The 56,676-nt window shown below is 40.9% G+C and overlaps 1 protein-coding gene across 5 annotated transcripts; it reads right to left on the reverse strand.

Annotated features, from left to right (window-relative positions):
* Positions 1 to 307: 307 nt before the first annotated feature.
* Positions 308 to 22,116, reverse strand: cdh19 (cadherin 19, type 2). 5 transcript variants are annotated; one of them, XM_068304100.1, is made up of 13 exons: positions 21,977 to 22,116; positions 16,638 to 17,012; positions 16,204 to 16,498; positions 14,099 to 14,218; positions 12,912 to 13,079; positions 11,677 to 11,867; positions 10,070 to 10,323; positions 8,882 to 9,018; positions 8,132 to 8,253; positions 7,720 to 7,837; positions 5,530 to 5,781; positions 4,390 to 4,434; positions 3,709 to 3,839 (listed from the first exon to the last, which is right to left on the reverse strand). In XM_068304100.1, exons 2-12 carry the CDS (start codon positions 16,881 to 16,883, stop codon positions 4,427 to 4,429), a joined length of 1,911 nt encoding a protein of 636 aa, XP_068160201.1. In that variant the 5' UTR covers positions 16,884 to 17,012; positions 21,977 to 22,116; the 3' UTR covers positions 3,709 to 3,839; positions 4,390 to 4,426. The 5 variants fall into 5 exon arrangements, with proteins under 5 accessions (XP_068160197.1, XP_068160198.1, XP_068160201.1 ...); XM_068304099.1 differs by having other exon boundaries at positions 3,740 to 3,839; positions 4,394 to 4,437; XM_068304096.1 differs by lacking the exon at positions 4,390 to 4,434 and having other exon boundaries at positions 308 to 3,839.
* Between the last annotated feature and the right edge of the window lie 34,560 nt (positions 22,117 to 56,676).

Here is a 56,676-nt window from a genome sequence, read left to right on the forward strand (position 1 = left end):
TCGTGTGCTGATCTGTTTCTCAGGAGTTTTACATCTTTTAAATGCTTAAAATCGACCTTTTCTCCTTGTTCCTCCTTACTTTTGACTTAAAGCTGTTGCTGATTGGCTGGAGAGGAAGGCATTGCATGCTGGGTAGGGACTTAAAAATGACATATCATGTAGGACATAATGCAGGTCAAAATATGTGAATACAAATATACTGTAGATACTCTTCTGTGTTTGCCCTTTCAAATGAGCATAAGGTTAATAAAATTAAAATCTGAATGTAAAAAAGAAATGAGAAAATAATCAAAATTAGAGAGTAGAGTAGAACTTTATTGATCGCTTAAGGAGGTTCCGTCAGGGAAATTAAATTCTCCGTCGCACTACACACATCACAGTGAGTACAAAAAAACACAGAAAAAGCACACAGAAAGCCCCAGCACATAGAAAATAGTAGAAATATACCAAAACCTAATAGAAAGAGTAATAAATAACCCATCAAGAATATACAAATAGAAAGACAAATGCATATTAAGCAAATTATAAGCAAATTAATATTAGAAATTAAAAATTCACTAGTGAATAATACTCAAGCCTGTCTTACAGTGAGTGTTATATTAATGTAATAACTACTATAAATAAAGCATGACTGACATTTGGTGTTTAACGCTGACTCTGTTTACACATTCAACCAATCAAAATGCTCGTATGCCCCCATCTTCATGCGGTTTGAGGGTGTCTACTTTGAAGTATGAGCTCCAAGAAGCTCTTAGGATGACAGGAGGAGGTTCTGAACAACGGGTTCTTAGATCAATGCAAAGGTTCCTTTGAAATGTCTTTGGTGGTTAGCTTCAGTGAAACATCCTAGTGTAAGGGGTTGGCTCGGAGTGATGAACCAATAGACAGCCGCCAGCGTTCCATTTCTCCACGGCCTGAAGAACTTTCCAGTCTCTTTGCAACTAATTGTTTTGGTTTTCGAGCAAAGAAGACTGCCCTGAGCCGAAGAAGTTTTCACTAACAAGATCAAAAAATAACTTGATCTCAGCAGCTTTCAGAGGGTGTAGAAGTTTGTTCATAAGATCATTGCTCCTAAAAGCAACAGTCCCAGATTGACCCTCTTGTGATATGACCGGGAAAACCCAACAAATCACATCCGCCTCGTTCCTCGTTTGATGAGTCAAGTAGAGAAACATCTTATTAATCTCTTGAAGAAAGGTCAAATGTGACACCTAACAGATTCAGCTCTGCTAGAGGTGTCAAAAATGTACCGTCTATAAATCTGATATGCGACAGGTCTTTGGGGGACTTCAAAAAATCAGGATCCGGATAATGATCTTCATCATCTCTCAGGTTTAGAAAATTATTCTTTGGCCATACCTTTAAAAATGAGTCATAATCCAGAGACTAACATATTCCAGCAGTTATATCACACACACGTTCTTATGAGAACAGAGTGGGTAAACATGTACATGCATATGATTTTCTGAAGCTGATAAAGCACTATAGGAAGACACTGTCATTGCACCATGAGCACAAACAGATGGCTGAAAAGGCATTTCCTGCTCACAGTTTCCTGTCATTACGTGAGTTAAACTTCGCTCCATGTTACCTGCACCCAGAGACCCCCGCTCATTTATCCTCCAGGTGACACCTGGAAGATAAATGCTGTGTGCAGGGCTGCGGCTTTTCTCAGTGGAAGCTCAGATCAGGTGATTTCTGGTGATTCTTTACCCTTTTAGGTAAAAGTGAAATGTAGCACCAATTTCAAAGATCGCCCTTCCGGCGAAGAAATTATGTTTTAAACTTTAAAAGAAAAGAATTTTGGTAGAGAACAATGCAATTTCTGGAGTTAAAAGTCAAATGTTCCTTAAATATTCTTTGCCCTCTCAAATTGCTCCAGGTCATACTCATCATTTGTTACTGAAAGAGGGGAATCGTGACTGGAAAAACTCAAATTCACTCAAAAACACAACTGCTTCAAGAGTTATTACATAGATCATATTTTATGCGACTTTTAAATGGCATAATTGGTACATAATGAAATATATATGCCCTTTGCGTATCAGATAAATACTTGTCTGTATGCAGGGTGTGTTTTCTTCCAACTTTCCTCTTCCTTCAATGCCCTGTTTGCTGTCTGAAATCTTTTACAGTGTGCTGCATCACTGCTGTTCCATTCATCTCCGACATCTCCCACAACTCTTCAGTGCAATCACATTTTCTGCCAACCTGCTTTGGCCTTGATGTGCGCCCACATATTCTCAATGAGGTGAGGATTTGGTGACTGACCAGGTCATCACCAACAGGGATTGTAGCTCAGACCAGGACTTTATTTTGCTACGAGTAGTGATGCATTATTCTGTTGAAAAACAGCCTCTTGTGTCGTTTTTTTCCACTTGCAAACATGTTTTTGTGATATTTTCTGATGCTTTTTGGTGAAAAGTCCTCTCCAAAAACCACAAAAATAATGGTAATTTATGACTGAATTTATCGTCTATTCAATAAAACAAAGAATAATTGCACAAAATATAAAATGTTAGCCTTTTTTTTTTTTTTGCACAGGAGTTTGTAAATGTTCTCAAACACATCTTGCAAATGGGTGTCGATATGGAGTCCATAATTATCTTTAATGGATTAGTTATTTTTTTAATGAAATATGTTTCTTGATAGCTGATCATTGTCATCTCTGATGATTGCTGCCTCTGATCTGTATGCACAGCATGGCTGTGCTAACTGGCTTCAGCCTGCAGCTTCATATTTACTATGTGAAAGCCTCATCCAACTCAACAGCGTGTTTTCAAGTGCTGAACCTATGTCGCTGTGCAACTATTGATATACAAATGTTCATTGCACTACAAAGTCTCTTTGAAAATGCTCTGAATTGGTTCATCATGCAAATAATTAAGAAGAAAGAGACAGAGATAAATTAAGACAAGGCAGTCAGAGACTGCTAAGACCTACCTTCAGGGTAGGTCAGGGTCAGAGCTTTAGGATAGGTCAAAGCTATGAACTAGCTTCGACCATAGATCAAAGCCAGTGAATAGGTAGATCATAGCACTAGCTTTGATCGATGGTCGTACTCAAACTGGCATTCTTCCCCGTCTTATATCTTATCTGGCTCCTGAGTGTACAAAAGTTGAAATTTGACCTTGACCTATGGAGTCCGTAGGTCAAGGTCAAGATCATCATCTCATTTTCATCCCCTTTGCTGCCCGAGTAATGTGCTTTTTGTTTCATCTTACTATCTGCAACCGTTGCAAAGATATTTGGTGGACTAATGAACAAACGAACACTGACAAGTACAAGTCATCACCGCTTTGAAGCAGGATGTAAAAAAGCTCTTCAGAAGGTGGTGTCCTCCCCTCTTACCCCGTGCCAAGGGGTAAGTCTTACCAGATGGGGTTTGGGACGATGAAAGTGTTGCTCAGGTACAAACTCAAATGACTCCAGCGAGCTCAGGGACCCTGCTGAAGACCCCGACCCCTCGTATGAATAGGTTCTTAGGCAGTCAAACGGGGCGACGTAGGGATCCTGATCAGCCTCTTCCAGCCTGTCCAGAATAAACTGCCTGAAGACCTCGTCCTCCGGCCCAATGACATGGGACTCCCGGAGAGACATCCGTATGCTTGCCCTGACTTCCTCCCTCCTCAGCCTCCTCTCCTTCCTCCTGGGATGGGGGCGCAGCGGCACAATGGGCTTGCAGAAATCCAGTTCAGTCCTCAAACCCCCCGTCTCGCCGTAATAGAGCACCTTCTGAGAGACCGTCTCGGGCAGCTCCAGCTCCGTCGCCTCCGCTTTCAATCCTTCCTGCTTCTTCCGCCTGTGTCTTCTCAGCATCACCATTAGAAGAGCCAGCGCTGCCGACACAACACAGCCAGAGACCATTAAAGTTAAACACCAGGGTGGGACGAAGGCATACAGGGTGCCTGAATGAAAGCAGTCGTATTTGCGTTTCTATGAATTGCTGGGGAAGCAAAAAAAAATCCAAATTAGGCTGTTATTAAATCTATTTTTTCAAATTTCATGTCAGTCATAAAGAAAGATTTTTTATATGCTCCATGTGGCACAGAATGCTAAAACAGTAGTTTGTATTTCCGCTGTGTTTTCACTGGGTATTGCTCATCCGACAGAGTGTTAGCATAGCAGGTATTGTCATTAATCTTTCATGTGATGGGCACAGGAGGACGCAAAGCAGCCGAGGTCATAATAAAGCTCTTCACTATGCAAACCCATCAATGTCCCAGGATGGCATTGCTACTGATGTATTGCAACCAATATGCTCATTACCTAAAATCATTGCTCTGCAAGCTTTCAGCATTTTGTAAAAAGTGTTAAAGGCACACTGGTGAGTTTTATAAAGGGGTTCAAATGAAATTTGCAAATTTGTTAATGAAAAATCCTACTGACACACGTTTATATACTTGCCAAGACGACATGAGGTAGCTCAAAGATCTGCTGGAAGAGAAGGATGTATTGTGACTTAGGGTGCACGTTGTTCCGATAAATATCAGTCACTAATATCAGCAATAATCAGTATTTTTAGAGCCAAATATGTCATCGCCTTATTCAATATGGAATACATTAAGCCATTACAGATGTCTATGCATTATCAAAGGCTGAGGATATTTCCTGTCCTCTGAAAATCTCATATCGCTGGCAAAAAAAAAAAACCCTTGGAGAAGACAAATAAAGCAAAGCCCATTTGTAACACGCCTCAGAAACGCCGGTTTTGTTTGACCAGATGTCAGTCTTGTCAATCTCGCCGAGGTCTGGAGAAACATTGCCAAAAAAACTGGCACAACAAGAGCCTCGATAATCAAGCGTCGGCCTTTTTATTTCCTGTTTGAAAGATGTGTGAAGATGCCAAGCTCCGGATGCGGGGGGGGGGGGGGTGATAGGGGAACGGGACTCCATGACTGCCTTTTAACACATCTTTCACAAAAGTATGATGTAAATCAACAGTTCTCTGTTCAAACTTCAATTTCCCTCCGACCTTTAGGGCTCTCAAGTGCCTGGATGATTGTGAAAGAAAGATCCTCTCTTGAATTATTACATATAAAATCTTATTTAAATGTCCTTCACCTTGACAAATGTCAGAACTGTGGAGCCTCACAACTGACAGAATGAATGAAGAGGTGAATGAATGAAATTGATGTATGCCAGTTCATTCAGTGTAGTATTTGTATACAACAAATGCATCTAGACTTTATCCTTTATTCTAAGGACCACTTATTCACATGAGAAAAGCTGCCTTTTAACAGGCAGAACCGTTGAGCAGGTCAAAGAGTCCAGGTCTAGTTTTTTTAGAGGCTGAACTGAGACGATGAACATTATATTTTCATTTACTCTAGTTTGTGTCTTATTTAACATAAAGCATCCTACAACATTTTTGACTCCGTCAATGAAATTTTACTACATTTCATCAATTTTTAGGCTTTATATTTACAAATCTTTCATTTAAAAGAAAGATTTGAAAACATTGTTTTTAAAATTCCCTCAGTCCGATATAGTTAATAATATAATACTTGATTATAGGTCTTTGCTTACCTGCAAGTGTGACCAAGCAGACTGCGAGTCCTATGAAGGTTTGCAAGCTCACCCCCATGTAGAGGGCGAGGGCCTCCACACCCCCTGAAGGACAGTGTCCGGCGGGGTGGCAGCTGCACACTCCGATGGTCAAGGTGCTGGTGCTGGACAGAGCTGGAGATCCACTATCTGTGACCACGATGGGCAGGAGGTACTGGGTTCGGTCTTTTCGGGTGAAGGTGCTCCTGCGAGCAACGATGCCGGCTGTGTTATCTTAAAAATGAAACCAAAAGAGTCACTTCAGAGTTTTTCTTCTAGATAAAACATGAACACCGCCTGCAATGTGAGCGGGGATATTTTGGGAGAATTCAAAGCTGAATAAAAGGTGAACTGTCACATGTAAGGCGATTTAAAAATACATTCTAAGCCCCCCCCCCCCCCCCCCCCGAAAGGCCCAAACACCTTGTCAAATGAAATTTTCGGTGCGCGTAGAAGCAAATTTTGGGTTCACTACTAGGACTTAATCAAGGCAGTCAAACAAAAACTTTCTGGGAGTCAAATGAATCATTTGGAAATGTGCTTTATGAAAGAAGCTCCCTCTAAATTCATTATTCATTCTGCTCATTCCTCTTGCTGACTGGTCTGCTTTGTGCTTATGTGGCTAACCACTCATACTTCACACCTGCATATATTTTATTCTGACTTTCAAACACTGCTTTGCGCTGCTGCACGTTTGAACAATGCTGGCTTGCTCTATTTTTGCAGCCCATTCTCACATAAACTTCTACCAGGGAAACCCCTTCAATGGTTGAACTCCAGAGACTGTCAGACACAAAAAAAATTACAACTTACTGAAAGATTGCTCTCCAAAACTTGGAATAAGTGCAAAGTGTTTATTTGAATTAAAATTCCTTAGTTGTGCTGCTGCTTATGAAGACCGTGATTCAGTCGCAAAAATTACACATGCAACCGTTTTCATGAATTCAATATTTGCCCCACAGTTTAAAGTTACTAATTTGATGCAAGGACATATAACAACGCAAGACTGGATATTGCTAAAGTTGAATTACTTGTAAATATAAAACCAAAAAGTTAAAATTGAAGTTCTGCTGCATTTTATTGAATTTGGACCACAGCAGTGAATCTGCGACTCTTTATCGCGATTTCTGCCTCAGCTTCCAGGCAGTTGCCTTTATCATCCAGTGTCTGCAGAGTATCTCCTAACCTTAGTCGTCACCGCTGGGCTCATATCTGTTTTGTATAGTTCAAAAATCACAGCCGGACCCGCGCTCTTTAATAGCTTGTAAATAATATATGTGGGTTGTTGGTTTTTTTAGGGTACATTGTGACTTTATTAAAAAAAATTTAAAAAAAAGTTTGACATTTTGGGAAAGGTGTTTATTCGCCTTCTTGCCTGAAGCGACGGTAGAAGATCAATATCAATCTTTGCTTCTGACACTCCGCGAAAAAATCAAACGAGTGCGTTTCCCAAAATGTTGCAACTGTTCCTTTAAAGCTGGGGTCGCTAAAGTCAGAGAAAGGAACGACTCTCCCAAGGCCTCCCTCAAAGAGAAATACAGCGTAGTGTTGTTGCTTCGGCTGGATGATATAAAGAATTGGCTGACCGCGAGCTTCTGAAAGCCACGGATGTGAGATTTTCTTTCTTGTCGAATAATATCACATCACATACGCGGTAAATGGTGTTCCAGAACCTCCCGTGAAAAACGAATTTGTGCGATAAAGCGACAAACTATTTTATTATTTAGGTAATTTAAACGTTTATGAACCCTCCCTATACTAAACCACCTTCTATCTACACACTCTTATAGACTGTTTAAAGCACTTTTGTATTCAAGAAAAGTGTTTCTTTAATACCCGGAAGTGCGCTGCGTTCCGTGAGTACGCAGCGAGTACGGTATCACATGACTACCTATTAAAAATCCACGATGTAGTGAAGCGGTATATATTGAAATGCGAATTAGCGAGGGATTAGTGTATTGATTTGTAAACGGGTGTATAAAGATCCAGGGGAAAACATCAGAATGTACATCAGCATCAAGCACACACATACAGAAAAATAATGATCGAAGCAAATGTAAAAGAAACCTCTATTTCAACAATACAACCGACAAAGCTGCTGCATACAATAGTGAAAAGAACAGATAAGGCCAGTGGATATAACACTATCTGGGTACATGAGGTGAATATTACCTTGATTATCTCTGATTGTGAAGTTTGGATTGATGTGCTTGTCGGGAACCATGGAGAAGTAGAAGTGATGTCCTTCCGCCGGCTCGTCTGGATCGACGGCGCTGAGCAGCTGAACAAGCTGAGAGACACAATGACTTATCACAAAGCAAATATGAACAACACAGTAGATTTACTGGGAAGTCTGCCGCACGGACCCCCTTCATATTCCCCCACCTCAGAAATATGACACTCAGAATCTCATTCAGCCGCCGACAATGTGTTTTACGTGGAAACGTTATGACGCTAACAATAGGTGAATTGTAGGTGAACGGCGTGGCTGAAATGTTTAGCGCAATATCATCACGTGGAATTCCTCATGTCTGAAACGGATGTGCGTTAAATCATGAGCATCAGTGCATCATAATATACATACTTCACCCGCCTGTGTCCCCTCACAGATATATGGCTGGTAATCTCTTGCAAGCCTTGGCGCGTTGTCGTTTACGTCCAGCACTTTGATGAACACCGCCACAGAGGAGGATAGATGGTTCTGCGCTGCAGTTGGGGAGGAGATGGAAGACATTTTCTCTGGTCCGGTTTGTGCACGTGTCAAAAAATGCTTTGGGAGAAGTTGGCGGTTTTTTGACGAATAACTAATTTCCTTTTCACTTTTTTCACAATATACATGTTTGCAACCATCAGCGATCCAGCGGGCTAACTAGACAAATGCTCATGCGTTCCTTTGGGGACATCTCTGCGCCGCAGGACGCCGTGACCATCGGGCCAGATGGAGGACCCGAGGACGGCGCTGCCTCCATTTCATCCTAATGATACCGTCAACATTCCCCAACATGCAACATGAAAGCATCCTTGATGGTTTTGGCTGTAAGCTAGTTTTGTCCTATGTTGATGGCAGTAGCTTCCTTTCACAGAGTTTTATGGCACGACAGCAAAAAAATAGATTTTGTTCTATAGTTATCTTTCTTTTTCTTTGACTCAACCACAGTCTAGGACATAGAAAAGTAAATTCCCAGTTTGAATTTCAATCAAGCCAACCCACAGATCTTTCATCAAGGCCATATGATGAAGACAGACTCTACGTTCACGCTACTCTACACACCAACACAGCTGCAGAAATGTTCCTGTAAGTGTCCGTGACCAAGGATAAAAGATTCATCCTTACTTGTTTCCTTTGCTTCGATGGTCAAGTTATGCCAGTCTGCAGTCTCTCTGTCCAAAGCCTTAGCAACGGTTACGGTCCCGTTGTCCGGGTTGACTTTGAAAGCTTTTGTGATGTCGCTCCTTTTGTCGATTGAGTATCTGTAAGCACAAAACAGACACACACATTTAGCGGGTTGTTTTCCTGGAAAAAGAAAATGCTGCGATACCACTTATCTATTTATCAGAGTTCTCAATGCCGTAATCTGCTGACGGATTGTCAACACACGCTTGTGTGACAACACTGTCAAGTCACAACATCTCACAGAGATCACACAAACACAACTGTGTCATGTTGCAATTATTATGTCGAATACAATTCTGGACTTCATGTGTTTGTCATGAGTGACAAAATTTGTGACAATACAACCAAAAGAACGCGAGTTAAAGTAAATTTTCCTTGAAAATAAATATTTGCTTGTTACTGCACAGGCCTTTTCACACCGTCATACATTTAACTCTCATTAATACAAGTGATTAGAACACCATGGTGGATTAGAGTCACCGGAATGGAAAATATGCCAAGTAATGAATCATTTGTGTGAGTCGCTCTGCTGATAACAAAAAAGAAAAATAAGCCAATTTGACCAAAGCAAACTTAATCATATTTGGAGGAAGTGTGAAAACTCCAAAAATGTCAGCCTGAATTCATTAATCAATAAGACACTATCACCAAAGGGACAGTAATAGACGCTAGGCTTGCGGATGATGTGCAGCACCTGCCACTCTTAAGCTCTGTAGAGATGGACTACATGCACCGGCACCCGCTGCCGTCTCCTCTGCAACGTGCCCCAATTGCAAATGACTTGCAGATCTCAATTCCGCATTGCCACCTTGTAAGGTGCTTTATTATTTCATTCCCACGTCTCGGCCACGTTTTCTTTGTGATAATGCTACGGCAACAGATAGAAAAGCCATGTGAGGTATAAAACATTTCATGTCATGATTTATTCAGCGGGGCTCATTTCCTATTAAAAGTGATATGAGATAAATATGACCATGTATGGGGTATCCAGAGATCCAAGGGTAAAAATGGATGCACCCAGTCGGGAACATTCTTTGAAATGGAATGACTTTTCCTCCAGTGGAGGAATCCGTCTAGGGCAGGTTGTCGGGGATGTCACCCCCCCCAATGCCATTCCTCCTGTTTTACCTGACGGGCATATTCACCGCGTCGCCGTCTTTGGCGCCAACGACGCCAACCACGGTTCCCGCCGCCGCATTCTCTGGGACTTTCCAAGCGTAGACCGGTGAGAGGAAGACGGGCGGCTCGTCCACGTCTTCCACGATGATCTTGAGCGTCGTCCTGTCGCTGAACTCATCCATAGGTAGAAAATCTGTGTCCACGTGATCGTTGAGGGCCTCCGCCGCCATCACGAAACGCCGTTTGGTCTCAAAATCCAAAGGCTGCGAAGAAAAGAAACACTTTTGGGCGCTGCAAGCAGAATTGTTCATCATCACTGAAGCTTTTCAGATCGGGTATTTAAGTCAGAACATTATTCTCCCGAGAGCAGAATGACTCAAGCAGGATTTTAGAAATTGTTTAGTAAATGTCAATAAGCTACCAGCTGTGAGCGCGCACTTAAATAATGCTGTGTTTTCGATTAACGCTATGATGCTAGTAATAAGAAAACAGCATGCAAACCATTACTGAATTCCCAAAATGATTCAGAGTCAATAATGAGTGAATAATGTTTTTTTTATTTTATTATCACAGTGTCTAAGTTGAAGTCTCCTGTGCGACGACAGAGAAGGGAGGAGAGCCGGTGAGTGAAGGAAAAAGATGGCAAGAGTCGTCTGGTGTGATTAATTCTTTTAAAAAAAGTTTTGTGGAGAATTGTCAAGAAGCAGCTGAATATGTGAAGTGTGTGCTTTATCAATCTAACACAGAGACCAATCTAATATTATCTGTATTTTTTTGAAAAATTAATTGTTTCTGAAAGGGAGAAACGAATGGAAGCTTGCGAATGTTTTGGCCTCAACTTTCTAGGACAGCAAAATAAAGCTTTTTTTTTTTTGGATTTTGGAATGTGTGATTATTATTACATTACAAAATATCTGTATCTTTCTCAGATTTATCAAGAATATTATTAAGTGAACTTGTGCTTAAATTCAGACGGGAGCAGCCTTCCCTCATTTCCAGTCTTAACCCTAAGATCGCTGCTACCTGTGGTTTTATACTCCACAGAAAAGACATGAGATCATCTAACGGTTGTTGTGATTTCCCTAAAGGTCCAACTGTTGTTTTGACAATATTAAAATTTAGCTAACAAACTAGGCTATGTTGGCTAATTTAGCACAGCACCAAGCAGCTCATTGGTTTAACAGATTCTAATGACTTTATTGTTCATCTACATTCATAACAAACAATCTATTTACTTTCCCTGGCCATGTGTTGTAGCCTAGTATAAAGCAGTTCATTATGCATACAGGTGACTGGGATTACTAGGCTCCAGTATCAGAATGTTACATAGTCGCATATGACAGCGGATTAAATATTCTGATTGAAATTATATATTTTTTTTTTTTCATTGTTTCCATTTGCACCTGTGTTTTCTGGGGTTAAGGTTAGGACTACCACTGCTGCTGTCTGCTCGCTGTTTGGTTCCACGATTCTAAATGAACCTTTATCACATTAAATGTTTTTATTTTTTACAGGATGTTATAAAAAGTTTAACGATGAAAGATAAGTTATAAAATCATTTGAAACCTAGACTTAAAAAACTTTATTTTAAAAAGTGATGTTTATTATGTATTCACCTTGGCTAGCAGTATCACTCCTTCCTGTGTCACTGGGTCTGTCTTGATAATAAAAGTGGAGCTTTCCTCCAGATCATCTTCCAGACTGTAGGTCATTTTGGCATTTATACCAGTGTCTCCATCTTCTGCCATAATCCTGCCCACTGTGGTGCCAACAGACGCATTTTCAAGGACTGCGAAGGTGTACAGGTCTGAAGAATGAAAAGATATTTTTAAAATGATTCATCTAAGAAGTTGAACGTTGGGCGAGAATATCAAAAGCAAAGCGAAATCAAGATGATGGCAGCGCATTACTCACGGGAAAAAAAAAAAAAAAAAAGTTTCCCATCTAAAAACACTGCCGACGTAACTCCACAGTAAGTTGTTAATAACGAGTCACGAGAGTCTGCTTGTGTGCGACGCGATAAGAACCGAGAACATTGTGGTGGAGGGTCAATTTGTGTGAGTCACAGATAGATGGTGGCAACTCCACATAATCTCATCCCAACTCTAATAAGAAGATGAGAAAATGTGATTGCGTCTTTGAGGGACTCTATTTGGACGGCTGCCACAGCTGGAAGAACCTCAACCGCAAACCAGCTGTTCCTGCAAAAAAATAAATAAAAAAATACAAATCCCTGCAGATAATAATTTGTAATTGTGTCACAAAACAGAGGGCATGGTTCAAAGTGAAGCTTGGCACCCATGCAATATTTATTACGCTTTTTGACTTAACATAGAATCAATGTGACGTAGCATCGGCGGTGAATGCTAATGTGACATTAACAGTGGAACGTGTCATCCTCGTGGTCTCGTCGCTGCAGGATTGATTTCTTCCCTGGGTATTTATTTAGTGAGGGGTTTTTATCGCGGCGAAGGCTTCGTTTTTGCTTCCAAAGGTCATGACAAATGTCCTTTCGCGTGTGAATGATTAAATTCGTCCAGTGGATGACACATGTATGTGTGCACGCTGATAAACACGGCATTCCCATCTGCTTTATCATTTCTCTCCCATTTCTCTCACTGTCTCCTTTTAATTTTGGCTCGCGTCTAAATGGCCAGAGGTTTACGCTCGGATGCGAACAATCGACGCTAACACAGTCCACCCACGTGAACCAGAAATGTGTGGTCAAAAAAATACTTATATGTCTATAATGTCTTGTTTTCTTGCACTCATTCTTTGGGTTTGTTTGTTTGTTTATTTGGCCTTGCTGGATGTTTTTATTGCTTTGACTCATACTACATATGTGACTCACGGTGCTGGAATGTAGGTCCATTGTCGTTGACGTCGGTCAGGCTGACGGTGACGGTGGTGGAGGCGGAATAGCCGCCGCTGAGACCCAGCATGTCCTTCACCTGCACCACCACCAGGTACTGCTCCCTGGCCTCGCGGTCCATGTTTGCTAAAGACGTTAGGATAATCCCTGCAAAGAGGAAATAGATGGGTCATCTAATTTAATTTGCAAACTTTGCCCCAAGAAAGAGAAAGAAAAAAAATTAATTGATCCGAACTATGTGAATTCTGAATACATCATCTTGACATGACTTAATATTTTTTCACAGAAAGGGCAATTTAATCATCCAGATTCATAGAACCGCCTGACAAACATATACGCCATTTATTATCATCTCATTTCAACCACTGAGTCGTTCAGTCTTGTTTTGTGTTGCTTCTCAGCAGCCAATGACCGACCGTATCCGATCGGCCACACTGTGAAAATGTGAAACTTCATAAGACATCCTGCAGAGATAATGGCAGATCTCCTCAACAATTGCAGGTGAAATGTGCACAACAAGCACCTCAGTAGCTTGAAGAATATACTTGCGGGACCAATTCATTCCGGTTTCAAGGGCGTCAACTGCTGCCCACTACCCAGTCGAAAAGTAGCAACTAGTTTCTTTAAAAAGTCAGATTTGCCCTTTAACTTATTGCATTTTTTAGTCAATGTTTTGCCCCCCCCAACTCCACACAGTTCAGGCCAACAATGTGTGTGGGAAGTGTTGCTCCTGACCTCTCCGTTACACAAGCAAATAGTGTAAATGTTCCTGCATTGGCGTCCGTTGAACCGGCAAACACACATTTTCCCAGTGGTTTGAAAGAGTAGCTGAATCTGTCAATAGTTGTTTTAGAAGACAAAGGTCCCGGGGGTGGGGTAGGGGGTACCATTTCTAAAGTGAGAAATAGTGTCTGACTTTTCACAAGTGACTTAGACCGGAGGGACAAGGCCTGAGGATAAAGGTCTGTGTCGGTGTCTTGAAATTTAAAAACGTGTCTGCCCTCCTGATGTTTTTTAAATCCCTCATTCTGGGATGTGAACCGTTATTTCGCCCACTGCAGAATCTCTAGCGCGCCTCCCCAGGAGCGCAAACTCTGACTTCTGAGAGGTTTTCAGACGTTGAAAGGAAAATTCACCCTAATAGTCTCTGAATCCGGTAGCACTACCTGTCTTTGCCTCCACGGAGAAGTAGGGCTCCCCCTGCAGGATGGAGTAGATGAGTTTGGCGTTGTTTCCAAACATGGGATCATCAGCATCGGTGGCCGTCACCTGGACCACCGTGGTCCCTGTGGGAGGAAGCAGATCACTCAGTCAGAGTTAGCTCAGGCGGCACTTCCAGTCGACGGGGAAATAAAGTGATTATGCCTCAGTCCCACAGGGTCTGTCTGTCTGCCTCAGGAGGGGGGGGGGTGGAAATGGAAGTGGGGAGGAGGTGAGGTAGGGTTAGAAAAGGGATGTTGACAAAGGGGAGGAGGTTCGGGACGCGACTCATAAGGGTTGTGAAGGTGGGTGACAGCCTCCCCCCAGCCTCATCCCATCTACTTCCCCCTTTTTGTTTCCTCTCCTTCACACCCCGATTCAGGTTCACCTCTTTATCTTTTCACACTTACTACCATTTTCTCCGCTCACCATATCCTTCTCCTCACCTTGTTGTCTACAGTACCCCTCATCTCATTCTTCTCCTTTTCCTTTTTTTTTTTTTTTTTTACCCAGAGAGCACTCTGTTTTCCTCTCACAGGCAGGGATTTACTGCAGCATGTCTTATTTTCAGTCACTCCAACCTTCCACTCTCACTTTCCCTGTTCGACTTGAAATACATTATGATTTATTACGAGGGAGATGTTATGCTGCAAAAGCACATTACATATAAATTGAAATGGTAATGTTTCTGGTATTAAAGGCCAGGAGTTATAATAACATTAATTTAAGAAATTTAAGGCATCCAAGCTATGATTCAGGATCTAATATTTTTAACTTCCTGAATGGGGACAGATGACAGACATTCATATAACCTTTCCTTCAATGTCTTCTGTAAAGTTAAGAAAATTCATTTTAAAAGCCACAAAAAAAAACCAATAAAGTCAATAACAAGGTTTTATCTATTCGGTAGAAAATGCTCAACTTTTATTGTCTGTATGAATAATATATTGAATACACAATGCTTTGAAAGCTAGCAATAATGGAGAATATCATCTGCATGTAGAATAAACGCTGTTGCTCAGTCCGTTCCAAAAAAGTTGTAAAGGGTCTGTTTATCCCCAAAATATAAATAATTTAAAGGGGTTGGTGAAATAAATATCAGTGTCAGCATGTTAGCGCGCTGACAATGACAACATGACGGTTAATGTGTGTGTGAAAAAGAATTCACATCCCTAACCCAGAAGAATATGACTTACGTTTCTTTTTGAACACACAACTTGTTAAAATGAGTTCCCAAACTCCGTCCAACCTGTCAAATTGCATTTCTGTGCGACTACAAGTCGGAACTACATCTTTTTTCTTTTTTCTTTTTTGCAGCTAAGGCCGAGAGCAAGACCAGATGTCACAAATAAATGTAATTCTGCAAGCTGGACTCTGTGTGGGATTATTTGTTTATAAAGAAAAAGTTTCATTTGTGCCAAAAGTTTTGTAAGAACATCAATACTTCTGTCAAATTTCTAGAGCGAGGACGTAGAACAAGCTCAGAGAGAGAGAACAACTTATCCACTATCCACTGGTAAAACTCACTGATGATGATATCATACCTTATTGGTTCAACTTTTACAAAAACTGAAGTGTAAAAGTGTCCCTTCCCAGTTTGATAGTCGGGTCGGGAGCAGTAACTCCTCTGAAAGTGGATCCTGGCAGTCATGCCTCCTTGAAGTTAGTGCCTACCAGATGTTATGTGTCAGTTAAGAAGCTATAAGGCTTTTGGTTTCAGCAACACACCTACCATAAAGAGACGAGATGATATCACTCTTAATGTTTAACCTACCATCACCCCGCTTAAAAAGGCTATACTAAAACTTCAGTTGACACATGGAGACTTAGTTCAGTGTGTTAGCCTGCTAACATTTGCTAATTGTGTCACAGAGACAAAAAAAAGTCTCAAGCTGATAGGAATAAAATAAGTTTGTACATCTATCTAAAAACTAAAAGAATTGGACAAATTGAAAGTTTGATTACGACAAGTTCAAGCAGCCAGGAAGTGCTATCCATTCATAGTATCAACACTTACTTGGTAATTCAGATTATCATCACGGCTTGTTTAAATAAGAGGCGATCAACGTACCAACTGGACTCATCTCAGGGATGCTGGACACATAAGGTTCATTCTGGAACTGGGGGACATTATCGTTGATGTCTTGCACCGTGATAATGAACTCTGATTGGGGCTCCTCCGGTTCATTGGACCTCCTGTTGATGGCCTGAGCTTGGAGGACGTAGAAACCTTTTTCTTCTCGATCCAGCTTCTTCAGTGTCCGGATGTCGCCGGTATACTCGTCGATCTGAAACACGTCACCGGCGCCTTCTCCTGATAATATGTACTTGATAGACATGTCGCCTCTGTCAGAGTCAGATTTAAGCTGGAGAGAAAGGAGAGAGGGGGGTTGGGGTTGGGGGGGGTATGCAAGCTTGATTCTCTCAGAGAGAAACAGACAACATGCATTTTCAAAAGTAAGTACCGTATCAAGGACATGGAGGACATTCAATCTGAAAGGATACCTGGCCAATAACTCGCGGCGTGGGATCTTCCTCGGGGACAAACACTTGTTTCCAGATCCATCCTCTCCTCAGGCGTCGATGCAGATTAGAGGACCTTTGGGGCGATTGTTGGGCTTCCAGACCCTGTGCACCTTTCATATCGCTCAACACTCCGCCAGGAATCATAGAAAGGACCATTATCATTGCCCAAACACTCTGAATGCACCTTTTTACTGTCCACATGTGCATTTCCTCATCCCTCCCCATGGTTAGCTGACAGGAGATGGATGTATCAGCAGTCCAGTGCTTCAAACTCTTCAATCAACAGTACAGTAATTCATGATCCCAGCAGTGCTCCGTCTTGTTATGATGTGGTCTGTATGCATGCCCGCGTCTCTGAAATAAAAGTTAACAATTTAATTAATGGTTGCTGTGAGGAATTTCCAGCAGTGCACAGATATTGCAAAATGAGGAAATTGCAATAAGCAGCAGTGTAGCCAAGTATCTAAGATGTTTAATTACATGTAGCTTTAAACAAAAGAAAGAAAAAAAAACACTGAGTGGGTTTAATCAATTATATTTAAATTGCATACCTGGAAATAGATTTCAGCAATAATGAAAAAGGTAAATTTGCTCATCAAATTTTGCGGTTTAGGATTCATGTAGAGTCTTTTACAAACAGAAAGTTAACCCCGTACTGCCAATAAATACAGACCAACTGTAGCTCCAACACTTTGGGGCTGAGGTGAAGTCGAAAGCTGTCTATCACTTTCATGTTGTAGGCAACAGAATTGCAACAGCAAATATATCTATAAGGGAAATTTGATGTCATGGAAATGCAAGAAAGTAAAGAAAAATCAGTTAACTTATGTGGAAAGAAGCAAAAATGTTGAGGCAGATGTCAATAAATTTCAAAATTTTGTGCAGACTGGTGTTTTTCTTGTTTTAACCTTGTCTCTGACCTTCAACACACAGATTGCATTTCCCTATGAATAAAAAAGCTGTAGCAATAGCTTGAATACAAACTTTAATAAAGTCAAGTGGATTTTTAAGATTCTTATATGCCGACAATGTCCTTTTCTACACGACTAACAAGTTTAGAAAAGATCTGTTAATATCAAGCCAGTATGACGGCTGGTGTAGATGAAGCTGACCGGGTTTGTCAAAATAAGAAACCACTGCTCTATATCACCAAAATATACAAAGGTGGATGCTGATGTGATTCCAAATTCATCGCGCAACAGGAAGCAAGAAAAACAGACTTGTATTTGGAGACAGAGAGAGAGATTTGTCCAAACTCCCCCTATTCTTGTTCTCCATCCTGTAGTCGAGCAACAGGAAAACAGGCCTCTGTTTTGAATTCAGACAGTACACTGTATTGTGCTTTATGGGTGGGGGGCAGCAGGCCCTGAGCATCATTCCTTAAGCATGACATTGCACTCTGCAGCTGACTAATCAAGACTCTTAATTAGATCAATGTCTCCAAAGACATGGAAAACAGAGACATGCATGCCTCCGACGACGTACGAGTCAAATCAATGCTCCAATTATACTGTGCAGCAAGATCAGGGTCAAAAGTGTAAGGACGCAGAAAAGTCAGACGAGACGACAAATTAGTTGGTAAATAAATTATTCGGAAAAGACGAGTGAAAGTTAGCAGACTCTCGCTTCAAACATTACATTTCCTTTAAATACGTGGATTCAATTTACTGGGTTTTTTTTCTTTTCTTTTTCAGTCACAGCAATTTTATCCCAACATATTACTGTCAAAAAAGACCATAATAACACACCAGGACTGTGTCATCTTACATTTCAAAGGGTGTCCAAGCTTCTTTTGACTTGGCAAACTCCTGTTTTCTTTTGAGTAAATGTTCCGTTTAGTACATGATTAATTGCTGCTGTGAAATTAGAATAAATTTGCCTCTGCTGGGGGTTGAAAAATTGTGTCTTTTGCTTCCCTCATTTCACTTTTGTCTTAAAGTAGTTAATGTTGAAAAGCAATGCAAATTATTTGTCTAGACAAGAAACCCCGTACCAAACTTTATTGCTCTCCAGTCAGGCAGCAAACCATACATCATTGGGATAAGTTGTTATTAAGGACTAGAAGTTGGTAAAGTCATAATTCTAAACAGTTCTAATTGGTTTTCAACACTGTAGCATGAAAAAGTGGCAAAAAGTGGATGTTTTAATCCAAAATGCTTAACAAGAAAACAAGTGCATTCATTCGGGTGGGGTGGTCCCGGTGGAATTTTAAAATATGGAGAATGCTGGAGCAGCTTGAGAAGTGGTAGTAATTTGTTTTAAAAGCTCTTAATGTTCACGTTTAATCTTATAAAAATAAATTAACCATCATAATCCTTTTGAAACAAACCGCTAAAATCATTTACAAATCTGAGTCGTCGTATCTGAAATCGAGTTTCGATGCAGGAACGTGAACGTCTTTCTGCTTATGAAACGTCTTTACGGGGCCGCGTTCATATCTCTGAGCGTTGCCGAGTGACATTCCAATTAGTGGCCAGTGAATCGTGAGCGAAGCCCGACGCGCAAACCGAACACCTTGAGCCAAAAACCAGACAAGCGCCCTCCATGATGTTTACTCTGAGCACCACCTGCTCAGCTGCCAACATGGCAGAGAGTCTGCTGAAAAAAAAAAAAAAAACATCTTGGGGGGGGCATTTGTCTTTACTTATGGTTGGAACGGTGCACGGGTCAACAGATGTTTAGGTGCCAATTTAACAAGATGGGCCTCCGTGGAAGTAGGGAGCAAACTGGAAAAAATAATGGGTGTGCCAAAACACTCTGAGCCCCTTGGTCTGTAAATAGCAAATCCATTAGACAGCGAGTAAAACACATGTCCGTGTGTGACAGCTACCTTGATGGCGCTTGATTAAAATGCTGGTGAAAAAAGTAAAGTAAAATGTGAAAGATGAAAAAAGTAATGGCCTGAAAAAAACATATAAGAATAGAACAAACCACTGAACTCTATGTTCAATTTTTGCTACTCAAAAGGAATTCTCATTTTCCATGACATGCATAATACGCAGAGTGCCCTGAGGTTGACAACCATTCATTACCTCTAATAGGCCTTCCTCCCATTTTCCCACAGACTTCCTGTGGCCCCCGTATGTACAGTACACCGCCACCGCCGCCGCGTGACAGGATGACAATGAGCTGCAGTCTCACCATGTTAAGCACTAGATGCGCTGAGACCGTCACATTATTTTCCCCGTACGGTGATGTGTTCTGCGTCGCGCCCCGTTGTTAGAAAACGGATCATGTTTTAAAATGTGTCGCACGTGCGGAAAAAGAAAATTAAAAAAAATGTTGCAATGCGGAAATAAAAGCGGGGAAGTGAACCTCTCGCCCCACGCCGTCGCTATCGGTACGCGCAGCAGCCGATGCTAACTCCTTACGTGATGCCGACTTCAGATGAGCGTTAATTAAGTTGTTTTCATGCATCAGTCGTCCGACTCGGTCTTATCTGGATGAGGGGAGAGGGGAAAAAAAAAAAGAATATTAAAACTATGGAAACTTAAAATGTGACAGTAGATCTAATCTGAACTCAAAGCTCTAGTTTAACCTCAGCTACTCGCAGTTTGGAAGAAAAATCCATCTGTTAAGTCTTGCATGTGTGAGATCACCCTTCCAAGACAAAGTGTCCTTAATTGGTCATCGGGGAGCTTATCATGGGATTCGTTGTTTACTGTTTGGCTCCGTAGAACAAATACACTGACATGTAATTTATGTCTCTTAAATCAGGACCTCAAGTGAGTCCAGGGACCGGGGGGGCGAGAACAACGGGGGGAAACGTCAAGACGTCATGTAAATTCCGAGAAGTAATTTGTTTGATTTTATTATGTTAAAGGGAATTCATTATCGTTTAGCACGTGTCATAGTTTCTTCTGACAAGGATCGGCAACGGAACCACGTCCTGTTATTTATCTTTATATATTTAACAAGAAATAATTAACTGATGCTTCAAAATCAGGGGGGAAAAAAAACAAAAACAAAAAAAAAAACCATCAGTTTTACACAAGAGTTAATTATTTTTAGACTTAATCATAAGATTGTTGCAAAGATTCAATTAAGCAATAAATACACGGAACGCATTCGGAGGCAAACTTTAAAGACTTGTTTATCTCTTATGGAAGTGTGTTTGCTCCCCCCCAGTCATATATCAGTGAGCGACATCAAGCCGCTTCGCCGTCAAGGTTTTATTTTGTGTCCTGACAATGTTCTGCTGGTGTATCTTCGCTCGTTACTGCCCTTGAATACTTGAACCAAAATGATGGACAGATGAGTTCAATTGGAACCTGTCTGAAATGATCCGCTGAAGGTGATGGCCACAGGCACTATTCAAAGGAGTGCATAGAGTTGTGTATGGTGTGTATTTCATACAAGTACTTATACAAGACTTCCAGCAGCAGCTGATGACCATCTGCTTTTATGACCTTCACTGTGGCCTAGAGTTCCTTTACATCACATTCAATAACTGCAGCCGATGCGTAAGTCTTTCTGAAAAAAAGTCTCCCCGTTTACAATGTACATCTACATCGGAAGTAGTTTGTGTGCTCCAGTTTGACTGCAGTTACATTGTGAAAAGGCAGCTGATTATTATAAAGAAAGTTCACTTTTGCCCCATTTAAATGCAATTCATTATTTTTACGTTGTTACTTGTGATTCTATAGAAAAAAAGAATGTTAGTATAAGATCATGAAGTTTGATCACCCACCGATGGAGTCATCGTTTGTGAAGTTTTATCGCCACTTTATCTGTAATAAACATGTACCATAATGTTGACCAAATCGTTCGCACCCGTTTTATAATCTGGATTAACTCCAGAGTCATTAGATTTAAATTTACAACGATGCTTCATGATGCTGACCTGAACTGCGGACGAGTATCTACAACCCAATTTTGTTGCCGTCGGCCTGAAGTATCGGATAGAAAATTGTTTCTATGAAGTGAAATGAACTTTTATGATATTAATGAGGACAACAGCTAAAAAAAATTAAAAAATAAAAAAGAGCAATCCACATCTTTTTGTTGCACTTAATTAAATACAGATAATAAATCATAATTGGATTTTTTTTAAATAAAAAATGCACAACAGTATAAAATCCACATTGCTATAAGAGACAGAAGAAAATGATTTCCTTTATGATGCACACAAAGAAGACTGATGTAGAATGTATTGTTCTCTTTGTTCACAAATAACTTCAGCCTTCCTGCTGCTTTTTTTAAAGCACTTGTTGCTCTTTCCATCCATCTATACATCCTGTACTGGATAATATATTATAATTGCCATCTAATCGTCCTCTAACAAAACACCTCTTCCCATGAGATGTATCCTCTCCCACCTGTTCTTGTGACGCCGACGCCGACGCTCCCCAAACCACTTGTCACCAACCGCCGTCAGGAGACACCATCACGGCGCGTAGAGAAACACAATCTGCTTGACGGAACACCCTGCTGCTGGAGACCGACTCCTCCATGTGGTTCTCACAATGCGTAAATCCCCACCCCCCCACCCCCTCTTCTTCTTCTTCTTCTTCTCCTTCTTCTCGCCCCTTCGCTGCCCCTCTCCAACTTCCTGGAGAAGAACAAACACAGGCTTCATTGTCTGGGATCCGCATCTGAACGCCGCAGAACACTCGCGGCCTTCATGGCCACGCTGCCCAGACGTACAAATGGATTTCTATGTTTTCACCCTCTGGGTTTGTCTCTGAACAATCCAACACTTATTCAGACTGAGCTGGAGCGGGGATTGGATGGTAATTCATCCACTGTAAGACCGCTGTTTCTGCTAGTTATAGTTTTGTTCTGCGACATTGTTCCTAAATGTCCCATCCCGACACAGTCACATTTAGAAACTGACCTGTGGCGACTCCCGTTATTTATCCTCATGTCAATGCAGTATGAGCTGTGTAAAATTTAATACCCCAACAGATTAACAAAATTGTCGGATCAACTCGTAAAGAAATATATTTATTTAGATTTTATAGCAGGATCTCTTTTACTGTTTTGATTTGTAAGTATTATCCGTCACCTCAGTCCAGGGCTGGTTATTCATTCCCTCGTCATGAATTCTGAATCATCCGTCTTTATGTTTTCTCAATATTACAAGCCACAGAGATTCATTCAAGACAATTTAAACTACGGCAAATAGCACAAACCTGGGTTGTTAAGCGGCGCTGCTGGTGAGAAAAACACATATTCAAGTGTAATCTCTTAAAATGTTATGTTTCTCTGCTGGTCCATGTCTGAACGCTGTCTCCACACAAACACTGATTTGTATTTATTTTCTTACAGACTCAAAAAATAACCACTTTGCTTGGGTTTGAACATCCCTCTAAAATGCTTAACTTCTAGCTTCAACCATCTACTTCTTGGTCAAACCAGAATTTACAGCATAAACTGCCATTATGAGTATTCTGGGTTAAATTATGTCATCATAAAACATAAACGGGGGCTTTCCCCTTGTGGTACAGCTCATCTCATAATTGCTCCGTTTACTAGAAGTTAGAAGTTTGAGTCATTTTTGATTGGCCAAGCAAATAACCTTTTGGGGTGAAATGCCCACAGAGCCCTCATTACAGGCGTTAACCTCAGAGGGCTAATTACAAAAAACCCCCAACAATGCTAATAGATTAGATAATTAGAGCGTCCGGAAAGGGGGGGGGGGGTGTGCTAGCTTGGCTTCGTATTGCCGGGGCGTCTCCGAAGAGACCGGCCTTCGCTCTCAGCTTTTGTGACAGGGTTGAATTTGTTATTTTTTGAAAGTTGAGATCAGTTCTTCTTGTGAACTTCACCGCTCCCGATCTGATTCCATATCAAAAAGAGAAATGCCAGGACCTGCACTGTGACATTTAAATCCCCCCATTGTAGACCTTGTCTAATTGAACCTTCCTCATTATAATGATGGAGTGTGGCCCCAGCCACTGCAAAAGAACATCAGAGATTAAAGCTATGGTTTGGCACCCCAGAGAGATATTTACATTCTGGCGCTCATCCTGTCTCTGAACGCGGCAGGGAATCTGACTATCTCTCAGTCTTTGGTGACATTTCGGAGCTGTCAAATAATGGGCACAGAGTAATGGTCAGCATATTTGCAACAAGATAAAGGTGAGTCTGTTGGAATCAGTATTCAACAGGATATCATGTTGTATAAATAATGGAAGCTATAATGGTGACATACCGCTGACTTGATTCCTGTATTAGTCTCTATCAGGGGAGACATCATTTCTCCTGACAGGAGCCAAAAGGAGAAGAAAATGTGTCTCTGTTTTACATCGGTTCAGGTCCTTGTTATTCAAATTTAACGTAATTTTCTTAATCAAAAAAATACACCGATGTCAAGTAGAGTTCACAAGTTCATGCTCGGCGCAGATTATGCCAAGGCTACTGTACATCGAAGGCAGATTTGCCCTTCGCCAATCGCTGCTTCATCGTCTCGCTGTAATTGAAAGCAGAATAAAGCATCATTGGCATTCCGCTCGGTCCGCCATGGTGGATTTGATGAGAATGTCACATTAAAAATGCATGGTCCTCATACCTTCCCTGGCCTTTGTCTTTAGCCATGGGAAACAGCAGACACTTATGACAAATAAGGATGGGGCTGACGCCGCCCGAGGTGCATCTCTGCCCGACAGGAAACATCAGCGGCTTCTACCCGGTGTCTGCCTCCTCCACATGAGGCCCAGCATTTGTCAACTGTCGGGGCTGATGGAGGGGGGAAAAATTGGGTCACGATAGAAAAGTAGCACAGACTTCTAAACACTCTACGCGTGATAAATGATGATGTGTGATGGACTTACTTAAACGCAGGAAACTTTTCAACTGCAGCGTCGTAAATCATTGTTTATCTGTATTTTTGCCGCAATCTTTGAACCAGCGGCTCAGATATCCGACGGATGGCCGACGGCCAACCGTCGAACGGCTGCTCGCTGATCACTTAGATCGATCCTCCGGAGATTTGACAAATACCAGTTCAGATTTTGTTCACATAACTGTTTACAGCTGATCAAGCGTTTCAAAGTTTTTTGCTATTTGACTTTGTCGTTTGGGTTTGTTGTGTTGTGGCAGTCAGCGCGACATCATCAGCTGTGGTAGCTTCAGATTAATGTTTTCTATTCATATAAATGCAAGCCTTTGTAGACTTTGTTTAGCTTTAGAGTCTCAAAGTTAGGGTTAACCCTAACCCTAGCTCAAACCCTAACTCTTAACCCTAACTCGACCTTTAAACATAACTCTGGCTCAAGCCCTAACCCCTAACCTTGGCTCTAACCCTAACTTTAACCCCAACTCTAACCCTACCTTTAACTCTACCTCTAGCTCAAGCCCTAACCCTGGCTCTAACCCTTATTCACACCCTACCTTTAACCCTAACTCTAATCCTAACCCTACCTTTAACCCTAAATCTAACCCTAACCCACATCCCAAGCTTTAACCCTAACTTTAACCCTAGATCTAACCCTAACTCTGAATCTAACTTTAACCCCAACTCCAACCCCAACTCTGAACCTAACCCCAACTCTAACCCTAACTCTGAATCTAACCCTAACTCTAATCCTAACTCTGAATCTAACCCTAACCCTCCAGACTAGCCACAGAAGTTTGGTTACAACTAACTTTTCAGGTCTGTAGATCAACCGTATGTCAGGAAGAGGAAGAAGCATACACTGAAAACAGGACCCTACTTACAGCACAGTGATGCATGATGGGAGTTTGGTGACGCTCTGGGGATGCTTTGCTTTCTCAGGTGCTGGAAGGGTCAGATAGGTTCCATCAAGCATCAGGAAGTCCTGGAAGTCGGGCATCGTTGGATAGAACAGAAGGATAATGATCTCAGACGTTCATTCTGCTTTGAATCACATGGATAATCTTTCAGTAGGGGAAACGAGAATATTCCAGAATGAAGAATGAGCTAAGATTCCTCAGGAAGACTTGTGTCATGTTCTAAAGGGTCTCGACAAAATACTTCAGACATTAAGGGTTGAATTATTCAAACACTGGAGTTGATTTTTGTTCAATATATAAATATATAATGTCATATAGGTGCTGTTCCCACCTGTATGGTATCATCATATACTGTTTCCTGGAGGTGTTGACATTGTTTTAAACAAAAATACATCTTTGGTAGGAAGAAAACCTTTCTCTGATTGGCTTCCAGTTGTAATCTGAACATCTCCTCTTTGGTTCTGGATGGAAAGAAACTCTCCTGAGTGAATCATCTGCACTAAAGATGAACAACTGTGTCAGAAAATACTCACAGCTGAGAGCGCACAAAGCACTGCGGGTCATGAAAACGCACAAACAAGCAAATAAACACACCGACGGTGTGAGACCAAAAACACACAATGCATCCAGATACAGCTAAATACACAACATTTATCAAATTGAATCATGGTCACTCTGCTGTTCCTTATGCATCCAAATGCCCTCACTTAATATTTTATCCATATATACATGTCTTAGCATCAAATTGCTATTTTCCCTAGCCCCAATAAATAAGCCTCAATTTGTCAACAAGTGCAACAACATCATACTCAAACGCACTCAAGCAGTGATGTCTGTTTTTCCCTTTTGCTGTCAGTCGAGCATTGTGGGTATTTCAGCACTAATTTTCAAGAAGGCCATCGACTTTCAGAATCGACTTACTTCACTGTAACACCATCGAAAGGTGAAAATTCCGAACGGGAAGTCGGAGCGGGGGAAGCAACTGGCAGCGGCTCGCATTTTTGCAACAGTTAATGCATTTAAAGCTACTCTTTAAACCGTAATCACGGGGTTAAAGATGTCGGAGAGCGGCGGCAGAGATGTTCCGCCAAGTAAGAGCGAAACAATCTCGGAAAGGGTGAAGGTTGATTTGTCGTTTTGGAAGTTTGCCATCCAGCTTTTTAGCTTTAACACGACTCCTCGAGTACAGTAGCAACAAAACAAGCGACTGCTAGATATTTTACAGACCAGGAAACAACACAGTCATGAGTGTTAATCATCCTCATTTTAAAACAGTCATGCATTGTTGTGTGACAACATAGATTCATCACTCATCATATATTAAAAGCACTATTCTTCTTGTTAAACGAGATGAGGTGCAGCCACCTACCTCAGCCGCTGTGGAGAGAAGCTTATATCACTGTTTTTCTTATTATTTTTATGTCAGCATAGTTTCCTCTTCTGAGAGTGAGAACTGACAACGTTTCTCAAAGGACTAACCAAAGGAAGGAGCTGACTCCTCGCTGTTCTCGGGGGAAATATAGTTTGGAGTCAGACATGCCGTATCCATCATACTGATGAAATGCATAATTAATTCTCATCTTTCCTGTAATCCTTCCACAGACTTGACCGCAGGGATGGAAATTGCAAAAACCGGCCCGCGTCGGACCAGCTGGGCGATATCTATTGTAGTTTTCTCACACAGCGGCGAAGACGTTATCGATGATAAATCAGCAAGGTTACAAAGTATTTACACAAATATGTTGAGAACAATCAATCCGGTAGCGCTAGACTGTCGTACCCTTAGGGATGCGGTTCCCCTGGAAGAATGCACAATCCCCGTGGCCTGGGGTTCATTTGAGACGCAGATTGTGTCTGATTGATCAATGAGAGTCGCCGCCGAGCCATCAATCTAACAGGAGCGGAATAGGAAAAAGGGAACATTAACATGTAGGAGCCGCCGTGTCCCGACCGTGTCCTCTACCTTGAGTTGGTGGGAAAGCAGCCACCTCTAGAGACGGGAACAAAAGTGGAAAGAGTAAGACCTGCAGCAAGGATGTGTTACATACGAAGATAGCAAAGAGTAGCACCTTTTCAGATCTCATCGTCGTGTCTCACAAAATAATCCTGTCCATCCTGAAGCTTTTGTTGCACAATTTCGAGAGTTGTAATCTCAGATTTGGGTCAAACTGGTGCGTCACCTTCCGATGCCCTACAGGTAATCGTTACTGTAAACTGCTAATGAAGGCATAAAATCGCTGGAACCTTTTTTCAACCGCATGTACTCCGTAATGTCAAAGACAAAGGGGTGATTGATGAGTGATTTGCGCTCGTATCGCCGGTGGACAGATGTTCCATATTGGGGCGATCATCGGGCGGAGCCGTAAAAAACTATTCATCAAGGTCTTTTTATGTAAAAGCAACGCTTCTAAGATTCATTAGCAGCTAAAATGGCTTAATGTTGTGCTAGAAGATTTGAAGATAAGTCATTTTTTTTAAACCAAGACTGATCAGAGCATAACCTTGAAAATAATTGCATGTTCATAAAGAGCATGCAATTTGGGTTCTTTATGCTCGTGCATGATCCTGTATTTATGAAGTTGCATGTCACAATTTGATTTTTATGAGATTTAATTTTTAAGCAGCCAGTGTAACAAACATGCCAACATTTTGGCTTAGTGGCCTTCATCAAAGCGAGGTTATTCTCTGTAAGTATTCCTTTTAGTATATATTTAAATGAATGCATTTTAAGGACCGTTTATTAGAGCCGCAATCAGCTCATCTGCGATCATTGGAAGGCGAAGTGCATTCCAAAAGCGTCTTAACATGCATAGACAAGTGGGACGAACGTGTCTTGCTGACGTGTAAGGTTGAAGGTCCAATAAGTGATACTCCAAACATCCCACCCTTTTAAACAGCTTTTCATACATACTGCATGTATATATGTATAGTATTAACATAAATATAGCATTGATATGCTGGTGCAAGAGCAAGTTTATCCTACAACATAATAATCTGTTCTTCTTTCAAGCTCATGCATCTTATTCAGACATAAGATGCTTGTAAGATAGGTTACCTAGTTTATATTTGAGGGGTGAAGCTTAGCAACAAACAACACAAGGCAGGATTCTGCCCAAATCTGGCACAAGTTTTAACTAAGGTTTGGGAAAATTTTCACAACTAATTGTGCAACATCTTTGGAAGCTCCTGCTGCAGACTTGATATTGTGATCGTCTCACTTTTCCTGTGTCCAGTTGTGGAGTCACGACTATGAATGGATGTGTGACCTCAGCTCTCTTCTACACAACTGTAAGATTTGCAGGATGAAACAAAGTCAGTGTCACTTCTATTTGCATATTGTGCTAAAGAGGATGCAAATCAATGCACAATTTGTCCATAATGAATGGAGGTCGTTTGTTAGAAAATCGAAATTTTCTGCCTGAGTTTTTAAATTTCTTTAGTTTCCAATCTTTTCAGGACAACTGCTGGCAGGAAACGCGCCTCATCCTGACTGCGTGCCCTTCTGAACCAAAGTAATTCCAGCCATAATTGCTACCTGTTCATATTTTTCATTGACTGAATACATTCAGGCATCAGTAATCGAAATCAAAACTATTCAGTACGTGGAGAACACTAAGGTGGGTGGCGCAATCAAGTCAACGAAATAAAAAAAAAATAATTTCATTTATTTGGTGATTACAATTTTGATCGAAGGATTCTGAAAAGATTGGGCAAATGTATATATATAAAACCCCAAAAGTAATACCAAAGATTCATCTACCCTTCTTTGGCTTTTATTTTATATTAATTAATGTTTATTTAATTAAACCACCCACAGAAATCGTGTTATTACAGCCGCCAGCAGCTCATCTCACAGGATTGGAAGTTATGTGCTCGCCAAAGGCATCATCACACGTCGATGAGTGGCGAGAACAGCATGTCTACTTTCACCCTATTTTTCCCACCTTATCTCCGTCGGTGACATTCCCGTTGCCTCGCCGACCGTCTTGACATTTCTGACGGCGTGGAGAGAAATAATTTCACACAAGCTGTAAAACATATTAAGCACAGAAAATGTATAGATAACTCTGGCTCACCCTAAATAATATAGGAGTTTACCAATGACTGCATATTCTGGCATTATTTTTGTAAGCCTTAAAATATCTGCAGGGTGAACAAATGTCAGTATAAGTATAAGCTTCACTATTGACATTCAGATTGCAGCAAACTCAGTCATGGTAGTAGCCAGTCACAGTAATACTCAGCCTGCTGCATTAGTCATTCAGTCCTCAAGTCATGAATTGGCACGGCAGCTAATCTCTGTCCTCAAGGCACTTCAGCAGAAATGCACCTGTTAAAAAATCCCCATCCATGTCATTCTGAATTGTAAAAAAGATTCGCTAATATTTTATAACAGTTTGAGGGATTATATTGTTGCTGGAAGGTGGTACTGTCACTCATTTGCTAACACACCTGATTTCTTTTGGGGGGGGAATGATGAAGTCCCTAAAAACTGTGAAAAAGCTCATCTGTCCAGCGTGAAACTAGCAAAAGCAATCTGTGCACACAGTCGTGGAAAACTGTCCAAGTTTTAATTTAAAAAAAAACAGCTGACTGACTTCCAGAGATACTTAAGGAGGTGTGTGAAAGGACATCAGGTAGTCTAATGTGGACTATTTAATCTGTTTTAGTCCTCTTCCTGAGGCGTAAATGTGTAGCTGAGCTGATTCTAAGCTTGAAAGCACGAATGACTGGTTGCAGTTGATTATTTAATTCTTTTTATACAAAAGATGAAAAGTGATTATCGGATATATGATGGTGGAGATACAGAAAGTATTTTTTTGATATCCTACACTCCACCGTAAAGCTTGTTTTGCAAACTCTTATTTTTTTCGCTGATGTTGAAATCAACTCGATGTCCTTGGAACACAAAGAAATAAAAAATAAAAAAATCCTTACCTTTTCATTTTGACGAGCAGAATTTTCTCCTTCTAATAACCTGATAACATATATAATAAGAAACTTGTGGAGCCATTATAAGCATCTACAGATCTCGCTGCCAAGGAGAAGAAAATAGACGCTTTGACCTGAGGTGAGGAGTAAAGAGAAGAACCAGTCTTGATGATGTGTTTCACTTCACAGTGAGGTTACATGAAGGTGAGCCCAGATAACAGTAGGAAATCTCCAAGGAAGACCCACACATGTAGACAACACCCTGGTAAATAAACAAGATCTGCTAACATGGCAACACAGCCTGAATTTTACTTAAAAGTAAAATGTCAAGACTGAACTTTTTGGTTCAGACCTATAAGCCCAATTATTGGGTGCAATTGCTCAAACAAATGTTCGGCTCAGACCCATCCTTCAGTGGATTGCAGTTAATTGCTAAGAAGCTCATGGATTTGTCTTTGCACGGCACTAAAATCTATATTCTTCAGAGTCTTTGTCCGTCTGACTCCAGGCGGTTATTGGGTTTGGAATCTTGGGTCAGAAGCAGGTTATCTTATCTAAGTGTAGGTGAAACGTCTTAAACAATCTTGACTAGACTGAAATTGACATCTTTGTGTAAAAATATGATTATGTAAGTTTGGAAATGAATTTTATTAACTTGACTTACTTTTATTCTGGCGTCAGAATTGAGTCAAATAATTGATTGGTGTAATAATTCCCTTTACTCAAGTAAAGCAAAACAGAAAATACCAGCAGTGATTTGTTTTGGTAACATAAATGTCAGCATGCTAATATGCTAAAATAAGGTGGTAAACATGGCAAACTTTACACCTGCCCTACATCAGCATGCTAACAGCGTCATTATGTAAATGTTACTATCCTTATATTAGTATTTGACTCTAGTGCAGCCTAACCCTCAGGTTTTCAGCTTGGTGTGTTTGCATATTTTCAGTAAATAAGCACAAATACCCCCCCCCCCCCATTTTAGAACACAGTGAAAAGGTAGAAGGCACAAAAGAGTTTTATGCCTCCAGGGATAAGCCGCAGCGATATGGGGGATCAGTGCTCGCCTCCCAGCGAGGAGGTCCTCTGTTCAAAACGGAGCTGTTTGTGCGTGTTATCCCTCCACAGACTGGCAACCTGTCCATGGTGTAAAACTGGGATCGACTCGGCTTCCCTGCAACCCTGAAAACAACTGCAATAAATGGGCAAAGTCTTTAATTATTAATACATTTTTTCATGTAGATTCTCCAAATAACTGTAATTGCGACAAACAGGTTGGTGCAATAATAAAATAGATGCATTTCCACGTCACTGCTTTCTGTTTAGGATTGCTTCTCTATCCAAAAGGAGTTTCTGCTCCGCAACTTTTCTTCTTTTTTTTTCCCGACTAAATTTTTGCCTCAGCCATGACAATGCTGCCAGGCCTTAAGACTGAATGTCAGTCTGGACAATTGAGACGATAAAACCCAATTGAAACTTTCAATCTCCCACCCACTGATAAGAACAGAAACCGTCTGCGATGGTGGAGGGGAAGAGGAGGGCGGCGAAGGAGGGGACTTCCTTTTCTTGACGGCCAAGTGTCAGTAACAGCACGATCTCCATTAGGCTGCTGAGAAAAACAACATTTGGGAGCACAGCTCCTGCAGCTCGGCTCAATATATTTTTCTGCAGCGGTTTTTAAAGGAAGATGAATAGAGGAAGCCTTTTATTATTTACTGTGGGGTTTTTTTTGCAAAGACTGCTTGATGTTATGCATGCGCTTCAATGGTGAGCATCTGGGGCTAGAGTGACATAAAGCCATGCTACATCCCACAGATGCAGCCATGGCGCGCTGGCACAAGTAAAGGTCAAGAGAAAACCCCAACAGTGGTAAAAACACATTTAGAAAATCCTTTATAAATTTAAAATACACACATAATTCAACCATCGCAGCCAATCCAATATCAAATATTGTGGGGGTTAAGATGTAGTTAGGATATAGAGGGTAGGTTCAAAGAGGGGAATGGAATGGGTAGGCCTGAAAAGAGAGGGAACCAATCAGATTGCAGAGATCGAAGTCAAGCAGAGGAATGCCCTCGATAACATTTCACTCCACAGCCGGGGGCAACCTGTATAAGCAATGGGAAAGGTCACTAATGCTAGAAATAAGGCCTGGCTAACACTTAGCCTTCCAGTTCACTGCAGAGGTGTTGGATGTGGTGGGGGTAAATCTGGGTAAATCACTTGTTATGCACCTAAGTCTGCACATGGGTACGGGTGGGGGTTGTCATAATGAAACGAAAGCCTTCCCCAGTGTCGTGTCATGTCGTGTCACAGCGCTGCAAGCATTGAGATGTCCCTTAATTGGAAAAAAAAAAAACTGTGCCAAGGCTGAATTATAAGAATCAGGCAGTAAATGTACCTTGTTATCCCCCCCCCCCCCCAAAAAAAAAGTGTCCAACAGATGGATCATTATTTGTGGCTGTTGAGAGTTCCGGGAAATGTTGTTTACCAGACATTGTTTAGGAGTCAGTTAAGGTCCAATGTGACGATGCTCTGATTCTCACATGAAAAGCATCTCGGTGTTTGGGCTGATGCCACCGTGTCCATCAGTGTATTGATCCGAGGACCCCTTATCAAGCAGAGGATCTGGAGCTAACAGGGTGGAGGGGGATTGATTTAACAAATCTCTATCTCTTATATGTTTCCTTTTTGATCTGAGTGTGGCCTCTTGCGTCTGTGTTCCATTATCAACCGAGTCTACATCTCCAGTTTCTCTCTTCATGTCAAGATTGTGGCAGCACCAGTCTCTTTGGGGTTTTCTAAGCATCACCGGAAATGTTATTTTACCTTATTCTGTCAATCCGTGATGGATCCAGTTGGAGAGAAAGAGTGCATCTTTAGCGAAGTTTCGACTCATTTAAAAATTCAAGCGAGCTCATCAGCATATTCACGTGCAGCACAGCCTGTTGGCTTCTACATTTGTGTAATCTTTTATTGATGCACCTTATGTAACTATTGCATCATAGATTATAAAGAATAAAAATGTGGAGACATCAGGATCATCAGAATAAATTGAGTAATTGCAATAGTTGCAGCGTCTCTCGTTGTTTCATTATGACAAGAGGCAGAAGCATACATCGTGTCTCGCTTCCTCGCAGCTATGCAAAGATGACACGGAGCGATAACAAACACAGGCATTTGCAGTTGAATACGGGGGATATCATCCGAGCGGGAGACTAATCAGAAGCCATAACTGATAGACGTCTTAAGTGATTGTCCAGAGATGTCAGTCGTCAAACAGATCAAGAAATTAACCAACAAAAAATCTGAGGGCTACGGTCTCATTAAATGAACCAGATTTTAGTTTTACTGGTTAAAATATGAAATTAAAGCAAATTAAACCGCTTTAGCCTCAGCATTTATTCACAGCAGGCTTGTCTGACATATCAAAGCAGTGGGGGGGGGGTGAAACTGACACTATCTAGCCGCTCTGATTAAATCTGCTCGACGCTATTTGTGTTAGCTGTCAGCTAGAATAGGAAGATGTTTGTCCCCAGTTGTGTGGTTCAATAATTACTAACAAGCCCAACTCACAAACCTGCCAAATTACGTCATGATGCAAAGAGAGGGGAAGCAACAATAGTTTAGAAACCGTCCAACGTCAGAAACGCAGCAATCTGTTGAACGTGACTTGGAATAGGACTGTTTACATACGGAACGTTTCCCGCTAACCCTCTTTGGCTGAGTCACGCCGTCTCTTTTCAGGCAAGAAGAAAAAGAAATAATGATTCCCGTTCCAGACGTGTAATCCTCTGGCAGACACGGGGCGGCGAGAGCGAGATTTCCCCTCAAAGACGAAAGCGTGTTGATGGCTGGCGGTGAGATTTTTGGTCGGCTTTGCTTCTCTGTATTTTCGCTCTAGGAAAAAAAAAAGTGAATGTAGTTCAGGATTCTCCCCGAGGGTTCGGATCACTTGGATGTTCGACGCCGGAGTTCTCTCTCCTAAAGAAGCTTTAAGCTGTTCATGGCTACACTATGCAAACTGCTTTAGAAGATCTTAGATCTGTTCTGACTGCTTTGGAAATTAACAATTATTGTATTTAACAGGAAGTGACAAAATCAATCGAATTAAGTTGAATGCACTTATAAGGGCTGTTCTGTTGAACAAACTCAATTAGATTTGGTTGTTTTACACCAGATGTTTGCTGAATCATTAAACAATAATGTTAGGAATCTATATTTGGAATTACTTTTTCAAGATATGATGAAAATGAAATAAAACCCGCACAATTACCTCCCAGCCCTCATCCTACGCTGAACAACTACTCGACTAGTCGAGTGGAGGAGCAGGACGTTTGCCGCAAAAGTAATCAGTCGGTTTTTTACTTTCTTTAAAAAACCCTGAGAGCAGCCGTTCAGAAACTTCGATTCAAATCCCAAAAGTTGTTGAAATTTAATTAGGTTTTAATTTGCTTATGTTAAGACTTGGGTGCATTTTTTTTTGGAAAATTTTATAATACTGATCTATATTTAAGCAAGTTTACATAAATCTGTTACTTTTTCTGAATTTTATCATGTTATCATTCAAACTTTTATTTTATTGTTGTGACAATCAGTTTTTAATTCTTTAAATTATTAATTTTTCCACAACTGAAATCAATTTTGCAAAACTGTAATTACATATGCATATAGTGTATTATCAGTGGTTTGCATGCCTGGATGTATAAGCTGGATTTTCTGTTGGAGTTGGTTGGCTGACTTCTAACTTTTAATTTTCCAGTGTTCCTCTACGATGCATTTGTCCATTTACTCTTTATTCAAACGAGCGGTGCGAGTGCTTGAGGGAAGAGTTGCCCGTATTAATCCACCAGAGCGGTTCAAGGTGGAGGTCAGCAATCTGGCAGCGCTGCAGATGAGCAGAAAAAGCTTCAGCGCAAACGACTCAACCAGAGTTCACAGATTCCAACCTTGACTTTTTTCTTTTCTTCCAGACTGAAAATACGAATGCTTCGCCACAACACAATCGCAGCCAGAGTTATCCAATATTTGTGTTATAACTTCATGACCGAACAGATAATTAGAGAGATGATTTCTGTAATTCCATTTGACATTTGTGTGAGTCTATAAGTATAAATGTTAGTCGACTCAGAATTCTCCATGCATGCTTTGCTTTTGTCAAACAATTAGAAGCAGGGTGACAAACGAGGTTCAACCTGGACGAACGTGGCTCGGAAAATCCACTGCTAAATTGATAGATTTAAATATAACATCATTATTTTTAAAAGGGCTCATTATCGCTGCTCCCTTATGTGCTGATTAGTCGACCTGCGGTAAGCATCATGCTCTTAAAAATTATCATCTATCTTTATCTCAAAGTTTTCAGCTTTTAAATCATTGCTTTTACAGCTTAATACAAGAGGACTGTGGAATATTTTTCACCCATAATCTTTTCATTTCAGTTAAATCAAAGTTTAAAAAAAATCATCATATTTGGAGATGGTTTGAACTCAACAGAAAAATTGACAAGATTTGGAAATTAACTGGTCATTTAAGTTTTTATTCAGACTGAAATCAGAATATTTGGTGTCTGACATTAAGTAGTTATCGTATAAAGTTGGAAATAACATGGAAATACTCCAAAAAAGTAGGCAATAACTGGCACTTATATTTGCTGAAGTGTCCTCAGTTACACCAACGGCTGCCGTCAAGGTTCATTCTACAGTATATAGACGGGATACAAAAAGCAACGCACAGGCCAACCTCCACCTGAACCAGTTTGTCACACTGCTTCCACTCAACAAAGTCTTTTTGTCAGGTAAACATAGACACAACATCGTCACTCAACTCCTGAGGCTTTGTAACATATGGTGACATCCGGTTTGTGTGGTTTCAGCCCAAACACTCTCCATCAACTCCACTTCAGCCTCTACCCCCCACCCCCACCCCCCCAAACACTTTATCATCCCTCCAGGCACGCTTCTGCCTCTTCAGCTCTGACTGACGCCACTGACAACTGAATTTAAAATTACAGCCGAGCTTTGAAATGATATAAACTTTGAATCCATCCTCTTAATTAAATTACAAAAAAACTCTGATTGTGTTTGAGTAAAGGCAACTCCGCATTAGTGCCAAGTGTTTGTACGCGGCGCCGGTGACATAGATGGATGAGTTGCATAAATATGATGATGGAGCCAACAGTGTGAGGCAAATGATAACATCTCCTATGTATTTATTCAGTGTTTGACAACATTTTTATACAATGCAATTACATTTTTTAATATTTTAACACTGCGGTGAAACACGGTTCACATTTTGCTCGTTCCTGTGCACGCGGCATTAAAATTGAGTGAGGGCCTGGATCCATGTAGGATGCTTTTTTTTTTTTTTTTTTTTTTTTTGGTGAGATCCAGGATCATTTTTCAATTGTTCGCAAAGAGTAGAGAGCCCATGTGGAGACCTGCAACCGCCTGAGAGTGCTCAGCCTTTTGGTGGAAAACATCTGAACTTTTCAAAGAGGTGCTAGGGGGTGGGGGGGGAGGATCGTTCTCGATGTTTTTCATGCGGCTGGACCGATCAACCTTGGTTACAAGGAAAATAGGAGAAAAGCTTCATCATCCGGCCCTGTTAGTCCATCCTCGGCTTTATTAGACATAAAAATAAGAGAAATCCCATTTGTGGGAGCAGATCTGCTAGATACTAAACGCCACCGCTGAGTATTGTTGTTTTATCACGCTATGAGTTGTAAGTATGTTGTTCTGTGTAGTCAACCCTTTCTTGACACAGCATTAAATTAGCAGCAACACAAACCACTTAGTTGTTTTGTTTTTTTTCCTCTCAGCACACAAGCGCTTCACCACGCCGCTCCTGCCAGCGCAGTGCTGCCAGAAAATGCAATGTGGACAGGGGGCCCTAAGGAGCATTCGCTGGCAAGCTGCTTTTTTTTTTTTTTTTTTGTGGTTATATTGTTCTCTGAATTAGTTTGATGTCACTTCTTAAAAAACATCACATTCAATTTAAAAGAAGTCTTTTAATCTTGGGCAGTTTGGGGACACATTTTAAAGTTTATTTCCTACCCCCCAGGGTACTTGGAATCATGTGAAATTGTGTTGGAGACACGGGAAACGGAGACGAACAAGTCAGGCAGGAGTACAGAAGCAGAATATTAATAATGAGCATGGAATTAGTGGGAAGAATATAGTCATTAAAACCCAGACTATAACATCTTTTCATTATAGGACCTCATATATAACGCCTGGTTATTTGTTCTTATGTTATTTGAACTCTCTAAGTCTTTGTATTTGCAAACCCTCTCCAGAACATCCATCCATCTTTGAATTGTTTGCATTTCGACAGAGAAAGTAAACCACACACTGACAACATAATTGATTAGAACATTTTTAGAGAGGGAAAGAAAGAAAAAAAGATGTCATTCAGTATCTAATTTAGACCGAAAAGAGGAAGAGACACGTCCGAGATGTCAAAAGACGAGACAGCATTTCTAGTGTTGCTTGGAGAATTATTTGGTTTGCTCAGCATCCCTGAGAATACAAATGAATTGTAAGCCAGCTGAGATCTTTATTTTTAGCATTAGCATACATGCCACCGCATTGCCCCGACTGTGTCAGTGTGTGTTTGTAGATTATTGAACATTTGCATAAAAATAAGTATGGCTGCAAATGCAAAAGCCCTGTATTTTCACCTCACATGAGGGATCATCTCAGAGCCATGACAAATCCTGAGCTTTGTTCATTGACCCTGTGGGGTCAATTATGTTTGCCACGAGACGACTTTGGAGAGCACCTCCGGTTCAAAAGAGCGTACCGTTGGCGTGTTGATCGATGGCGGGGATGCTTATCAGACACACTGTGTTACAGACCCCTAATTGCAATTGATCCCGTTTGCTGTACCATTAATTGTAAACCCGAGCTCAATCACAAACTCCTCACTCAACACGCCGTCGTCTAAAGCTCCAACTTCATTGGCTGCTGGCTCTGGATTGGTTTTCAATAATGGAGTTAACAGTAGACCAGGAATAAGATACATGCTGTCGCGGTAACAGTGTGGAGCGTCACGCGTGAATATTTGAAGATAGAGCTTATGACTTTTATCTGTTTCCTGTCACCATACGGGACTATTTTTAGCCATCAGGTATATTTAAAATACTTTCTTTCTTTTTTTTTACATTTTAAAATGCAAAATAAGTAAAATGAGAAGAAAGGCACATCATTTGAGTAAATGATTAGTAATCTGGCGAACTCGCTTTGCTTTCAAAGAGAAATTATACACGACATTATGCAAACATCCTTCAAGAAACTGTCTGTTCCTTCTCCCTGAGCTCCACGGCTGTGTTATAAACACCTTCACCAAAGTGAAACCTTTACCCCCCTTGAGCTTTTATTTAAATATACACCGTAAAAACCAGACAGGGCGACAGGCGGCGTGCAGCCGTGAGACTAACAACGACGAAACTGCTTCCTCCCTCTGGCGAACAGTGTACATAACTAAACAGTCGGATTGTCGGCAGCCTGGAGAGAAGCTTGCCCAAAGGATAAACTCCTCCAGGAAGCCTTTGAAATAAAATTGGTTATTAAATAAGGTAGACTGGAGATAAAGACGTCAGCAGTAATAATGCTTTTCATTTTTGACTCTGATCTTATTTGTTCAGAGAGGAGGGCGAGCCGAGTCGACTCACCCCAGTCGACATAAGACGGTTCTCCCTCCACCGCCGAGAGACTGATCTGTCAGCAGATACCTGACGACACCTCTTTGTCGTCCTGCCCCGGCGAGGACGAACTGATATAGCAGAAATGCAGAGGTGGCAGGTTTTGGTTTGGTTTTTTTTTCGGAACACACTTAATACGTAGAGTGCGTGCGGACGGGAAGGCCTGAACGCATGCAGGAACAGTCGCTTGCTGATGCGTACAGGTTGCGGTGGCAACAGCTGCTCTGCTGTCTTACATGATGCGGCACAATGAAAAAAAACGTATTCTGTGCTGACTGGATTATTCTCTGCTGATGTCAAGTATATTTCTGGGAGGCTAAAAAATAAGATAAAAAGTGAACTGCAGATGAAGAATCTGCAAAGACATAAATACAATAATACAACTCCTGCAACATTATTAATGCAGCGTGTTGAATAAGCATAACGGCAAAAAAAAAAAAAAAGGCAAATAACCCCGCAGATGCACTCACTTGAGATCAAAACTAATTAAGGAGATCCAATACAATTAAGAACATTTACATAAGTGTTGCTGTTCTTTGAGAAAGTGGACCAACAAGAAGACGTGAAGGAGGAGGAGCGTTTTTTTTCCCCCCGCAGAATGTTTGATTGCTAATAGCAGCTCGGCGGTAACAAATCACAATCCCTCTGCCTTTTTCAAGGACGCAGCTAATGGCAACAACAGTCGGCGTCTCCATTAGCCTGGATCGGCGTATTAGTCAAGCTAATTTTTTTATTTTTTTATTTTATTTTTTGGGGGGGTTTATCGTGTTCGTCTAAGGCAACCTGTTGCTGTCTTAATCCATCAGGCCTCCAAGTGGGGTTGAAAAAGTTTTGCTTCTTGAAGTGTTCATTTATTTATGGTCATTTTGAAGGATGTTAATTTAGTCCTCCTGCACATCATCCTATCCTCGTCATTATACATGTTCTCATTGTAGGATGGACAGAAACGTGTTTTACATATTCTGATTGTACATTTATTATTTTGCCTTTCTCCTATTCCCTAATTTTGTCCATCATCCGCCACCATACAGAGACTTTAACTACATGTATTCATTGCCAATCACGTCCGGTGTGTGTCAACAGATTCATAATGAACATGCAGCACATCTAAATTATATAATCAGGCGAACAAATAAAAAACTCTCACGTCCGCATAAAGGGGTGAAAGTAGGCCAGGTATTATCTCTGCAGCTCAAGTGACAGCAAACCACCTACAGGGTGCGCTCGCTAATTGTCAGTCAAAGACACGCCGGCTGGCTGCAGATCAATATTAAATGGACTCTCTTGCTGGCAGGCTCTCAACCTTCCCACTCGGAAATTTCGGCAAAGATCATACTACAAAAAGCCACACGGCTAAAAAGAAACAACTACAAGGGTAAAAACAATTTACTGTAAGCCCAGCCAACTGTTAAATATTTATAGCTTGTGTATCTTACTTTTACCAAATATCTTATAATATATTATAACACAAGAAAAGGGCCTAAATGAAGTTTTAATCCCTCCATTCAATGGGAGGCTTTGCTGTGACTTCCTGGCCTTACATTCAACATAGTGTTGGGATTAAAGTAGCTACAGATCCCTTCCTCATTATGTCTGTAATGTATCCCAGTCGGGGGTCGATCATCTTAAATATATAATGTTCTGGCGCAAGACGCTTCTCTGACTGGGTTCTGTGTGGAACGGACGGCCGCCGAGTCATGGGTCAAAGACGAGTCAGGGAAATCTGGACTCTGGACATTTTTATGGAAATGTTAGGACAGCAGATCTGATGCCAGAATGTTATAGAGACAAACTTTCAGACAGACAGGTAGATAGATAGGTAGATAGATAGAACACGACTCCTGTGTGAGGAACTTGGCCAAACTGGGGCAAAAACAAACTTTGGTCATTTACTCTGCCAGGTTTAACCAAACTAATCAGATTACCCGGGTCTCTGGAGAAGCTCCGCCTCTGAGAAATATTTATATAACTAAAAGTCCAATTTGCTTAATGCAAATAAGCTGCTGCTGTTTGTCTCTGCAGGCCTCCTTCTGCTCTGTCCTCCTCCCAAACAAAAATCATTCCTCTCCCTGCTCCCCCGCCACCTGATCAAATCAATACGGGCTAAGAAGCTTTAGAGAGAGAAAGTTAGCTTCATAGCGTCACATGTTTGCACTTTTACACATACGCTGCTGGATGTAAACAAACAATTGTGAAAAATTAATCCATACTGACAGTTCTTGTCAGTACTGTAGATGGAATTAGCAGTAACAATGACGACAAAACCGCAGACAATTATCAACTTGTCAATTCAACTTAATGTAAGGTGTGAATAAAAGCACACTTGTTAAAAGTAGTGATAAAATAATATATATATATATATATATATAATTTTTTAAATATATATATAATTTTAAAATCCCCCGACAGGAAAAAAATTAAATATAAAGCTGTTAATATTCTCCTGGGTCTAACCAGTGTTACATCATGTTTAGCAACCGTCCGATATACATGCGATTTCACCATAAATGACTCTTTTACATGACATTTCTCTGGCCTTCAGTTCTTGCCTCATTATCGAGCTGTGACAGACTCCGTCCTGCAACGAAAGGTCTCAGAGCAATCATTTCTCTGGTGGTGATGTTAGCGCTGTCAGGAATCTCGAGCATTTCTGACTTGGAATTACAAGTCAAAAGATGAGGTCACGTTCTTTAACAGAGACACACAAAATAAAAGAAACACAATAAGTTCAAACTGACATGGTAAACACAACACTTTTAATGTTCATACCGATGTAGGAACACATCTAGGATCGGTTGGGATATTTCAAAGTGTTGCACGGCAACACAGCAGCCTAGCTTTTTAACCTTGACGTGGTCTGTCAATAAAACCGCCTCACCAGTGATGCTCATGGCCTTTGAAAAGCTTGTACGACTACGTGACATTTCATCAGGCGTCTCCTGACTGTATTAGCATTGGCCCATGCATGCATCATACGGCAACATGGATAATCCCCCCCACACACACACAAAAACACACACACACTCATGAAGAACACCGTTGATTAAAGGGTGTTTTCAGACCCCGTTGCTTTCTCGGTTCTTCCTGTTCAGATAAATCGATGTCCTCACCACGGCGGGACATCGAGGTTACACCGGACACACATTCCAGTCAATGCCCCCCCCCCCCAACTGGCTGACCAGCGTTCACCTCATTCAAGCTTTTAGGTGTAAAGACTGATGTGAGATTTGAGATTGAAAGAAGGAAAAAAAAAGGATTATTCCCAGGCGTTTTTAATTACACATCCCCAAATAATAATCCTCAGATCCCAGGACTCATTGAGCTTTGTTCCCAGCTATCAGTTTTGTCTGCGTCTAACCTTGAGTCAATGTAATTATACATTGGTTTCCTATGAAGGCGCCCAGCGGCATCGTCTGGCTGCAGAAATGTGGGTCGTGAGAGACTTGTGTTCTTTTCTTTAATCTAAAATATATTTAAGCGAGACAGGGGCCGGACAGGACATAGCTCTACATCACCCAGTGGGGTGCCTGTCCCTTGTAGCCACGGGGTCCGCTTAGATGATTTATACCACAATACCAATGGCTGTGATGGTAATATACTACAGGTAATTGAAAAGAAAATTGAATTAGGTCAACAGAAGCAGTGACAGTCATTGTATGTCACACAAAGGCTTTACAACTACGACATCATTTCACCACGCCGGCCCCATTAAGTATCTCGCTGTCAATTCTGATATCAGCCGACTGGATAATTGTTGCTATATCTCATTTGGACTTAACGCACCCTGAAACTCTACCTCGACCTGTTGTGAGACACACACACCGTAGCGCTGATAAGGATTTGTGCAAGTTGTATAAAATGAGATAAGATATTATCTCCCAGGGTCTCCCTTTCGTGGGCGTTAGTAGTCTGATGTACCGACATCACGACAGGGACCAGAGGATTGGCCTACAGAGGTCACACACCCGCCCACCTCATCTGATTGGTGCACCTCCTTACAAGAGAGAAGGTATAGAGTAAGTTGTTAGCATCATGGGTGGATTAATGGAAAGGTTCGAGGCTTCAGAAGGGAGAATGAAAAATCACCACAAAGAGATGCAAAGCAACCACAAATATACACAACATGATTGAATAGAGATGAGAAACGGTTGCAAAATTACAAGAGAATGCTCCAAAAATAACCAAAAACAGATGCAAATAACCTAAAAAAAACATGAAAATAAACATAGAATTTGTCAAATTGACTAAATAGGACTATAAGAAGGCTGATGCAAGAGGTAGAAAAATGGCAACATCATACAAAGAGACACAAAACACAGAAAAATGACAACAAAGAAGAAAAAATTATCATCAAGCAACACATAAGGAACACGATAGGTCCGAGAAATTAAGAATACAGCAGAAAACATGAGATAAAATGACAGGAAGGAGACACAAAGTGATCAAACAAGGACAAAACGACTCCAATGAGTCGCATTCTGACTGCAAATCTGGCCTCATGTGGGAGGTGGATCTTTAAGTTATTCTTATGTAGTAAACTGAAGATTGCGATTACAGATTAAACCCTCGTCTTTCAGCTGATTGGGAGCATCAGCTCGTCATGTAACAGTAACGATTAATAATGTATGCTTTACTAATGCCACCACTTTAAAACCTCACCCCAGTCAGTTGTGCACTTAAGCTGTTTCTCGTACAGGAGGGGCGCCGAGCTCCTCTTCCATGTCAAAGTCTTAAATATTAATCTAGCTTTTTGCTGGAATAAAATGCCACCTCCAAATGGAGGACTGGGCCATAATTCACTCCCACTATCTCTAATAACACACAATGTAATTAACAGATAACAAAATTAATTAAGACGGATTTAGCGCGACACCTTTGTGGCTTTGAAGCCACTTGTTTACTCAAATTAAACCGTTTTGTTGATGCATAGCCACAGGACCTTTTAAGTGCAACGGAGACGCTCGTGAGCAGTGTACGGAACGAGTGGGGGTGGTGGCGGTGGTACAGTGCATTCTGGGAGAAAAACAAGACAATGGGCTTGGCGCCGGGTTTGAGTTTATTCAAGGCATTGTCCCAATGTGTTTGCAGCATCCTGCACGCTTTACTGAGTCAGAATTTGTCTTTTAATTTGTCTTTTACAATATGAAGGGTCTTGATATCTTTATTTTTGACACCATTGCACACACCTTTTTATATTGTACATATCTGTTTATTTTGCATTTTAGTGTTAGTGTTAGCTCTTTGTACTCTGCATGTCCTTTTTGTGCACCAATCCTGCTTCGTGTACCTTCATTTGCCCCTTAAGGACAAATAAAATATTTTGAATTGAATTGAACTGAATTGAACTAAATTGAATTGAATTGAACTGAATTGAACTAAATTGAATTGAATTGAACTGAATTGAATTTTGTGGTCTTTGGCGTGAATTACAATACTGGATAATATCCTGCTGGTGATGTTCATGCTACTTTAACTTAACTCTGCCAAACTTAACATTAAATAACTTTCCACGACTTTTGGACTTTTCCCAGCTTAAATGTGCGTTCTTTTCTTTCTCTTTTTTTTGTGTTGTTGGCAGTGTACACCTGCTGCTCAGTTATTGTACATTACGACAACAATCATGAGGGAGAATCCTGACAGAGTGTTACCTCTATGCGGCGAAATGCCGGATTATTGCAGGGGGGTTTTTAGCTCAGTCAGACAAAAGCCCACAGCTGCCAGCGCACAAAGGGAGAAAGGAAATGAAAATATAATATGCATTGCTTTCATTCACACAATTATTGCCCCACATGCCGAAGATGGTAATATAAAATGTTCCTATAACAGCTGGGTCGCAGTCTTTTTCACCGCGTGTTGAATATATTCATGATCTGGCCGCAAGATCCCGAGCCCTTCTCCCTTCTCTGATCCTTTATATCTCCTCCGTCTAGCAGTGAAGCTGATCAGCGACGACATTTTTTGTCTGAGGGGGAAACGGGCGAGGAGACAGGAGTGATACAACTGTGGCCTCCTGCTGAGAGAAGAGAGGAGGTAGAGCAGGAGGAGAGGGTGGCTAGTGGATAAATAGACTAATCTAATTTGTTTCCTCAGCTGAATGTATTCCAAAATCCTCCTCTGTGCCTCCCTGTGCCGGTCTCGGCGGGGTGATGCTAAAAGGTTTGGGCAGGAAGAGACACAACTGGGAGAGAGCTCGCCCACAGGAAGTTCAACACTATCCCACGGTCCTCCCTGACACATCGCACCATCCTGCACTCTCTGCATTTAAAAACCTCTTCCCCACCCGTTCGGGTTGCTGCAGCGAAATGCATATACTTATGCAAATGAGACTCTACAGAATAACCTATGAAATGAGTCTAATAATGTATTGATAGTTATATACCGCCGATGGAAATTGAAACTGAGAGATGTTGTCTCGTTAGAGCAGAAACCAAAAGTGCAGATCAATTTAAAAATGGCAAATGACTCCGCTCCCCAAGCCCATTTCTAAGAAGTGAGTAATATATCTCTGATCATAGGCTATTACCACCTGGTCAGGACGGGGCTCAGCTGCCTGAGGAATACAGAGAAGCCCTCCTTGACTTTTACATCAAAAAGAGGCCTCAGAGAAAGTCCTGGGAGCCCTGGGCTGTACACATCTCCTGGGCCAAGCCACATGAGAAGCCCAGTCAAATCTTGGGTTTCATCTTCCTCCCTGGCCTTTATTAAGGGTGTCGGGGTCCTAATTCAGAGAGTTGCGCTGAGTTCACTGATGCTAATCACACATCTCTCTTTCAGACACCGGCGAAGCAGCGTATACAGAGGGAACGGCGCTGTAGCGATTTAACGGCGGGTCAAAATGCTTTTATTATAAAAGAGAATTATTGATACCAGGAGGTGATACAGGGTTCCGTTTTTAACCTTTGTTGGCATCGTTATTCCTCTTTAAACCATCATTTAAATAAAGCGACTTAAAACAAATCCACAGAGCGGAAAATTTTACCAGAGGTGTGAGATGATGTAGTTAAAAGACTCGGAGGAAAACGACGTGGAAACGTGATGGATGTGTGACATTCGTGTTCATGTAATATATAAATATGGACATTCATTTCAATCCCAGCCAAATTTCTGTTTGTATAACTTTATTGTATTTATTTTCAATGAGCAAATTAAAAATTATAAATGGAAAGGTTATTTTATATTATATTTTAAAGGTGTGGGATGAAGCTGCTAGAGAGCAGACCTTTACTTTTATTCAAATATATTTTATTCTCATTTCTTTATGATTGATCTGGTAATTTAACGATTGTATTGATGAAACTCAGCGCATTTGATGAATAGCATAAATTTCAGCTTTGAGCCCACATGACATACGGTGCATTCAAACAAATAAGCGTTTTCAAAGAAATACAGAAAGCTATTCTGATATTAGATTAATTCAAAGAACAAATAATCCTGAGATTTATTTGGGATTTTAGAAACTGCTCTCGACAGATAAAACTCCTTTTCCCTTCCAAGCTTTAAGCCACTAAAAAGAGACGTGTCATTTCCTGTGGAGAATGTCTGATCCGTGCCATGACCTCATGTTTATCACAACTTCTGGGTGTCATGGTGACGAGTTGTATTTTTAAAGAACACAAAGTTTTACTTTTTTTTTTACACCTTTTGACGTGAAAGCATTTCCACTGACTGAAGCATACGGACGCTTTCCAGTAACGTCAGGCTGTATAAATAATTCACCCTCTCGTCATGATAGCAACAATGACAACTCTATAGATGAGATGAACATTAATATGAGCCAATGCAAATGAAGACCTTTTTGATCTGACAGTCAGAATTGATGGGTTGGTCCTTAGATCACTGCACCAGTGTGATGAGGGAAGAAAGAAAAGACATTTGAAATTCAAATTTCTATCTTATGTGGTCCGCCTGGTGCAGGTAGACACAATGAGAGTGTGCATATAGTGAATATAGAGTGTGTTGTACGAATTGGTATTTGAGAGCCTCAGTGCAATCATTTTTTCTAAGATCTTCATCACACAGTAACAACTACTCACCGCCTCTCCTCTCCGATGTCTTCATAACGAGATCCCTGCCTGCCGACACCGCTGGTCAACCTTTAAAATTTTGTGGGTCTTAAAGGTGCTGAAATATTTTGCATCTAAATGTCTTATTCGCAGTGTTTCTTAGTTCAACCACATGCATAAAGATATAAAGCATTGTGTTTATATAACATTTCCTGTAGTGTGTTGTTATTGATCAAAGTTGACAGGGTAAAGAGGAACATCATGATGATGTATTTTTCTTGCATTATGTATGATGGCTGGCCTGGTGGGGCGACGGTCCCTGAGGTAATCCGTCTCCCCGGTACATTATATCAGAAAAATCAGGCCAAGTCGGGAGAGTTTTTCTCTTGAGTTTTAGGATACATTCATTTACGTTTTTATGAAACCTTTACGTTTTTATAAGGTCTGAAGGAATCCAGAGTGTTCCTGAGTGTGTGTGTCCCTGTGTGTGTTTGTGCATGAACTGCTGATTTCATGTTTTATTTATCGTCCAGTGACAGTCATGGAGGAAGGACAAACTTCTGCTTTGTGGAGGTAATTTGATGCATTCAATGAAAAGGTCGCGACTGTGAACCACGGTTAGTTTTCAGCAGATACAGGATGGGTGTTGAGAAATCCCATACTGTCTCAGGAGAAGCAGGGAAACATTAAAATATATCATTTAACACATATGTTTAGTGTTGATTTTAAGAAAAACTGCAGTATTTCTACTAACCAGCGGGGGGCAGTCCTTTAGTCTTAAAGCAGCCTGTACGAAATCGGTTTCCGGTCTTATCCAATCAGGTTCCTCCTTGTCTTCACTGTCTCATACAAACATACGGCAAGATACCATACAAATAAAGTTAACTGGTTATAAAAACAATTATAAATGACAAACAGTAACTCAATAAAGTTGTTGGTCTGTTGGGTCTTGTTGTTGCAATGGTTTTAAAAAGTCATCCCCAAATCAATGACAAAATTCTTGTGTATAAAGGCAGTAACTATGAATTTTCAACATTATCCTACATGTTTTGAAGGGTTTTTGAAAAACTTGAAACTTTTCCTAAGGAATTAGCACGCCACAAACAACGTTCCTCCCACATCTTTTGTATTAAATCGGCAGACAGGTTGACATCTCAAAATCTCAGGAGGTAAAACTAAAATATTGAGTATATTAAAAAGACGTACTGTACGTGTGGGAATGTATTGTTGTTGTTTTTTGTTGATGTTGTTTTTATTGTTCGGGTTAATTTACTGTAGAAACAGCCGCCTGTATGACGAGAGGGAAATGACTGACGTGACTTATGTCTTCAAGCAAGAATAGCAGGTAAATATTACATCTAATCAATTCAAAGACATCAAATTGGAAAACAATGGCAAAGGATTTTTCTATACAATGCATGTTAGCTTAATAGGATTACATGCATGATGCATTAGAGGGCGATAATGAAATAACTGCTATGGCACCGATAACAACATGTTTAGCCTCAGTCTTCAGATCTTACTCCGATTCGCTGCTGCAGTCCCACGTGGAGACAGATTATTACATTCCACTCAAGTGGCTGAAAGATTTGGGTATTTGGCGTCTAGTTAAATGTGTGTGTGTCTTTACGTGGGTATGTGTCGAGATGTTTGAAATGTGTTTAACGGTTTCGACTCGTTGTACAAATTGGGATATTGCTGCCAAAAGCGCCAACTGTGCCGAGACGTCCCACAGGACACATCTGCTGTTTGGGTGTCGAGTTCATTTTGATAAGATCAGCACAAGAGAACTGAAGTGTTGATTATATATTAGAAGTCATTAGTCCTTCTCTTTCCTTTCTTTTTAGGTCTTTTCTAACTATGGAAATGGTGAATGTATTTTTGTGCGATATTGCTGCAGTGTTGTCACGAGCGACTGATTTGCATGACAACAGAGGTGTGTGTTAACACTCAGCTTTGATTACGACCATATAAAATCATCGCCGCCATGATTTCAATGTTCCATTTGCAGCCAAGAAACAAATTCTTCATTTGGCTCTCTTCATATTGATTAAAAACTGATGGCTTAATTATGATAATTCATTTGTTGCCCTGTAATCCCCCTCCCTCTCTGCTGAGAATTATAATTAATCCATTACAACAAACACCTGTTTTGAACATGTTGATAAAGACACATCTGAAGTGGAACATTGGGACGGTGGCGCCGGGATCGCGGCGCATCAATGCATGTGACGTTCAGTCTTCATAGGGGTGATTAAGCTTTCCTGATTAATGCCCCAATAAATCATAATAGAAGTGGAGGGTGATCTGCAGCGAACTGGAGACCCGGACAGAATGTACAATTATGATCATCAGCAGACAGCAGCAGACGTTATGACTGCTTCCCGTATGATAAATACAGAAGAGTTCATCAATTCTGTCTCTATTCTTATATTTTTTATCTATTTATCATCAGGCTTGAATTTGTAATTTGGCATTTCAGGAACTGTTTCACTTTTGTGTTCTGGTCTTGGAGGAGAAAGTTGGTGCAGATATTACTGCTGTAAAGGATTTGGTTCGTCCAGAACTGGAACCCACAACTGGATAGCTTATCTTAGCATAGTAAATGGACTTTACATCTGGCTAGTTTAATTCAGAGTAGAAATGTCAGTGCTGACACATCTGATTGTGTGATCATTGTACTTGAGTTTTTAAATGAAAAACTTTCAATCAGTCCCTACCTTCCCGCTAAAACGCCGCCCTCTTCTGGCCCAAAAACCCTGTTTACTACAAGCACAGATGCAGAAAAAGATTCATTCAGACCTGTGATCATAAATACCTTTGGCACACTTGATTAAAATGTTGAATCCGGTTTGTTTAATTTAAGGTGTTAAAATTATCAGTTGTTTTTCTATCAAACCCGGGCGTCAGGCCACCAGCAGAGACTGCAGGAAGTTACTGCTCAAAACACCAACACCTCTAAAATAAAGATTTATTCCTTTTGCACTTTTTTTTTCTTCAAATTTTATAAACAAGTTATGATGTGTTAATTGGTGAGATTCAGGGGTACTGATGAATAGCTTACATTTGGTGAGAATATGGCTGTTTTAATTCATACAAACTTCATATATTACTTCTACGAGTGGTGCAGCGGCGCAAGAATTTCTTGCTTCATTTTTTTTTTTCTCCCCTAAATGACAACTTCTTCAACACATCCTGATCATGGTAATGCAGTAAAGGCTACTTAAACAGGAGTTCGATGAAGGAACCAGCTTTGGGTCCCGTTAGTAAATGATATCTGTAATAAATTCAGTCAGTCAGAACTTCAGCTGCAACACAGCGTTAGAAATAATGATTGTGTTCCAGTGAGCATCTTTCAGCTGCTCCAGCTGTAATGAATCTGAGGCTTGTGCCGAACACAGTCTCAACAATGCCTGTCTAAACTTTTCCGTTTGATTGAGTTTTATATCCCGGCAGCGTTATGAATTCCGAGGCATAAATGCACCCTGATCCTTAGGAAATCATCCCGGATTACTGTCAGAGTCACGTTTTCTATCATTTACGATTCATTTTTTGATGGATCTGCTCGGCGTGAAGTCGGACCGGCATTCCACAGCACAGCGCGGGGGCAAAAAAAAAATAAAATAAAATTTAAAAAGTCTTTCTTGTTTCCAGTATAGACACAGGAAGCAGAAAAAGCAAAGGATGTGAAGCTAAATTTAATATGAAGACGTCTGCCGGAGACGTTGGAGTGTTGCTGTCATTATTTTAAGTACCTGTATATTCTGTGTATCATTACAAGCAAATCTAAATCGCAAGCAGCACATTGTTGGTCAGCATCCTCCCACCATATATGAAGGCCTTCCCTGTAATCCCCCATGATGACATGTTCCTATTTAGCCAGCCTTTTCAAACAGCTGCTGCCTTATTGTCCTGACATTTCTAGGGAATTAGTTATTATTCAGACGTGTTTATTGAGGCTTATTGTCTGATCTTGTATTATTAAACTCCCTCTGTTTTCACTCCGCCGACTAGATATTTGACTTTCAATGGGAATAATCTGCCCTCATCAAGAAGCAAAAAAAAACAACAACCCATAAATTAAAATGTGTTATTAAAAGGTAAGGCACCAGATGGTGCCACCAAGTGTTAACATATAACTGTTCAACTCTGGCTTAACCTATTATTTTCAGCAAAATAACTTCCCATCAAACGGCGCCTGAAGTCGCCGGTTTGGCATCAGAGCGCCAGACGGCTCCTTTGAACTCATCAAGATATAAAGTTGAAAGAAGAGAAAGGAGGTGTAAATGGAGTGGGGGGGTGGGGTGGCGGTGGGAGACGGTGGAGGACAGGATGTCTTGTTAACAAGGTCCATCAAGTGTGTGGAGAAACTTTCGGACTGTGTTCTCATTTAGAGTTGATTTAGTGAAAACCAGAAGGGAGGCTTGTAACGCGACGGAAAAGGTCAGGAGTAATTTTTGACTAATGTTGTTTTTATCTGGCTCGCTGTCTTCCAGATTAATTATGTTCAAGATGAACATAGAGAGGCGAGACTGAAGATGCTCGCCGCGGCCCCGCGTGTGGGCGTGCGAGTGCTCGGATACCCTCTGTTTAGCAAGTTTGAACGGCGAGGGAGAAATACTTTTGTTCTAAAAGTGTAATTAACCCTTTCTCCTTCGCCTTATTAAGTTCGCTGGAAAGGAAAGAAACTCAGCCCGTGGCTTTCCATTTGCATGCGAGCAAAAACTGGAGGTCAAACATTTGACAAAAAACAAATATATATTTGAAGAAGATGCGCCATTTCATGCTATACAAAATGCTGCATCTTGTGTTTTTAATACTTAGCATCTCATTGGAGCGTGAACCACCCACCCATAACCTGCCACCTCGTGATATCTTTGATTTGCAAGAGGTTATGTTTCAACATTTCTGCAGAAAAAATACTTTCCATCGTAAAGATTGTGCATAAGCAAACATCAAGAAATTTAATATAGATTATGTAAAAGAGTATATAAGGATAAAAGGAGGTGATAAACATGAAGAGCATGCATGCATGCTAGCGGTTACAATGTAAGCACAATGTTATTAGCAGGCATGATGCTAATGATTTAAGTGATTGGATCTAATGTTTGCTAATTAGCATTTAACCCCATTATTTGTGCATTAAAGGAAGCGTTAATTGATGCAATGATGAGGATCACCTCAAAATAATTAGGATCCGTCCTGTGGGGAATGCAGATATGATTAATTTTATTTATTCATGTTCCCTGGAAGAATCCAAATTCTAAATGTAGATATAGACTGGGAGTCTTTAGTCGCTCTGACTGATATATTTTTTGGATTCCTGAGGTTGACACTCTGTCGGAAAGAGTTTACTGCCATCATTATCATTGTTGTCATTCTGCGATTCCCCAATGTAACTATAGTCGGATAAGGATTGACTTTTAAATCACACGCTTTTTCTATGATGCGCGGCTCAATTCATCACCGCGCTCGGAAATTACATTACCGCTGCCACTGTTCTATACAATTGCAAATGCTGTAAATCTCACAATTTAAGCCTCAGAGGTGGAAAAAAATATCGGAATTTCATGAACTTTTCCACTCGGGGGCAGCTGTTCATGCCATATGAGTATTGTTGGGGTGGGTGGGGGGCTTTTCCCAGACATGCATGTAAATTTTGATCTCGACATCTCACTGAGCGGGAAGCCAGACTGACTGAGGCGAAAGAATTCTTTAAAGATGAAGTGCCTTAATATCAAAGCACAGCGGATGCCTTGGCAGTCTCCAGATCTCCTGATAGAACGTTTCCCAGATTTGGCTGGGGAGGACGATCCCTCTTTGCCGGACACCCAACCTCTAGCTCGAATGAACAGGAAGACAGACGTGGTGCATCTATCAATCAATCTGACAACTGAATTCATGTTGATCGGAATGAATGATTTCAGGCTAAAAAAGTCAGAATGGAGCCTTTTTAACGACAAACGCATTGTTAGCGATTTTTTGTTGATTGATTGCTCATTTGTCTTCCGAGTTTAAGGCTGGGCAAACTTTCTCCAAACCGGATGAAATCCTTTTTTATGGTTTCTTGGTATTTCCAAAGAGTCCATGCTATGTGATTGATGTTATTGTCAGAACACACCCACTGGGCCATTCTTTAAAAACACCAGCAGTCCAACATCACTGAAATGTTGCCGTCATTTGAAGGACGCGTCAGCCGTGACACGGCGATATCAGGGGCCTCATTACTTCAGCACAGTTCTCGTACACCCCTGGCATCTCCCCATTGAGGGCACCTACACTGTGACCCCCCCTGACAAAGAAACAAGACAGGACTTTCTCTGAAATACTTAGAAATATTGGGTTTTGGATATGGTAAGAGTTCATCCACCTTCTGCTAAAACCTCCAGGTCATTATCAGTCATGTATCTCCAACAACATGAACGGAAAAAAGTTGTCTTAATCTCTGTTTTCCGACAGTAGATCCTCTCTGGATTAAGGGGTGGATATGAGCTTATGCAATGGTCAGTTCTTGTGTGTGACCCCTTTCCAACTAAAACTTTCTCTTCTTAGGAATTGAGATGGCACAGTGGATCAAATGCTTTTTAAAGTTCCGGAAAACTATCAATCACATTGGAGAGCACTTTTGATTGTCAGTTCAGATAGCCCACAGGGTTTGAACTTCTCTGTCACGCTCTTTTTGAACAAGAACAGATGTATGAAAAGATAATGTAAGTGCATCACAGTCACAATTCTTTGCTTCAAGGGGGGCATCAACTTATCAAAGGGCAAACACCAGGAAGGACAGTAGCGATGTGGAGCAAACAGCGGGACATGTTCGGTCATTGAGACCTAAACTTCACTCGACCAGTCTTTTAGTTTGCCTTGAAGATGGTCTCATTTAAACAGACTCTATGTTTCCAGTATTTTTCTTCTCTTTTTGCCCTTTCTCCGATGGTGGGCATTTTGATTACCTATTAGCACTTTCCCTTCAGACAGAAGTCACATTGTGAGGTTGTCCTTAGGTAGCCTGTTCTTGGGCCGCCTCTATGATCGCGTCTCAAACTTTCTGAAGGTCCAAGCATCCAGCCTGAACAGCCTTTGCTCCTTAACATGACGTGTCACATCCTTCCTCACCATTACTCATTCACAGCCATCTAAGATCTTTTTTTTTTTCACTTTATTGCTCAGCGACAAGCCGATGGCAGGGAGTATAGCGGGGGATGTAGATGGCCAGAACTGGGTAATTGCTCCGGCATCAGGGGAACTGCATCAAATTGGATGAGCCTTGGAGGTTGGAAATGTGTTGAGGATCTGCATCAAAAGAGAAGGAAGACCCAGGTATCTCTCGTCAATGTGTGTGTGTGTGGGGGGGGGCTGCTAGCATGGGCACTGAAGTTTAAGCAAAAGAAGTCGAAGCAGTAGTTATAGTTTTCTTTGTAATGAGTCAAATGAGAGTAATATTATGCGACAGAAAGTCTAGTTTGGTGTGGGAGGCTTGTTCATCCTGACATTGAGCTCTGACATGTTTTCATCAAATGATCCTTCGTGCACTTTCAAAAGGGACATAATGGTGGCATCGCATTCATACAAGGCATCATTATAATGAATATGCTGCACAGGCCAATAAATTAGATGGTGTTTTGATCGGAACATAACTCAAGGAGAAGCGCAAGATAATTCAATTCATTATGGTACATTTGTTGTACCATGACTGTTACTATGGTAAAAATCAAGGTAATACCAGTCATTACTATCATAGCATGAAGAGGAAAAACACTTAATCCAAGAATAATACCCATCCTTGTCATTTTGTGACACTGTGGCTCTTGCACTTTTTGAAGTTAGTTAGCTAGCATCATGGAGTGACAGTTGTAAGGTCATTTCACATTCTTTTTTTTTTTTCTTTTCTATTGATAAAGCTGAATAACCAGGTGCTTTGCATGGAGCCACATTCTCCCAAAGAACCCTAGATCATTTAAGGAGAGCAAGGGATTCGGGGTGATCTTTGGATTCTGATGCATCGCCATGAAGCCCCTGCATTCAAGCACCACTTGTGATCTCTCCACGCCACCGTCGGGGGGGACGGGACAGGTCAGGACACCGCCCAGTTTGATGGAGGATTCCTCCAGTCAATGAGAGTGAGAGCACGCCTCTCCGACTGCTAGGTCGTACTTTTATTTAATCAGGTAAAATTAAAATGCCCTAAAATGCCCTAAGTCATATAAGTTGGTTATATGAGTTAGTATGATAATTAATATCCAGTGTATTTTTAATTACAGATTCTACACTATTTTGAGCATACAAACACACACAGGGACACACAGATGTCAGAGTCTTTATGATGCATGATCGCCATCTTGTTTTCTTTATCAGTGCAGCGTACTGTACTGTTCAGCTCGCTCCCAGCAACATACCTCCCCTGACTCTCAGATAAAACATGGGGTCTGTCACGCAGACTTGTGCTGAGGCCCGGCAGGGGAGCCCTAATGATTGCAATAAAAAAACAAATGCAAATGATTACCTAGGGGTTCCCTCTTGTGAGGAATCTGTCGCTCAGCCTCTGGCTGTCAGGATGGATCACTGCCATCGTCTGTGGACATGGAGTGTTAGGAAAATAAACACCAACTGGGCCAACACAGCCGGCAACAATGCAATAACAGTAATACTATTATCTGTTACATCGTAGGGTGGCGGGCTCACGCCATTTTTGGCGAAGAAGGATGCGTCATGGCTGAGCAGCATCGTCCCAACCAATCCCAGCAATCGAATAAGTTGACGTTTATTTGTAAGTTTTGATCATTTCACATCCAAGAAGTCAGAAAATTCAACTTGCACTTCATCGTATTTGATGTTGTTAGTTAAAAGCCCCACACGCAGCTTGAAAACGTAAGAAACAAAACTCAGAGGTGAAACTAACAATGATATTAAAAGGTGTGCAATTATCAGGTGATTGTTTCTGTTTTTAAATTCTGCCGCAATGGAATTAATTAACAGTTACTGGTTAATTTACAGATACACAAAAACATCCCACCAGGTTTTCCTGAGCTCATTTCTAGATGTTGAACAGTCTAACAGCACTCAATATGAAATTTTATAATAATGCCCTTCTTCTACAGCATCAGCAATATTTTATTCCTGAATAAATATTTGATTATAAAAAGGAAGCGAGAGTCCTATTATTATCAAAATATTGTGTGATGAAAAGATGATTTCTCACATTTTTGTCAGAAAACTTTTGAGATGATCAGTCTTAAAATAACTGCACACAATTGCAGAGGTTTGAACTCACACTGCTCCTGGTATCTTTATGATGGATTCTATAGACCAACCATTACTGTAGATTTATTTTATTTGTTTTCCATTGCATTCTTAGATTATCCTCATCCTTATCCATCCACTTTGTCTTTTTCAGGATCGGCAACAGTTCCATTTTTTTTCCCACTGCAAGCAGAGAAAATGGAAATGAGCCCCGTGCCTTTCTTTAGAACAGTCAGAGTTCAATTTGTAAAATATTTTGCCTCTTGTATTTTAGATGTAAGGCTCATATAAAAAGATTGCATCGATTGTTTAATAATGCGTCTTAACATTTTGGCGCCCGAGGACGAGACAGGTCAAACCGACCCGGATCGGAGATGCACGGAACGGTATATCACCCAAATAATACAAAAACAAGTCGTGACTTTTTGAAATGAGGCCTCGG

This window comes from Antennarius striatus, chromosome 20 (assembly GCF_040054535.1).
Source record: "Antennarius striatus isolate MH-2024 chromosome 20, ASM4005453v1, whole genome shotgun sequence".
NCBI classification, from domain to species: Eukaryota; Metazoa; Chordata; class Actinopteri; order Lophiiformes; family Antennariidae; genus Antennarius; species Antennarius striatus.

Excerpts from the sequence above, each read along its gene's own strand:
- cdh19 (XM_068304096.1), bottom strand. The coding sequence starts at position 16,883 with ATGGGGAGGGATGAGGAAATGCACATGTGGACAGTAAAAAGGTGCATT. Across the intron at positions 13,080-14,098 it reads CTCCGTGGAGGCAAAGACAG|GGATTATCCTAACGTCTTTA; the intron begins GTAGTGCTACCG and ends TCCTCTTTGCAG. Across the intron at positions 8,254-8,881 it reads CATCGAAGCAAAGGAAACAA|CGCAGAACCATCTATCCTCC; the intron begins GTAAGGATGAAT and ends CCCCAACTGCAG.